At 43.3% G+C, this 72,089-nt stretch overlaps 1 protein-coding gene across 1 annotated transcript; it reads left to right on the top strand.

Moving 5' to 3' along the window:
• Positions 1-13,307: 13,307 nt before the first annotated feature.
• Positions 13,308-70,945, top strand: FAM20C (FAM20C golgi associated secretory pathway kinase). The gene is made up of 10 exons (XM_032197520.1): positions 13,308-14,083; positions 15,866-16,038; positions 25,028-25,106; positions 56,729-56,821; positions 58,477-58,592; positions 66,087-66,267; positions 66,856-66,965; positions 68,562-68,643; positions 69,145-69,204; positions 69,799-70,945. Exons 1-10 carry the CDS (start codon positions 13,569-13,571, stop codon positions 70,049-70,051), a joined length of 1,662 nt encoding a protein of 553 aa, XP_032053411.1. The 5' UTR covers positions 13,308-13,568; the 3' UTR covers positions 70,052-70,945.
• The last annotated feature ends 1,144 nt before the right edge of the window (positions 70,946-72,089 follow it).

The following is a 72,089-nucleotide window of genomic DNA, read 5'->3' as shown; positions in this document are numbered from 1 at the left end:
CTTTTCCATGCTCCAACACATCCACACCTGCATGGGAAGCAAGCTGTACAGTAGGGATTAAGGCACTTTCTGTACTTATTCCCATACCCTTCCTATCATGTCCCCTCACCCCAGCAGGGTGACACTCTCCTTGCTCATCCACCAGGCAGATCACAGAGCACGGTTGTTTCAGATGTGCACAGCCCCAGACTTCTCCTCCTTAAGGATGATGTGATCTCTAGCTGTGATTTATTCCCCTGGCCTTTGCATGCATGCTGCATATGGTACTCATTTCACACCCATTTGAAAGCGATGCATTGAAATTAAATGACATGGCCACAGTCACACAGGGACGACAGAATTAATGTGGACTCTGGCAAGGTAACCTCACCCTCTTTCTAAACGCAGGTGTGCTGCTTCTTCCATGCTGTATCACTGCTCTATGACTGCCAGGCTGACAATACCATTGCATGTTACCAAACCTACATGTTCAATTTAACTTGTGTCCTTCAGAGGTTAAACTTACATGGAAAAAAAATGTTGTAGAAATATGGCTTGCATATGTGTGTGCCAAGAAAGTTTTCTTCTGCTTTTCTCCACAAAAGATTTGTGCCTTTTTTTTTGAATTATGACTCAGACTAAATAAAAGTACAGCTTAGGTTTCAGGAAGAATGCAAATGTGCATATTCAGCACCCAGGGCAAGTTTTCCCACTCCTGGAATTAGCCTGCCCAAGCCGAAAGAACAGCGCTTGCAGAGGATCCAGCTGGCAGCGGTCGCAGTCACTGCCTGCCCTTTGAACACTGGGGTCTGGAGAGCAAAGAAAAGGAGAAAATCATTTTCCACAGACCTTTCCATTAAAAGACTTTAGAGGCGATCACCACTGCTGTGCCTCTCACCTTTCTAATCCTCAATCTTTTTTTTCTTTTCCTCCTTCTGTTTCTCAGCCCCTTTGGCTGTCAGGTGCCAGTAAGTGAAGAACCAAATGACTTCAGATTGCACTTACTGTGGGGTACAAACAGGAGTGTGTTTGCAGTCTTTTCCTGTTTTCTTGCTGCCACTGCATTGAAGGAGCAGATGAGGAAGAGCTGCTGCATCAGAACACAGCCCCTGGAAATTTGATGGAGGAAGAGAGGCTACTGGGGCACGCAAGCTGCCAGCATTTCCCTCTGGGGTAGAGCAATTTGTATTTCACTGCCTTGTAGCATCCTTACCCCTTCTGAAGTGTTTTGCAGCAATACCAATGTCTGCCTTCTGAGAATAAACCAAAAGTGCTAGAGCAGATACTGAGGGGATTTTCAGCTGGTTTCTCTCATGTCCTCTACAAGAAAAACAATTTGGGTCTGGCTGGACTCATGAGATCCATTGGCCATTTCACTTCCCATTTTGCCACAGGTTTATAACCCCACAACAGGTGGGGAATAGCACGATTAAGCTCTGACTTTTGCACTACCTCTGTAATGGGTTCACCCTGGGGCACGCTTAGACATCTGTTACACACCATTCACACGTAGCACACCTCGTCCCTTACCCCAGGGCTGTTGCTGTGCCCTGAGCATCGGTGCAGGGGGAGCACACGTGGAACAGCTGCACAGCACGACTCTGTGGCCCTTATTTATATTCCAGTCTCCACATCAAATTCTCCCAGTATCTTGGCATATACCTGTTACTTGAAATAGCATCTTCTGTGGTGCATAAAATAGCCCTGACTTCATCGGCAGAGGTACTTCATACATTCTCCTGCACCTCTCTGTAGGTGGCAGATAGGGCAAATCACGCATTATAGACCTCAAGTAGGGAAGGCAGCCTCTTCCTTATCCTCACTGAGCCTTCACCTACCGTGACACATACCCAAATCCTACCCATATTTGAGCACATGACAGAACTCTGCTCCTTCCTCCTGCAACCCTCAGACCACTTCTGCCATTGCCAATGGCGCAAGGCAAAGCATCCAAGCAGTTCTTGACAACCCACAGTGCTATTTCTGTTATCCCTTGAGACCAGAGGTAAAAGGCACAGCCTACCTGTAATTATTATTAAAAGGAACCTATAATTATCTTCTCTAGGGTAAGGTACAATAAAATGAAAGAAAATAAAATAGGAAGTATAATGCAAGTGCTCACATTGGACTGTGAGCACCCATGCAAATGATACTCAAGGCTGCATCATGCTCCTATTCTCTGATTTCTTCATGTCCTTCATTTTCAGTCTTCTGTGTAAGACATTTTGTTCTTTCTCTACATAATTTTGTTCTTTAATTTATTTGTCCCTATTTCCTTTTGTTCTTCCTTTGATGTTGATCCTTTTAATGTTTCTTTCTAAAAGCATTTTTTTAAAATCCTTACCAGTTTCAATGGGCTGTCTTTGAAGCTTTTTTTTTTTTTTTTTTGGATTTGCTACTTCTTTGCTCTTCCTGGAACTTTTCTTTGCTGGTTTGCTCGCTATCTGTGGCACAGAAGCTATTAGGTACTGGGAACCTCATTGCATTACTTAGTATCTTAACTAAATACAACTATTCAGTTTAGGTTTCAGTTTATTAACCATAGTCCTTGATTTATCTACACCACTTCCATTTATAGACTAGAATTTTAGAGTGGTCCTTGCAGATAAGGAATTAAAGTCTTTATGGCCTTATACAATGGTCTCCAGTAACATGAATGTGGGTCTTGCAGAACTTAGTTCAGCAAACTGGCGACCAACACTGAGCTGAGCAGGACCTCTATTCCCAGTGACAGCATCACATACAAGGGCTCTACCAGCCTTTCAATTCAATATGTTCAGTCAGATATCAAACTGCCACGCTGAATATCAGTAATGAGAGCTTCTGGTGACTTCAGTGAGCAATTCAGGAGGCCAGCTGTGTTTCACTGCCACCTCCGGTGCACGGAACTGATGGAGCCACTACAGCCTCCTCCCCATCACAGGGCAAGGCACACCTAGGACATGCCTGAGATCCCCCAAAGGGGCAGTGCCATTTACCCCCCTTTTTTCCTGGAGCGTTCTGGCTACATCGGTGCCCAAAGGAGCAACATCTGTGGAAAAGGTACAGAGAAGCCTTATCCCTGTGCCCTGATCAACCCTCCGGATGAGCATGATCTGTATTTGAAACAGACAGAAAGGAAGGGGAGATGCAGACATCCACACAGCAAATGTGAACACACCAGAGCACTACTGCTACTGCAAACCTCTTTGTGCCCTTGAATTTTTAAGCTCTAGCAGTACAAGCAGATGCCCTTTGAAGAAACATCTATACAAGTCAATGTAGTAGTGCTTAAATATATGGCAGTTGTGTTTAAGGGGTTTCAGCTGAGGTCTGGGCCATACCTGGTGCTGCTCTAACTTGGAGCTCCTGATATATTTCACAAGGCAACTACGGCCCTGGCTTATTCTGCATGTTTTCCTATGAGAAAGGACAGAAATCAGAGCAGACAGCCATGTGCAGCACATTAATCTAAAAGATAACAGGAAAAGCTTTGCAAGGAGAAAATTCAATTCACTCCAATAACAAGAAAATGTTCATTTCCCACAGTGACACCAGAATGGTCACCTCCTGGTTCCTGCAGGCTCAGCTCCCTAGACAAAGGTCACAATATTTTGTCAGCAAAGAAAACAAATGTGCTGAGATGGGCTAGTCAATAATTGACTGGGCCTTGTTACTGCAGTCTCCATCTTTTCACCATGTCCCTGTCTGGTTAAACCAGCGAATCACTTCACTGAAAATGACTTCTTGTGGGGAAAAAAAAAAAACACCACACCACTGACAACAAAGTTCCTGTGTTTTGGTGTTGTGGTTTTTTTTTTTTTTTTCCCCTCTCCAAAGGTCACTCAGCACTTAGGTCCATTTACACTGTGACTTATATCAGCTGTGAAGAACATACAAAGCACACTGATATTCACTCCTTCGGTTCTGAGATTTCCATGGAAACCTTTTATTTTTATTTATTTATTTATTTTTATGTTACCTCAGTCTTCAAAGAGCCCATGAAGGAAAAAGCCTGCACTTCAACCACTCTCATTTTGCACGTCTAACACTGACGCTCAGGGCCCACCCGGGAGTTATAACCTTGACACATTTCTCGGCAACTGCCCAAAGTTTTTATCTTCCAACGGAGCAGGGAAATGAGCAACTACTTTCCCTGCTGGATTATAGGTGCTGTGCATCTACATCATCTTTCTTCTAATCTAATCCACCTGAGGACACTGCTCTCTTGCTGTAGGCACTGCACAAAGAGAATAAAGGATAGGCCCTGACTCAAAGCTCTCCCACCCTGAGAAGAGAGCAGATAATCAAGTCTTGTTACTCCAGCCCGTAGCTGGGAGTCTTGGTTGAGAGATCAACACAACGGCAACCCCAAAGGCAATTAGGTCTGACCTGCAAGGGAACATGGCAATTATGCTTCCAGCTCAGCCACTGAAGCTGTCTAAAATGTTTGAGCCCATCCCTTGGAGAAGCCCCAGACCTGACAAGAAATGAAGCCAGAAAACCAACCTGCCCCAGCACACTCCTTTACTCATAGATCATCCCTCCCTGTAACAGCACAGCTGCTTCTACAACGAGGGCCGCACATCCTCCCACCTTCAACAGCAAACACAGAATAACCCCATTTAATCACTGCAGTTTTACTGCAACATATCAGTAAGGAGAGAAAAAAAAAAAAAGTGTGATAAACCCCTAAGAAAAGCAAAGACAAATTTAGGACCAAAAGAGTGGAAATCACCACCAAAGCAGTTCCAGAAAATCCTGCCAACAGGGAGGGAAGAAGAGAAAAAGCAGAGACATCAATTCAGATACCAAGGGAGCATAGCAGGAAGGGTGCAGGCTGGATGGGAACTGCTGCCTCAGCAGGTTTACAGCAGCACCAGGCAAGGAGAAGCCTGAACCACAGAGAAGGTGATGACCCATTAGAAAAGAAGTTCACACCAAGTTAATAAATCAGAATACATACATTTGCTAGGGATGGGAGCACAGAAGGCGTACATTTTTAAACAGCTACAAAAGCTTTTTCACTAACACCTACTGAGCAACAATTCAGGAGGTGGGAAAGAAAGAGGGCTGCTGGGAGCTCAGGCACCCTTGGCAAGCACCTACCTTTCCCATGCTTTTCTCTAAGCTTGCAGTGAGCTTTATGGCAAGGCTTGATTAAAGAATAAAAGATCATCAACTGGTGGAAAAAGGGAATTTTTTAGTGATAATTACTGTACAGGAATTCACCATGGCCAGAGTTTCCAGTGACTTTAACATCAAACCATCAGAAGTAGATCTGTGATTATGTTGGATCAGCATTCAAAAAAACATTTTCTTAGGGACAGGAAGCAAGAAAAACACAGGAGAGCAGGAAAACAGACAAGGCTGGGAAAGGAGGAGGTGCAAGGGGGCTCTTGCAAGCCCCTCTGTTATTGGAGACAATCTGCTTGCACTTCCAGTCACACCACAAAGTCCTGAAGTATGCGAGCAATCAAATAACCCTCAATCATATAGCCATGAGGGTGCTACTAGATGTAAGGGTTTTTCTGACCCCAGACTCGTGCATAGTCCCAGCATTTCAGGCCTTCCTCTACAGAAGCATTCTTAAGGGTGTGAGTTTCTTCTGAGGTTAAAGTCAAGAGCATGAATTATTCTCCAAAGACACTGAAAACATCATAGTGTGTCTCTCTCTCCTGTAGTGACTTTTATTAATAGATCTCAAAATGCTCTAGGGTGTCCCTCCTACTAAATGAGGAAACAGAACTGAAATAACTTCCCAGCATCACGTAGCCAGGGAGAGCCCAAGTAGGGAAGAGCCCTGGTGTCTCCCAGGGGCAGAGTAATTCACAGTCTGCTCTGTTACACTGCCTAGTTGTAAGGCTCTCCCATGAGATTTTTTTTTATTAGTATTTTAATTTCTATTTCAGGTTGTGGCGTGCTTTAAATGTCTTTGTGGCTTGCTCTTACTTCCTCAGGTTGTTTTTCTTTAAATGATCTGATCGAAAATTTAACCAGCCAAGGGGAAAAAGGCTCAAGTTAAGTCAAAATATCCATACAAATCCAAATTAGACAGCAACAAAAACTGTATTCCCAAAAGTTTCTCCAGCATACAATTAAACTGCTCATATGTGCCTCCATTCAAATGTTCATATGCACTAAAACATGTCTGTGACCACGCTCACTCCAGTAAGCCTAACTTTCCTGTGTGCACGTGTAACTAAACTTGTTTTAGCACCAGAAAACACTTTTTCCAGGCATAACGCATGTAGCGCCATCAATTTCAATGAATCTGTAAAATGATTGTGTGATTTAGCAAGCCATGTTTTATATACTTTCAAACGATTCATGTAGACTGAGTTCAGGTAATAATACAAGAAATACAGGATATTTGATGACAGTCTTTTTAAAGGAATCAGTATTATAAGAGGATAAAATTAACTGAAATAGTGCATGCTGTTATGTCATGCAAGCCAAGATAATTTGTTTTGACTTAGTTTAAGTAATTTTTAGATAAGAACACAGCTTCCTAACAGTTAATTTTCTTTATGATGCTCTACCATTTAAGAGTGGAATTTTTCAGCCCCTCTGATGTAGCTACACACAACATTACTGCTCTGCCTGAACAACCGGAGTAAATGTGATACCTCCACCGGCCAATCCCATTGCTCTAACACCAACAGTAACAGGTTTTGTTCTTGCATTGCCAGGCAGCCCTTTGTTCCAGCCAATGGAAGAATTAAGCATTGTGGACCAGACCGTCAGCTGATACAATTAAATAACATTTAATTGAAACTGGGGCCAGCTGATACCAGCTGAGGAGCTAACCCTTGATCTGCAGCAGCAATAGCTGATGATGAACAAACAGGCAGGGAAAAGTCTTCTGTTTCGTTGGCCTAATATAATGAATTTCAATAGGTTTCTCAAGCTACTCCTGGTCATTTTTTTTTTTTTTTTTTTTTGAGGGGGAGGGTCACCTAGAACATTTGTATCCTAAATTACAGAATGGAAACGCTCAAAGATGGAAGTTCTGGCTTTCTGAAATCAGTTGGGGCTGGTGATGCATTTCCAGGACAGGGTACACTTTGCCCAGCACTGATGATTCAGCAACACCAGCCAGCAATGCTGGTAACAGGGGAAGCCTCCTTTCATATTACTGAGCTCAAGCTCACAGCTCAATGCACTTCCAGTCAACCTTAGCAAAACCATTACAGGAAGGAATGAGTGGCCAAACTGTCTCTGGTTTTGGGAAGAGATTTGGCCATGATTTGGATCAAAAATATAATGTAGCTACCAAAATCCTGGGCTGGAAGGCGATCAAAATAACCTAGGGGGTACTTTTTAATTGTTATTTTTAACACATTAACATACCACTTCAAACAGGTATCTTTCATACATTGAGAAGTTGACTATGAAATCATGCTTATGGACTTGCCTTCTGTTCAGTAGACAAATCAAGCATAATTCTCAGCAATAAAGGTGATTTTCACAGTGTGGGAAGTTAATACGCAGTACCTGTCAGATTTCTGGTGTGATCCTTTTTTGTAAGGCAAAGTACCAATAAATTGGGTCAGTACATGCATCTTCACAGAGGGGGGAAATGCAGAGGGAAAGCAGAAAGAGCACCCTAGGCAGTGTCACCGCAGGGACCAGATGAGGCATGGGATGCCCTTGGGGCTCCCAGCATCAGAGATAGAGGTTTTCAGAAAGCAAAACCCATTTTTTCCATTAGATGGAACAATAAAAATATGTTGATAGAAAATGTGCAATCAGGCCTGACTTCCAGTTTGCCCTGCTGCATTCAGGTTTTACATCAGAGGGCTGTAAACAGTCATAATAGAAAATTATAGCTGGGTACGTTTACTCACCCAAAACCACGCTTCATTTATTTACCTGAATACATTATCACATACACTGACCATTGTTGCTGCTCAGCGAGGCAAGCAGACAAAATGGGGAAAATAAACTTCTGCACAGATTTCACCAACAGAAAAGCTATTAATTCATGCACAAAACAATGAAGTGCCAGGATATATAACAACTGCTCCTGAATTCTTGATTGTATTGTTAAATAAAAGCAAAGGCAGAACATGCAAAAATGCATTAAGTGCAAATTTATATCAGATAAAAAAAACTTGTTAGATCCAAAGCCATCTTGGCTTGTGATTATTCTAATTTAATGTCAAATTTCCAATAACATTCAAATACCCTCAAGAAAATGAAGGGTATTTGAATTCAATAACCAAAAATTTGATTGTGAGAGACTTGATTTTATTGAAATTTTTAAAATGAGCTGCATGCAATAACTTATTAATGTCGTAATATTCCATTAAGAAGTTATTTCGTTGTTTACATAACACTAGCAATTATAGGAGCAATGCTGGCCCAACACACAACACAGCAGAAACAAGAAGCTGTTGGCCACATAATAGAATTCCATACAACAGCATAGAGTTTAGATAAAGAGAAATATTTACATTTTTCTTACTAAGCCTAGGACCTTAGAAAGTAAAACAATGAACTTCTGAAACTCTCCAAATCAGGCATTATTAGAAAGGCCCTACGTCTCTACACAGATCAGTTCTGTGGATAAAAACTTATTTGAAGAAAAGGTTCAACACCAGTCAGCAGTTACCAAAATCAGCATTTTCCCTATCAACTCCAAGTCTTAAAAGCAAACGTTTGAAGTCAAGGGAGGTAACGCATTCAAGTGTTGCGCTTACACTGGAAGTGAAGGGGCCAAAGCATCAAGGCGCAGAGATACGGCTGAAATCCAGCTGGCTGGACACAAAACCTTGTTTCTTCCCACACAGCAGGGGAAGGGAGTCATTCCTTGCTAGGGGTAGGTCATGTACCCCCAGACCCCAGCACAAAAGCCCCCCTGCCCACACTTGCTCAGAGTAAGCAAAGGGATGGTTCTGGGAAGCCGCACCAGTCCTGGTAGCCCTCAGTCCTGTTCCCTGAGCCTGTCTGTCCTAGCTCTGCCTGCTCCTTATCTTGTACCTGCTGCCCAATTTCCAGGCTTTCCTGACTTGTGGCCCAGCTCCTGACTTCACTCATGCCTCACCCTTTGGCTTCATGCACCCACAATCTGTGGCTTCTTGGCCATTGGCCACCTTGGCCCTCCCAGCCCAGCAGATATTTAGACGCCCAGCAGATATTTATACACCCAGCTCCATCAGGTCCCCTACCAGCCCTGTGTGACCACCAACAGGAAAGCAAGCTTCAGACTTATTTACTTGGTGCTCCCAAGTAGTGGGTTACAGAGGCAAGAGCCCCTTTACTCAGGCCCAAGTTGAATTATCTCCAGAACAAGAGCAGGTCTTGCTCACTACCTATTCATGGGAAAGATCAGTAAAAAAAAGAAGGAAGTTGGTGTCCTCATTGCATTGAGGGATGTGCTAAGGATGGAACCCACACAGGAGAGGAGAAATTTAGATGTACCTTGGCTTCATTCCCTTGTCTCACCAGCCAGCACAGCTTAAAGGCACAGAGGGAATGTAGTATTGTGCTGATGCTGATCATTAACAGCCTCCAGGAAGAAGGATGAAAGGCTCAGGAAATACAGCAGTGGGAATTACACATTGCCCCTTCCTTTAGGGAAAAGCCACAAGTTCACTCTCTGTGTTTGCCTTAGATGCCCATACATCTTTACATATTGATACGGTCATCTGTGAAGCAAGACATTTGAAGATATCGAAGTCAAGAAACAAAGAATTATCTGATGTTATTTTCCTTTAAAGATTGTTGTATTGCATTAAGCAAGAGGACGAAAGAAAAATCTGATTCAGGTAACAGCATCTGCTCATCCCTGCTGGGAAAGGCTGAAGCCTGAAAGACACTGTGCAACTTAAGGAAAAATACCCAGGCTGTCATGGGGAACAGAACTCCACACAAGAGGCAGCCCAAGTTAACCAACTTGTAGAATATTGACCAGTACTTTGAGGAAGCCAGGAAGGCCAGAAACAGAGGTGAAGGACATCTCCTATAGCAATTAGCTGTATGCCTACAGAGCCGTAAGTCCACTGAAGATCCTGAAAGGAGAGATCTCCAGCCAGTGACACCTTTTTTTCAAACACCTTTACTTGACTTCACCCAAAGCTACGTATGATCTTGCAGAAGAGAGACTTAATCCTCCTGAAGGCCACTCCTAAAGAAGCACAAAGAGTTAAGAAACTCCTTTATATGCACCTCTAGGGAACTCTGGTCCACAAAAGTCCAGTTGTAAAGGGAATACAAACAGCTTCCCCTCACCAGATAGGTCTGTAAGGCTTGAAAGGCCCAAGGAACAGAGTCCATGGAACAGCCTTAGCAGGAGTCAGTTCTCAAGTAGGCAAAGTTTAGATGAAACCATACTTGGTTTGGTAACAATGTTCACTAAAGATCATTCTGATGAGAACAAAGTTTCAAGGAATCAGTTGCTTGTTTACTATATTGCTCTTTCATTTCACCTTTTGAAAGCCTCATAACTAATTACATTCAATTTTCTGTATTACACTTCAAAGCTAATCCCACTTTCATTATATAAACCTTACATGCAGAATTATGATGTCTGATGCAATTTGTTGCTGCAAAATACCAGAGGTATTCAAAAAACAAGTATTTTTCAAGTTCATATCTGTTAAGGCCCACCTCCTATCTAATATCATGGCCTTCAGATTTAGTAGGCCAGACGCAAAGTTAAAAAAAAAAAAAAATAATAGTCCTGTAGCTACAGCACATAGTCTGCAAACCCTATAGTGGCATGCTAAAGCAGGTAATGTATTGTATTCTCTAACCTTACAGAGATCCATGAAGAGCTGCAAGGAACTCACCCAGAACCTCTCAGAAAAGCTGTAGTAAAGGGACTACAAGTAAACTACACAGAAGCACACGGCCTGCACTCACCCCCTCCCAGAGGGCCTCCTTTGCCTGCTCTCCTCCACCACCCCCATTCCCCAGAACCCAAGCTTTAGCTCCCACCTGCCTTCTTTTGTTTCCTTGGGCTTTACTGATAATTCAGCCCAGCTGACTTCCCTAAGTGACAGCACCAGAAGCTGTAACCATTGGCAGATTTTAAAAAAATAATAAATAAAAATACTCTTCCACATGTCGTTAATATCACACACCTATCACATACCATACCCCCTTCAGGTAGTGGTGGGTTTCCTGATATATATTCTTTCCTGAGTGTACTTTGCTAAGAATGCAGAAAAAGATGAGAAGTGTTGCTTCTGGCTCCACACCCAAGTGTCTTGTCATGAAATATGCTTGTACTTAAAGGTCCCAGGGTGACAAAATGGCTTCCATGGGAATCAAAGGCCTACATCTGAACCTTGGAACCAAAATGTTCCCCCCAAGATAGCAATAGCTCTTGTTCCCCCATGAAGGCACAGAGAAGTCCACAGGATCGTTGCCCCATCAGATCATTGTTTCTGAGTCTATTTTTTTCCTTGGAAAAGCAGTGACTTCACTTGTGTGGAAGCTAGCCATGTGGTAACCCCACGGATGTGTTCCAGTGGACTGCAGGGCACAAGGCTTTGTAGAAGCTCTCAGTGGGGGGACAGTGCTGGATGGAGTCTGGGGGAAAAATACTTTTTTGGGGAAAGCAATATTTTAATGTTGGTTAAACACGGGCAAAATGGGCCAGCATTTGAGATGAGTCTGTGTGAAGGGTGGCAGTGGGTGGGCAGAAGCCCATACCTCTCTTTCCTACTGTGTCCCCACTTCACGACCATTTGAACCCTGCTAAGCACCACAAATCCAGGGTGGCCCCCTCCCAAAGGCAAAATCAGCAGCCCTGAGCACCCCTACCTGGTCACCTGAACAGCACTGCAGTGACTTGTCCCTTCCTCCAACAGCCATTAACACCTCCCATCAGCCCCAGGGCCACCAGCACCACTAGCCACCTGGCCACGGAGCTGCAGGGGCAGCTAACAGCTGCAGGAAGGCAGATTACCCCACAGCACACCCTGGGATTATCACAACACGCAGGATCTGGGATTAAAAAATAGACTGCTCCTCCGGAGGAAGCGGAGCACAGCTTTCCCTTCTGACCTTGCTACGGCGAGGGGCTGGGTGCGAGGGGGAGCGGGCACCCACCCGCTCTGCAGCCCAGACAATGACAGAGCAGAATTGCTGCTCCCAGCAGCAGACCGTGCTAATACTTTGCAACACTATTAGTGCAGCTTCCCCACTCCGCCACTGCTTGATTATTATATTCTTTTTTTTTTTTTTTTCTAATTATTTTGCAAACCTTTGTGGAACAGACGCCCTCTCCTTGCCCCAGTTGGAGCTGCAGTAGAATGAAAAGGGGGGTGGGAAGGAGGGAGGAGAGGAGGAGAAAAAAAAAAAACGCTTTTGGTTGAGGTTTTCCTGTTACTATCACTGTAGCGTTTATTTAGCCAATCTCCTAACTATGACGTGAGGAAGGCAGGAATCATGGCTCGCTCATAATATTTAACACACCCACTGAAAGCTGGAGCTGCAGAGCTACTAGTCCAACCAGTCTCCAGAATTCAGTGTAGCTGAAAGAGGTTTTCACTCTGCACCTGCCAAAGATCTCTCCCCCCTCTTCCCTTCTCTCTCCCCCCCCGCTTTCTCTCTTCCTTTCTCTCTCACTAAAAGGCAGATCTGTAAGACCCAGCAGAGATCAAAGACGGGACCTCTTTGCTAAAAAGAACCTCTACTGATTTATTAGTTTCTTTTCTCTAATCCTTCCCCCCCTTTTTTTTCTGTGCCATATTTAACCTTTATGTTGCAGTTGTGCCATCAGACAGTTTTGCGGCCAAAAAAACCGACCCAAGCCAAAGCAAAAGCCCAGCTCGGATACAGCAGCCACCCAGACTTGATCTCAGTTGAACATATTAATCTCTCCCAAGCACTGGACGCAATGGATGAAGAAACTGGAACCGCTCTAAGAAAATGATTTTCCAGCCAATGTTCTTAAACAGTCTCACAGAAGAGAGGGAGCGACAGCGAGCGGGAGAGCGCTTCTGCTGCATCACTGGTCAAATTCAAAGGAAGGGAGTCAGCGTTTCCTGCACAGCCAAATATTATGGATGATTTTTTTTCTTCTGTCGCCTTTCTGTACAGGTTTTCTTAATATTATTCTTCCCCCCTCCCTCCCCATTTTTTTTTATTATTATTATTGTTATTATTTAATCCGAGCTAGCGTCAGATGCTGGTTTCTCTTCAAGAACCAGTTTTCCCTATTTGTTGTGATCCCTGTAATAAAAAGAGAGAGAAATCGTGAACAGATGGCTTTATAAATTGCAACGCCGCCGGCTTTGTTTTCCTATTGATTTTAAAGGCTCGGACCGGTGCACTTTTTTTTTTTTTTTTATTATTATTATTATCTTTTTTTTTTTGTCCTGTTTTTTTTTTTTTTTTTTCCTCCCCCCCTCCTAAGTTCTTGATGCTCCTGAGACATGAGGACCTATTGTTTTTAGCCTGTGCGTTCCGCGGCGCCTATGGAGGTAACTTTACGGACTTGATCGCTCGCCGCCCGACCCGAAGGGAGAAAACCGAAGCGGCCCCGGGGGGGTTGCAGCGAGCCCCACGCCCGCCCGGCCTTTTTCCGCGAGAGACCCCGGCAGCCTCCCCTCCCTCCCCCTTCCCCGGCTAATTCCAGAGCCTCATCCCCGGCCATGAAAATGCTCCTGGTCCGCAAATTCCGCCTGCTGATCCTCATGGTGTTCCTCGTCGCCTGCACCATGCACATCATGATCGACCTGCTGCCGCGCCTGGAGCGCCGGGGGGCCGAGGGCCGCCCCGCTTGCTCCTGCCCGCCGCCCGCCGCCGCCGCCGCCCCGCCGCCCCGCGCCGCCCCGCGTTGGCCCAGCAAGCACACGCTGCGGATCCTGCAGGACTTCAGCGCCGAGCCGGCCTCCAACCTCTCCTCCCAGTCGCGGGAGGCGGCGGAGAAAGCGGCGGACGGCGGGGGGCCGGCGGCGGCGGCGAGGCCGAGGCGCCTCATAGCTCCCGGGGCGCCGCGCCCGCCGCCCCCCGGCTCCTCCACCGCCGCCGCCGCCGCCCCGTTGGCCGCCCTCTTCCAGCACCCGCTCTACCGCGCCGCCCTGCCCCCGCTGGCCGACGGCGACCTCCTCTTCAATGTCAACAGCGACATCAGGTTCAACCCGCGGGCGGCCGAGCAGCCCGAGTGGTGAGTAACGGGGCGGGGGGCCCGACCCCGGGTGCCCCCCCAGCGAGAGGGGAGGCTTGGGGTCGGTGTGGGAATGGGGCGCTGGGTCCCCGCTTTGGGGTTTGTAGGGTTGGTCTTCGGCCCGCAGTGCTCGGGGGTTGGGGTGATGGGTGGTTCGGAAGAGGAGGAGGGTGAGGGGGGGCAGCCGGGTGTCGCCGGTGGGAGAGGGGAAAGAGAATCGTCCATGGGGTTGGCCGGTTGTTTTCCTCCGAAAAATGCAACAAAATGCGGGATATAACACATGAGAACAAGAAGGCTGGAGTGCTGGGACCACAGGGTCCCCGTGCCCCTATATGCTGTCTCTGGCTGTAGCCTGAGGCAGATGCTGCTGGAAAAACAGCGTAAAAATGGGGTCAGGCTCTAAGTGATCCTCCTGCTCCAGCACCTTCCCAGTCTCTGCTCAGAGGAGCGGGGACTGAGCAATGAGGCCAGGCAGCAGCATATTAACTTTTCTCAAAAGCAAGGTCTGGTATCACAAAGGCATCCACCCTAGCAGGTATTTCTGCCTTCAGGATCTGATCTGTGCCACATTTTTCATCCTCAATTAATTCCCAGTGTCCCGGCACCTCTGCTGCTCTCCGGCCTTCAAAGCACTGACTTGCCTCTGTGAATCATTTGCCCTGTTGGCTTGTAAGGAACGCTGCAAAATTTCAATGACTGAAAAATCAAAAGGCTTGTCTAATACAACAGCACCCTCTTCCAAACACACCGACATTGTAATGTTTAAACAGCTGCATTGTACCATACAAAAGCTCTGTAAAGCCGCAGAGCAGCCAGCATGATCTAAATCCTCAGAAAGGGAGGATAAATATTTCTGATTTCTGTCCCGTATGCATGTGAATGGTCCAGGCCCCTTCTGCTTTATAATCCAAAGTGACTGTGAAGTGAAATACCTGAAGAAGTTCTGGTTACTCTGAGAAAAAAAAAAAAAAGTCACAAAATTATGAACATCTGGAGATGACTAAAACCACAGAGGACCTCTGGATGGGAGATATGTGACTGTGTCAAATAGGTGAAGAGCAAAAATATCCCTGACCTCCACAGTGCAGCTGCCTTTTGTGCCTTTTTTTCCTTGGCTGCAGCGAAAGTTCACAGAACTAACATGAAATGTAGGAGTTAAAAGTCAGCCTAACCATCCTTTTCTGTAATAATATCTTACTCCTAAGGAAGGGGCATAACCACCCAGAGTTTTTCTTTAGTGACTGGTTCAGAGTGATCTGTTTTCTTCTCATTCTCTGTGTTTAAAAAAGAAGAAGGAGAGAGAGAGTGGGAACATTTGGTACAACAGGTCAAGTTCCTGCTGCACTGTCAGCTTCCAGACCCAGCTTCCTGTTAAATAAAAGTTCAGGGTGATGCTTTCCTTTGGGTCAAACTTGTAAAAGATGTTTGTACATAATGCAATGTAAATACAATATAAACCTTGCAGCCCCATGTTTCGGCTGTATAAGGACCTCTGCTAGCGCTCAGTGATGTCACTCCGAATTTTCCTCCTGACTTTTGGACATTAAATCAGGCGTGAGGAGCAGAGGTGAAGATCCGGCCACCCTGGCCCTGGGTGGGAGTGGGCTCCTGGCATGCAGCGGGCAGAGGGACAGGCTGGGATCTTCTCCTACCTCGTAGAGCTCTGCGCTTCCAAGCTGTCACCTCCTGAAGCTTTATTTCTTGATACCAGTTGCAAACTAACATTATTTCTTACTCCTCATTTATGTTTTTTCCTTTTTTGTTGTTTGTTTTTGGTGGTAGGCAAAATGAAGATAATGAAGAATTTTTGCCAACTGGAGAAACCTCCATAGACTCCTACCCAAACTGGTTAAAATTCCACATTGGCATTAATCGGTACGAGTTGTATTCCAGACATAATCCTGCAATTGAGGCTTTACTACAAGACCTGGTCTCCCAAAAGATAACCAGTGTTGGTATGTTTGGACATATATTGTTTTTTTGATTATTTGCTTGTTGTTCAGGATCTCATTGCTGCTTGAATATTAATGAATATTTTGTATGGCTTTTCTCTGGTGTGCCTACAACATTGCTTCCTGACTTCTGCGTTCATTTTCCTTGTTAAACATAAAGAGATATTGCCAGCTCTGTATTACCTGAATAATTGAAAAGTCTGCCAGCGAGGCAAACCTCATTCATTTCAGACATCTTTTAGTTATCAGGCTGAGAGTGCCCTATTTAAAAAAAAAAAAAGGGATAATGAAAAAAAGGATGGCCAAAAGGAGACAGCATCCTAGCAGCACTAGATCTGCATTATTAGCTGATCATTATTTAAAAGGCTGCGTCTGGAGGAAGGAGGGAGGCAGCTGACCTGCAGCCCTGCAGCGATGGCTGCGGGAGCATCCGGCGCCGCGGGGCTCTGCGGCTCAGCGGAGCTGCAGCCTCCCTGGGCATGGCTCAGCTCTGTTCTGCTTGTAAATCCACAGCAGGGATATGCCTGTGTCAACCTTTGGCTCCGGTTAAACAAGGTGACAGAGTTTGTTTTTTTCTCCAGGGCTGTTTAATGACAGTGTGTGTCTCTTCGAATTTAGCTGCGTAGCTGCGCAGGGAGCCAAAAAAAAAACAACCCACAGCCCTGAACGAAAGCCCTGGGATACTAAACAAACACACACCCCGTGGTTTTGTAGAGGTAGAGAGCTGCAGCATAGCCAGCAGTTTTCACTGGTCGCAGAGAAAATGGAGTTACTTGTGCTGACCACAAAGTTGCTAAGTCTGTTTCAGAGGGATGAAATAGCAGGAGCTCTGTAAAACTGCTGATTGTACATTGCCACCACGGGATGAGGTCACCAGGTCTTTAACCCTGCAAGGCAAAATTTCCCCTGGCTTCAGCAGGAAATGGTCCCTGCAAGAATAGCACCGAGCAGGGCGAAGGTTTACATTTTCCATCATGTGAATCTCAGCAACTCCTGGGCAGGAAAAAGGGAGCTCCTTGGTCGTCAAGAGTGGGCTGATCTGGATGGAGTAGGTGGGAAAGGTGGAATGTCATGGGAGAGCTTTGCCCTGTGAATCGAGCTGCTGCTTGGCTGTGCTCAGCTCTGAGCTCTGCCAGGCTTCGCATAAAGCAGTTTGTGGTGCCCAGCTGCCATCCCCCATCTTGGATGGAAGGGGCCAGTGGACACCTGGGCTCATGAAAGAGGACAAACACAGGCTCATTTATTAACATGTGCTGGGTTCTCTGTTCCTACAGCTCTGGATTGGAATGATTAATTAGGGAGCACAGGTGTGACAATCGAGCCATGTATTTTCCCATCCCTGGCTCAGACGTGCCGCTGCAGGTAGCAGCACACTGCCCGAGCTCCTGCAGTCTGTGCAACGAGGGCATGGGACAGACCTGGCCTGTCTGATTTTCCCCTTGACGCATGTAATGTTTCCTGGAGTGTTAGTGACCCGTGTGAATGGGGACTGAGCCAGCTTTTCCCGGCAGGCTTGTTAGCATTGCACTTAGAGCATGGCCATTGAGAGAAAGGAGGAAGAGACGCAGGCTGTGCCCTTCCCTGCCTACTGCAGAGTGCAGCAGAGCCCTGGGGCACCAGTGACCAGCCTGTCCCCAGGTCCTTGTGGAGGTGATGCTCAACCAAACCATCTTTTGGCTCAGCTATTGAGGTGTACACAACATGCATGGGCTGTAGCGGCGTTTCAGACTGCACGTCTGCTAGGTGTATCAATATCATTTTACCTCTTGTACACTTTGGAGCTGAGCAGTATCGGCTGCGCAGGAGGAGAGCAGCATTTGCAGCAAACTCAGCAGCACTGGGGCCATGAGGTCTGTCCCTTCTGCAGAGCTCTGAGCAGTTAAGGTTGAAGTAGGGACGTACAAGCTGGTAGGAGAAGGGAGATGGGAATGAGAAATAATAAGTTAGTACTCGTTCTTGCTTGATCTAAGCTTCTGGGCATGTTGCTTAACCCCTCTATGCTTCAGTTAACCTGGCATCAAAATTGTTGTGATAAGAAATAGGAGTGAAATCCTGACCGCAGTGACGTCAGTGAACTTTTGTTCATTGACTTCCCTGGGGCCATGATTTCACCTAATGTGTCATATAGATGTGTCGTGAGGTTTTCATTAATTATGATTTTGATAGAGCTTTGAGATCAACAGGGGGAAAGTGCCACAGGCCTGCAGAGGAAAACTGATGATTGTTAACAATGATTTCCTACGGGATTGTCTCTTTGCTAGTATTTCAACAATTTAGGGCCTCTTATGCCTCTAGCACAAAAACACAGAGCTATGGTTTCTAGCAGTGATTCAGTATTATTTCCATAAGCTAAAATATGAAGTACCTTAGCTATAGGTATCAGTCACTGTGGGAACTGTCAGGGAATGATTCCTGGACAGAAAACCCAGTCTAAAATTAAGTAGATGGAGGTGGAAGGGGACTTTTGCTTATGTAAAGATGTCAGGATCTGAATTTAGCTGGTAGCATCCACAGCCTGACTCTGTGGGATTTCAGGGGCTTTCAGTCAGGTTGCAAAACAAGAAAGAGCATCTTGTTAATACACTTTTTTGTTTGTTTGTTTTAAAATACACAGTGCAGCATCTTTTCCTTCATGTTGCAAATTCTTTGTGTGTTTAAAAATATATGTTTTTAAATAACATCTGCCATTTTTCAGCTTTACTGCAGAGCCACAGCAGGGATTTGAAAGCATGCAAGCTGATTAATAAAGAGTAATATATTTGACCAAAGAACATTTATAGAACTTTTACAGTCTTTTGCATATTCCTGCATATTTTCCAGTTTGTCTGGTTGTTATTTTTTTCTTTCCTGCAGGGTTGTTTTTTATTGTTTTGCCTTCTGTGCTTTTTTTTTTTTTTTTTTTTTTTTTTTTTTTTTTTTTTTTTTTTTTTTTTTTTTTTTTTAGGTTAGCTGCAAATATTCTAGGTTAGAAGTACAAAATAAATAGGAATCTTCATAACACTAAATCTTCAGGCTTCTTTTTGCAAGCAGGACAATTAAATATACAGGCTTACATGTATTACATGAAACAGAATATTGCTTTGTCCAGTCTTTTCCCACTGTTCAGATTTGCTGTGGCTCTAATAGAATTAGGTGATTTGCTGTGTGGGTTTTTGATACCTTCAGTAATTAGATCCAAACTGCAGCTAAACAGCTTTCTTAGCCACGTCGTAATTTCTCTGCTCTGCTTGCATTATTTATGGGGGAGAGTGGTGACCAGACTGATCCTGCACCATCTATCAGAACAGCTCACACGACTCTGTAATGTGCAGTGTTGTTTTAAAATGAAAACGGTGACAGAAGCAATTCCCAAGAGCAGGGAGCACCAAGGTGACATTTTCTTGATGTTGAAGTTTAAATGGAACAAATCCATGGATGGGAAGGAGTATCACATTCAGCTCCCACAGTGACACCTAGAGCTGGCCTTGGAAAGGACAGGGTTACTGAGAGCTTTTAAGCTGAGGATGTGTTCTGTGCCCTGCATCAATATAAGTATTTCCTATTCATTTTGTGCAGCATAAAGGGATAGCTCTTAATTTGATTTAATTCAGTGAAAATTTCCTCCCGCCATAAATAGGAGCCTAGAGAGAATTGTTTTCCATTGAGCACTGAAACAGTTTTCAGAAGAAGCACATGCACAGGCAACTGCACATTTTGTGTGCCTTTCATAACTGTTTATTGCATGCATAAATAACCATAGTTATCTGTTTTCTTGCATATTTACAAAATGTCTGTGCATAATTGTGGCAGCACTGTCAGCAATTTACCAATGAATATGGCATGGTGCATTGTAGAGACAGTGTAGTCTTCATCTCTCTTGTATTTCTGTCCAGAAGCGCTGTGCTGTCGGACTGCAGTTGAGCAGAACAGGCTTTTGTGTTTTCTGGGCTTAGTTAGTTGGGTTTTATTTTTTGATTCTTTAAATTCTCTGGCTGGAAAGGTTTGGAAACATTACCTGACTGAGTTCATTTATGAGCCTGCAATGCCTTCAGTTTGTACAGACAGTAATTAGAAAGCAAGCACACAAGATTACTCATGCAGTGAAGAAATGCTGCAATTAAGTAAGGTGGACTCTGCTTCAAGTCAGGAAAAAAAAAAAAAAAGACAAGACACTAAATATTGAACCTAAATTCCGGTACTAAAGGAAATTATAAAAATCTCATCCAAAGGAAAGAAAAAATAGTGCTGCTGAGAACGTTTGAAAAACATAATGAATTATAGCACCATTGATTTACTGTATAAGGAAACAGTGATTCTGCCAAGAGTCAACAGATTGATTAAATGTACAGTTCCAGATGAAAGGAGGGGACTTAAAATGTACAACAAGGTCTTTGAATGGTTTTGCGGATCTCTTCCCCTCCAGAAGTCTATACTATCTTGACTGAAGGAAGAAAGGTCTTTAAAAACAAGTTAGCAGAATTGGCTGAGCAAGAACAAATTAAGAGATGATGAGAGTTTGAATTTATTTTGAAATCTGTTCTTTACCGCTTGTATGGGGCCATGTCTCTAGCCTGGGGCAGAGTATTGCTTGTTAAAGCCAATCAACATGTTTATGCTAGATTTAAGCTTGGTCTATAAATAGGAATCCAAAATGAATCTGAACTTTTGTTTCAGACATTTGTGCATCCCAGGCTTTGACTGGACCTCACTGCTCAGGCATTAGCATTGCATAAATAAATACATTTTCAAATGTTTGTTGGACTCTGACCAAAAAAAAAAAAAGTTCAAAGGTCCCATTGGGACCTTTTCTCTCCATCAGAAGAGCATACACTCTAGAGATGAGAGTACTACAGAAAAATTGAGGAGCTGGAAAACCAGATCAATTCCAATTCCAAGTCCTTCTGAGTCAAATCACTTTGGGCAGCATTGGGTCCCTACCAGAGTTTGTACCAAATGCTTTAGAAGAGGGAGCTAGAACTCAATTAGCATACAGGTATAAAAACATGCTTGAGAGATAATTGGTAGTACTTCTTTTATATTGATGGTATCCTTGGGTTGGAAGGGGAATTCAGGTCGTGTACTGATGACTTTTCGGAAGGAATGGGAGAGGACAAGATGGGGGAAGGAGCAGACATGTTATGTACTGTGCCAACACTCTCTTTAGATGTAAATGAAGAAGAGATTTTTAGAGGCTTTTTCCAAAGTCCATCAGAGAAAACAGAAAGAATCTCACCGATATCACTGATCTTTGGACAAAACCCTAGTCTCTCAGACACACAAGCAAAAGGATATCTCAGGGAGTTTTTTGCAAAGCCTTCTGAAGTTAGGAAGATTTCTAATCACATCCACAAGCTCTTGCCCTGGGTTAACAGGAAAGGTTAACATTGCATTCTTTTGCTTTCTACTTTGGGGGGAAAAGAGAGACTTTGAGTAGCCTGGAAATTAGAAATAATGGTTGCATTGGGATTTGTTTCTAATGCTTTGCCAGCATGTCCAGGAGGTGTATAAGAGAGAATTTGAGGTACCTATATTATTTTCCCAAAGCTGCTCATGACCTGTGATGTTACAGTTCATGCAGAAACCTTAAACAAAAAACATAAATTCAGAGCATGATTAAAGGTTCCCTTTGGAGTCAGAGCAGCATGTAAGACCCTCTTAAAAATATCTAAGCCTGCTGATTGTAGCCATGACAGTTTGCAATGGTGTAGTGTCTTCCAATTTTTCAGAAAATTGTGTGTTCTGCTCCAGGGTATTATAAATTCTTCAGAAGTGTTCATGTGGGCAGTAGGTGACAGCACAAGGGCGTCTCCAGATACCAAACCATGTTGTCCAGGCTCAGTGCCTGGGAGGTGATGGGGCTCCTGCTGTTGGGTCGTCATGGCCAGAGGGACATGTCTAACTGAGGTGTGAGCAGGAAGGGGAGATCCTGAAGGAAAACAGCTCAGAAAACAAGAGGGAAGCTAGTATGCAGATGTAACATGAAGGAACAAGGAGTGTACCAGACCTAGAAGTCCAAGTAAGTCATCTCCAGAGAGACCTGCTCTTCTCCAGCACTGCCACCCCCAGGAGCTGGGCACCCTGGGCAGCTGGTGGCCTTCCTCAGGCCCCGCTCCCAAATCTGTGTCATGTAGAGATGCGTGAAGGATCTTCTTCAGTTTGGCGGGCCCAGCACCAGGTGTTTCCTTCAGTGCAGGGAGTACAGCAGTAGGTGTTGGCCTTGCAGGGCCTCTTTGAATCCCCACCAGCCTGCCCAGCACATCTACAGCACAGAACAACTGGCTGAAGTGGGAATAGCTGCGTGTGAGCCCAGAGTGTGTGGAGGGAAGCCAGCACTGAGCTCTGGCATGTGGTGTTGTCCATGGTGCACGCGGCTGCCAGCATGCCCTGCCACGAGGCACGATGCAGCGCCGCTCCCACCGATGTCACCCTCTGCTTCGGGGAGGCGCGAAGTTTTCTCCTGGCAGCAGCAGGAGGACAGCATCCCAGCAAAACTCGTGTTTGGTCGAGGCTGCTATTGCAACCAATTAAGGCAATACAATAAGATGGATCTTAAAAGACCAGGGAGATGTTTTTGTCTTACTTCAGCTCAATTCTTTCTGACAGGAAACCAGGCCTTTGTGTCTCATGGAAGAATTATGCTGAATTGTTAATCTTCTTCATACATTTCCCTTCTCGGTGATGACACACTCATTGTTGAGTTCGGCTGCTAACAAAATCATTATCTGTCGAGTGGCTTCAATTTGCTGAGAAACCAGTCGGCTTAATGTATCTGAAGCTTTGTGCTTAGAAATAGGCATGCTGGAACATCCTTTTTTCTTCTTTGCATTGCTGTGGTTTCCCAAAGCCTTGGCTTCCTAGCTGTACCTCAAAATAGGCTCTATCCTTCCCTTTTCTCTGATGGGCTTATGGGATATTTGCTACATTTTAGACATACATGTCTGAAGGCGTAGAGGGAGTCAAGGTCTAAGCCCTAAGCTCCTCATAGTTAAACCAAAAAGAAGAAATTGTATAAATTTTAGATTAACAAACAAACAAACATTGTTCTCAGTTGGTGTGAGCCGTTTGCAAGCAGCTCTGTTGAGAGTGGTGGAGCTGGGGAGCATTACACCTGACACAAATCTGCCCTTTGGTACTGGGACTGACATTGCTGACCTATATGGAGCTATCCCACATGAACAGGGGTGCAAGTGCAGGTTATGCCTTAAAAAGCCAGGCAAATTCTGCACCTTTGGCAGCAGCTGGGCAGGGAAGGCCCATGGCATGGCTGTAGATCTATGCGGGCATGAAGCAAGGGCAGTTCCACCTCGATTCTGCTGTTCAAACCATCCAGGAGCATTTCCAGAGTGAATGGCTAGGCTGAGATGGTCCTAGGGCAGCACATACATGTTTTTGGCTGGGGGGTTGTTGCTTCTACTTTGCCTTCAGGCTTTGGGCTAGGTAGAAGAAGGAGCCAAGTCCTTCCCTCTGGTGCAGATCAACTGACCTGCTCTGCACAAGAGAGGGAGTTTAGTATATGAAAACCACATGCTTCTGCTTTACCTGTTCAGTACAAGTTATTTGATGCCCTTTCATTTCTAATTATTTATATGTTCCTTTGGGATAAATTGGTAATGTAGGAGAAGGCAGGGGTCAGCAAAACAGCAAGGCAGGAGGGATTTTATTCTAGTGGAAGGAGAATCAGACTGACCAGATTTGCATAGTATTTTGTTGCAAAAATATGGATTACAAGGGTTGGAAGAGAGATGGTGACCTATCAGTAATAAAGCACGGTGAGGAGTAATTAAAAAGGAAGTGTGGTTAATGGTGTTGGTTAGATGAAGAAAATGTGCGAGTTATATAGGTGAAACAAGGGCAGCTGTAAGCCAAAATTTACGGAGCAAGGTAACTTGACATTTGTGTAGTTCTCCATCGACACAGGTTTTGTCAGAACTGCAAAGAAAGGGATCGATTATCTGATCATTCGTGGGAAGCATTTTGAAAGGCCTGACTCATCCCCACAGACAGGACTGACATGGCTCTCCAAATGCTGAAGTGAATTAAAGAGTCGGGCTATGGGTCATTTCATTTATTCAAAGCAGTTTTGATTGAGATTGTGAAAAAGCAGCTGGTTTGCCAAAGTATATATTTACCACTTTTAGTAACCTTATCATCAAGTCAAATGCGTTTTAGGAACTCTTACATTAAAAAAAAAAAAGACTCTGGCTTTAAAAACACTATAATCTGGCTGTTAACATGATATTGTCCAAATTGTACAGATTGGTATGAATGAATGTCAGTCTTAAATTCCTATTAGCTCCCAGCTGGGAAGGGAGTGCATTCAGCATTTGAGCAGATAGAGCCCTTAGTGCACGGTGTGGACGGCACCTGCCACCCCCACGTGTCCTCTCCTGCCCCCCCAAATGAGCCAGCGACCCTCTCTGCACAGCTCTGCTCACATGTAGGAACCACCTTGGGATCCCCTGGAAGTTAGTGGATGGGCTTGGATAAATCTCCACTGTACAAAGAGGAGATGGATTTACATATTTCTACTGCTCAGCAGTCATTATTAAAATCACAGCAGAGATCAGAGATTGCTCTAGTATCTGCTCATACTTTTAATTAAGGAGATGTCTGCTGCGCGTCTCACTGTAATCCCAGCCACAGTTGTCTTTGAAGACATCCTATTTCCTTTCCCAATGTGTGTCCCTTGTTAGCAGAAAGTCCAAAAGTTGTTGAAGATAGAGAAAACAAGGCTCCAATGAGCTATTCCTGTACATGCTGTTCAGTTAAGGTGCTTGTGGTGTTCATACATCCATTTTTAGTCCTAGTCATCAGCTCAAAGCTGTCCCATGTACTCTGTACCGACTGAATAATTTTTGAAAATTCTTGTCCAGTTAGTATTACCCTTCTTGGTGCTCAGATATTGCAGTGCTGCATATAATCCAGAGCAAAGATATGTGGGTTTGTTTCAAGGAAGCTGAATGTAAGTAGACCCATATGTAACATTTTAAAGCGGTTTTGTTTTTTCCCACAGCAATGAAATCAGGAGGCACCCAACTGAAGCTGATCATGACGTTCCAGAATTATGGACAGGCATTGTTCAAACCAATGAAGTAAGTGAAAAAACGTCTGGCTGTGTTGTAATGTGAAATTGTGGTGGAATATTCTGTTGTCATTTTCTCAGCCATTAGAAGTTTGCTCTAGTATTGCTCAGGGTTGGTGTGGCTAGTTCTCTAGATTTGCTGCTGGATGTAGAGCTTCGGGCTGTAGTGAAACCTTGTCTTGCTGGACTGGTCTTTGAAAGAGATACTGAAGAGGCTTCTTATATACATTACAGTCTTCTCAGGAATGTTATTCAGATCTCTGTGAAATCTCCCATCATAAATATAGGGTGTTTACAGCATTTCTTTCTTATGTAATCTTACTCTGCAGGCCTGAGCTCTATCTAGTGTTAGTTTCCCCCCAAGGAATATGACTAGATATGAGAGATGGTTCAGAATAGCTTTGGGAAGACCTAAAAAGCATTTGTGTGATAAATTATAATTTAATCCATTGATTTATTGTTATTTGTATTATATGTAAGGGCTGCGTTAGTCATTTGGCTGTGGCTATGCTGACTTTGTGAAATTTGAGAGTGATGCTGCAAGATAATCTAGAGAGAAGGGGAAGGACTGGGATGATACAGACTTGATTTTGCACCAGTATCAGGATGGCCAGACTCCACTGAGATCAGAGAGATAATTCAGATATAAAGCAGATGTAAATGAGTTCTGAATCCTGACCTGTATGTTTGTGTTGTAATAAGGAAAATGACTCTGTGCTCATTGTAGAGGGTTTAGCAAAGACGCTCGGGGCTGCAAAATGTTTAATGAAGCTACTCAATATCTGTGTCAAGGGTACCACTGGAATAATAAATTCATTTCCTTCTTTTGTTCCCACTGTAGGGAAGATCCATTAATTTCCTCTAGGATGGTCCATAAAAGAGTAGAGTAACTCAGAATGGGTGGTTTGACGTATGTATTGGTGTTGTGTTATGGCTATAGTGGGGTACACAGTTCAGGGGGTAAGCTGCTGGCTGGCAACTGAGATAAATTCCCAATTTTACTATAGATTTTGCTGTAGACTGACCTCAGACAAGTACAGATTTTATTTAATCTTATTTTGACTGCCAGGAGGGACAAATAATTGGTCCCTAATTCCTTCGAGTTTGAGCAGGAACTCACCTTGTGTGCATTTGTCCTGGTATTCACACAGAAATCGTGTGAGCTTGCAAGGCATTTGTGCAAAAGCCAGGTGCCTCCCTGTTATTTCCCCAATTCCATGCAAATTTCTCCATGCTTCTGGTAGAACCATAATTCCCTAGGGGAATCAAGAGGAATCACAGATAATAGAAGTTAGAGGCAAGGTGCTATCAGAGAGCATCTACTCCAGCATCTTCCCTTCCCCTCCCAGCCCTCTGCTCTGAATCCTTAGATCATTTACTTCATGATCTATTACTCCATGGGTCCATCCCCCTACATTTGCAAGTTCGATGCATTTAAGCACAATTCCTAGTCGTCTCCTGTCCCACGTGGCAAATCAGCAACTGAGCAGGTTTGAGCAGCTTTTAAGTACTAGGAAGAAGTATGGTTTTTACCATGGCTTTTTACATAGTGTGAAATTTGTTTCTTCTCCATTTGCTGAGAGGCAGATAATTTCAATCTTTATCATTGGTATGACATTGTAATTCGAGGAATGCTAATGAGGTTAAATCAAAACTTTACTGCTTCTACTGTACTATACACAGCCTTGGCAAGATGATGGATGACAATAGATGTATAGCCACTTTCCTGTATAGAAGCAATTACCACCATCCACCAGTGCAACAACAAAAGATGATGATGTCTTAATCATTCCCTTTGCTTGATTCAAAGGGCAGCAACACCCTATTTTCTCACCGATCTTTGCATTAAATACACATCTGGAAAAAGCAGCATTCAAACATTCAGCAGCTGTGTTCCCAGGCACCACACCTTACAGCAGCAACACTGCTGTGTTTGTGCTGATCGTTGCTGAGCACATTAGTGATTTTGAATAACTATGTTTGCAAGCATTTGTCTTCATTCTGGTAGCAGTGAGCAGGGAGCCAGATGCTCAGCTAGCGTAAATCTTCCTAGCTCCTTTGGCATCTGGTCCCATTGGCCTCTTTCACCAGCTTACGAACGGTTGTTGATGAAGTTCTTGGAAGTGTTTGTAGCATCCATTCTTGATACAAAAATAAGTGGTCTTGAACTGAAAAAGAATAAAAGAAAAGCTACGAGACTTCTTGCAAGACCTTACCGAGTCCCTAGGCACCTCCCAGGCTGCTTCTGGTGCTCCCCCTTTTCTGCAGGATGCTGTTCTGATCCAGGCTTCACAAAGCTGGCTGTGCCTTCTGAGGGCAGGAGGCTATAGGAGAGTCACCAGTCAGGGCCACATGTCTCCTAAGTGTAGTCTGGCCATCAACACTGATGGTGCAAGCATCATTAAAAAAGGTAATAATTTAATTTGGGGAGCATGAAACGTCATGATTCTGTGAAGACTGGGGCCTGAGTTTGTCCCTTCAGTGCTGGGGGAGGCCGTAGGAGTTACATCTCTGTTGAACTGAACTGCTCCAAAGTTTTTTGGAGAATAGAGTTGGCATTAGTAGGATTTCAAGCTTGATCATAAGGAAAACTGATAAACCTGTGTTTTCTACCCTGTCCGGGATCTGAAGTGCTGAAAACCGAATGGTGTGAGGTCCACCAAGGGTAATATGCAGGTGTGAGGCCAGTCTTTACTTGGTGTCAATTAATTTAATTTACCTGGAAAGCTGGTTTTGCTATACAAAGCTGTACTCGGCACCTTCCAAACTGAATACCCTTTTTGAGCAGGATAGCTGCAGAACGGGGAGTCCATGGAAACCCTTGCCTGACACAGCCAGGTGTCTGCTCGTGGAAGGGCAGTTCTCCAGACTTCAAGCAGTGATTTCTGAAGGAGTGGCAGCAAAACAAGTCCCTGGCAAGTCACTTGAAACCCTGCAGAACTCATCGGCCTTGCGCTGCCCTTTCCCAGCCTCCTAATTCCACGTTGAATTTATCCAGAGAGCAAGCCAGCTCTGGAAAAAAACAGACAGGGGTTGGAAATGGGGAAAACAGAATCTACCTTTGGCACCTTTTTTGCTCAGTGTTTGACATTAACTGACAACTCTTCATCTGGTCATCGATCCAGGGTAGTGGAGCAAATGAGAGGCGGGAAGCATAGCAGTCAGGGAAATGTGATAGCAGTAAATAAAGCCTGATCAGCTGCAATTATTTTATTTATCTGTGGCTCTGCATCTTAGTTTCTGAAATAATTGCCCATAAAGGATTGCAGAGGAAGCCAAATCTATTTATAAATCATATGGCCCAGTGTAGATTCCTTTGCTAATTCCAAATGCCTCATAGAAAAAGCGAATATTTGCTAAAACTCCAGGGAAGATTTAATGTATTTGCAATGTATCTTACAGTTAATGTGTAGTTTTATTTAGCTCATAATAGTTCAATCATACAAGATTATTACCATATGGGACAGGAAAAAAATAGCAACCTCCCCTTCTCCCATGATTAGTGTGTCTAACCATATTAGTATTGTAGAACATAATAAAATTTATTTACATGATCGCTGGTATCTGCAGCCACAGCTTTTTGTATGACTTAGCAGGTAGAGATGGTGTAGAGCCATAAATTTCAAAGGGTTTTGGCTTATTTGTCCAAAAAGAACATGTGCTTTATAGTTTTATTTGGTTTCCCTTTGTTTCTGCTAGCTGGTGGAGTTAAATAGCTGGCTCAGCAACAAAACCAACACACTTTTTTTTTTTTTTTCCTCCCAAGGCTTTATTCTTGAAGGGGGAGATTCTGCTCCAGCAGAGTCAGTGTCAGGACTCCTATTGATGCCAGGATTTTCAGAGAGGTTTTTACAGTTCCTTATGGAGAAGCCAAATAGAATCAAATAGAAAATGATATCCTGTTATAGGAGTTGTGAGAAAAGTGTCCAGTGGTATGTTTTTAACAATGGCATTTCTCATTCCCAGTTTTATAGGCTGCTTTGTACAAATGTGTAGAAAGGGTATTCATTAGAAAATCTTTGAGGTTCATTTGTTCTATTTGAAGAAATACTACTGTATCTTATGAACTCAATTTTGACTGAAACTGAGATTAAAGCCAGTTCTGTTCCAACTTCAGATTATTCCTGATATTTTTAACATCTTTTTTCTTTTCTCCTTCTGTTTTTACAAGTCCCAGTGCAGGATTGGTAAGAGCTACGTGGCTGCTTCTTTCAGTGTCTGCTGCTTGCAGTTACAGTCTTTAATAAAGTAGAACTAATTAGCATCAGGGTGATATCAGGGCAGAGGAGACTTTTAGGGTCGCAAAATCCAGATTCCTTGAATCACAGGTAATCATCTCATGAAATTTCATCTATAAACTGATCCAACCTTGCTGACCACTGTGTTTGTACCCTTTGCCCCTGTTATTCCTCCTGAAACTCGCTGCTGTGAGTGCACTGCGCAACAGTGCCATTGGTCTCTTGTATTTTGCAAGATAAATATTGATTGCAATTTAACAATTTAACTGCAGAAGCTTTTCCTTTGGAACTTTACAGAAGAAATGCGTCACACTGAGACCCATTTTGCTGGAGCGTTGGCTAGCAGGGGGCACTTTTCCACTGTAGACAAGTCTCCTTGCTTCTGCAGCTCTCAAAGTCGTGACCCATCCCAGTGCCAACTTCCAGATAAGATGGTAGTCACGGCGTCATACAAAGCAGGTGCTTTACAGGAACACAACCAGCACGCTTGCCTTCTAGCTTCTGTAATGTTCCTGTAGCTCAAAGACATGGGGGCTGTTAGATGGGCTGAAATCTAGCAGCCAAGGTCATGGGAGAGATAATATATTTGTTTCGATTGGCAAAGCACAGCTTTTTATCGTCTTTTAAATGTCGTACTTATAGAGACAAAGCATTATCAGCATTCTTGAAGTTTCTCTTTGATTTCCTTTTTGGAGTGTTCAACAAATAATGCATCTTTTGATAGGGATATTAAATAGGGCAAACAACCCTCGTAATACAAACAACTCTTAATCGCCTTCATTTCCTACAGTCATATTCCCTTCCTAAAGCTGCAGTGTGGCTGTTGTACCTGTGAAAGGCAGCCTCTAGGCCTGATTATCATATCAATTAGCCCGGTGTAATTCTTCTGACTTGGTAGCATTGCTTCCAAGTCAGAGGAGTTGAAATGAACTTCAGCATCAGGGCGGCTGGAAGATTGCTTTCCTTATTACATTGCATATCATGCTGTTTTGAGGAAATACATTTTGCAAACCTGTTGCATTTCAGCTGGCAGGCATCCAGTATAAACATACTGTTATAAGTCAACATGGCAATTAAATCAAATTGCAATGTTTTCTCTGAGCAGCTACAGAAGTGAGATATGCATACAGTAGCTGCTATTCTAGAAGCCTTCCAGGATTAACACTTGGGCACGCTGGAATGTGCCGTGTGAAACCCAACAGAGCAGATGCTCGTCAAAGTACGAACCTGGCCAGTTGGGATTGTCACTTGGTTTTTGTCCTTAAACTGTTTTACTGCACAACTCCCTGGAGATCTCTGGTTTTGTGCGAGGTGTGTTATTGGAGACCCAAGACTGAATAAACCGGTGGGAAAGGCTGATGTTAGTAATCCCAGTGTTTAGTTTATATAAGTGTATTTTAAACTGAGAGGAGTGCTGTCTCATTGCGTCATGAAGAAGAAATGCTTTTCTGCTGCTCAAAGTAACAAACAATAATCAGATATTCTGTGGACCTCATCCATGAGATTTTGGGCTTTTAAAAGATACGTTCAAATCCTTGCCTACCAAATCCCTGCTGAAATGTTTACCTGACTCAGACTGACAGGCAGATTCTGATTGTGATTACATCAGGAATAAACGTGGAGTAAGCTGGATGAATTATATCACTCGAAATTTGAAATGCATGAAATCTGAATGTGGTCCTAAAGTAGAGGTTGCCATGTAGTATTTTGGTTCTTCAACTTTCTGTGTATTATGCATGAATTGCTCTTCTCTTTTATAACTAATCCCGTTCATCAGAACATACTTCAGTATTTCAATGCAAATTGTGTTTTAGCACTCAGCAGTGCCTGTGGTCCAAGTCTCATTTATGCAAATTGGAAAATTTGCACTGACTTCAAGGGGAGTTGGATGGGGATTGATGCTGACTGATAGCCCTGGACAGCAATGAAACTCAGTCTCCTGTCTGCCAGTGCGTGCTGCATTTCCCCTTGCCACAGTTCAGCAACTGCTGCCTGAAATATTGATCAATCTTATCCAGCCCAAGAGCAATCTGTTCTCCAATTCTGCAAGTATGTTTATGAAATGACCCCAGAGTCAAAGTCTGCAAAGTCCAGGTAGCTCAAAGGTTGTCCACTCTGATTAGGGTCTGTAGGGATGCATGACAGCAGTGTTTCACCAGCCAGGGCAGGGAAAACAAACCTCTTTTCCATTTTTTGGCTGCGGATCTGCTGTGTTGTCCTGAGCTGAGCTGCCCAGTGGTGGGATGGGGCAATAAGTGTCCCAGTGGTGTCATGCTGGGTGCCACCTCGTCTGTGGGGTTCAGTCCATTCCATACCAGGGGGCTGAGGGCTGCTTTCCACAGCCGTCAGTGAATTCTCCAAAATTCCCTCTCTCCTCACCTCCCTGTGGCATCTCCAGCTCCTGGCAGGAGAAGACTTTACCCAGTAGCTCACAGAAGTCTCAGCCCATGATCTCTGTGTCCGGGGTTTTTGCATGAATAATTAAAGCCTTGCATTTTACTTCACCTCACTTGGTGTTTTTCCTGTGGATGATAGCGTGGTGCTCAATGTGTTTTTTTGGCTCTTGTCTTACACACAAAAGGCCACAGGTACAGGCTGTACCAGCCCCATATCACCTTTTTAAGAGAGAGATGGGTGGGCAGTCATATTTTACAGTAGCAAAGTGTCTGCATGTATGAAGCTATTGATCAGCCTTCTTCTATCTAAATACTTGCAGAATCTCACTAATTAGTCTTCAGGAACAGAGACATGCTGTTTATTTCTTCTTTAAAAGCCAGCTACTGCAGCAGCTTTTTTTTTTTTTCACTTGTTACCAGAGTGTATTAGGAAAGAAGCATTTTCAGTGTCTGATTTTAATCAAGCTATTTCTCCATTTTAATTTTCTACATACTAAGCAATGCAGTCCTGTGGATTTGTCTTTTAATCAGAGACTCATTTTTAGTTCCTCACCTTCCTATTTAACACAACTTACCCTGCATTGGCGGTGCAGAAAAGCAGCAAATGTTATCAGGGGAAGAGCTGGCATGAAATTCATAACCTGTAATTTACTGCTAAGTAACAGGGCTTAGCACACAGGGGACTCATTGGTGTAGCAGTGAGGTAAGATGCCCTTAGTAAATCTAAGGAAAAAAAATATGTCCAAAATGTTTTCAGTGGGACATGCAGATATTGCTACCCTGAAATATTTCATTGGAATTTGTCTCCATTGCTTTACAATTTATAATCCTTAAACTAGGCTCAAGAGGCTGAAATTCAGGGAGGGAAAATGATTTGTGCAAGACTTGTGGCATAAACCAGAGGCTGAAGCCATTGGGCTGTGCAGTGTTTTCTCTCCAGAGCAGCAATGCGCAGGTTTGTCCTAGCAATCAGTTGTGCTGTGCTCACCTCCTCCCTTGGGAGGAATTATTTTTGGAGGCATTTGTGGAGCTACATCACTCCCCTCTGCCACTGGTCTTTGTGGTTTAGGCATCCCCACCGCCTTGGAGGGTGCAGATGGGGATTTGGTCGCTCGTGCTGAGATTTGGTTGAGTAAATTTGCTCTTCTAATGCTCACCTTGTTACAGCCCTCAACATTTCTGCATGTTCCTTGAGTTAGGGTTGGCTCCCTAAGGAGGAGGAAATCAGCAGCAGTGAACTGTGTGGGATAAAACAGTTTCAGTGTTTGAGCACCCACATCCAGCTTTGGCAGAGGGCAGTCGTTCAGGTCCCATGGCCAGTGACAAGGCAAAAGCAGTGGTGGCATGCAGGAGGGACCCACAACAAAAGTGACAATGTCTTGTAAGTTGAGATGGGGACACTGGCAAAGCTGAGATGCTTAAGAGAGTGCACAGAAGTGCATTCAGATTGTGCCATTGGCATGGTGCTGTTGGTGACTCACTGCTGTAAACAAACAAAAAAAATGTATGTTTAAAATAGCCCTAATGGCTGATAATAATAATACAGCTTTAGGACATGCTGGGCATTTCTGACTTTCTTTCTTTTCTTTTTTTTTTTTAAATTTCATTTTCATTTTCAGTATCTGGTTCAATACCGTTAGTACGTTCTCTTTCTAACTTACAATTTTTCACCCTGCTGTAATGTGCTGCATGTGGGTAAATAAAAGTGAGAAAGCCTGAAAGACTCATTTGCATGTGAAGAAGTAGCAGAAACCCAGAGTAAATAGCATCTGCAAATGTGTGGGAGCTGGAGAGTAGGGGGGGACAGCAAAACTGTTGTAAATAGAAGCCGTTTAAAGAGCTGGATTATGCACTGTGGATAATAAAATACCCCAAGCCAGCTCTTAAGCCAGATCCTGTTCTGAGCAGCAGAGTCCAACTGATCCTGTTAGCACTTCAAGCCCCTTCTGTAAACCTCGCTAATCGGTGGTCCGACTTCTTCATGCAGGGCTGGTCACCAGGCCAGAGAACGAATAATGCCATAGCTGTGCATGGAAACCTGCAAGGGCAGAAGTATTGCACACAGATACCAGTACACAGCCAGTCCATGGATTTTGAGCTGCTTTGGTATGCTGCCATGAAGCAGCAAAGGAAATGTTGAATTAATCTGTAGGTGTATGGGAAATACAGCAGTGAAGGTTGTTATTATTTTCTTTATTTTTTGGTATAGCTTATTTGTATTTTGTTTGATTTTATTTTGTGAAACGCAGAGCATTTTTACCCAACGCATTTGTATTTATTTCCCTGTATTTCGTGCCTGTTTGAATCACTGCAGTATGACAATCCATCCAAAATTTTCAAACGAGCCTCTTTTGCATCCAATTCTTTAGGGATTTATTAAGCAGAAAATCTGATTCCCAGGGCCTAAAACCCAGAGGTTTTTCAGCCTTTCATGTTACAAGCCCAGGTTTTGTGCAGGGAGGAGGGGAGCACAGTGCTGTGCTTCCACTGCCAGCTCTGCCTCCCAGGGCTGCTGATGGCAGAGACAGCTTAAAGCAAAATCCTTTTTTTTTTTTCTCCGTAAGACCAAGACGTGAGGCCTGGCCGGGCCCATGAGCTGTTGCTGGCAGGATGGGGCACAGCCAGGAGGACCTGTGCCAGCCCTGGGCAAGGCAGGGGCAGCAGCTCAGCTGTCCCTTTCCACATGGTCCCAACGCCACCCCAAGCCTCTGTGTCTCCCCTGATCCACACCAGCAGCCAGCCTGACATCTCAGGGCTCCAACACCAGCAAAACAGACTGCCAGAGGAGGGGAGAGCTTCCTTTCCTCATTACCTGCCTAATTACCCTGTTCTTGGAGCCAGCTCGGAGCTAACACTGTCTATTTTTGCAGCCTGCTAGCCCCAGGTAGAAGAGCTGGGTAATGGGTGGGGATTTAGCCCCAGACATGCCCATTTTGCTCTGCCTGACCTACTTGTCACTGCCTGTGGCAGCCACAGGGCTTTCTGCTCCTCTCACTCTTTGCTTTTCAGAGTCAGTCTTTTGCACTGCCAATTGCATCGTGGTGCCTCGAGGTTGTTTTGCCGTGCATTGAGCGTTTTAGGACAGAAGCTGCATTTTATGAGCTTCTGCAGCACTCGGGGCAGTAACGCTTTGCCCGAAGCACCGGCGAAGCCTCCGTGTTTGTGCTGTGGCACCGCAGGGCAGCATCAATTCGGAGCGGGTGCGTGGCTCTGGGAGGTGCGAGCACCCCTGGGGGCTCCAGCTCTGTTAGCAGCCAGCAGAAGAGCTGGGTTTTGTAGCGTATCCAGGCCACCTATTCAAATCCAGGCTCTTTTGGCACCCGTGAAATTGTCTGACAACTTGCGAGCGGGCACCGTGCCATGCAAGCAGATGGGCACGGATGGCCTGGCAGCCAAGAGCCCAGGGTGTTCATCTGGCAGGGGGGAGCAGGAGCAAAGCTCCTCGGCACGCATGGCCAAGCTCCCTCCTGAAGTCACCGTGGGAAAAGCTGGCACACGACGGGGGGCCTGGTTTGGGGACGGGGTGTTTCGCAGTGGGGGTGTCCCGTCTCCTTCTGGCATGGTGCTGGTAGAGGTACATTTCCCGAAGGCTGCTGACGGGGTGAGTTTGAGCAGCCTTCATTTCAGCAAGCTGAAGAGAAGAGAGGCTGCTGCCGTGTCCTTAATTCACCAAGTCTTTATGCAGGGAGAAGTTGTTATTATTCATGGCCGTGACTTGTCCCTCGATCCACTTCTTTTTTGGTTAATTTGCTGAGAGAGAGAGAGAAGGTGTCCCTACAAGCCAGGGTGCTGACCATGTGAAGACATAACTCATGGAAACTGAGCTCTCTTTCCAGGCAGGAGGTAGCAGCAGGGGAGCCTTCCTTCAGCATTTGTGCTCCATCCAGTCCATACCACTCCAACACCAAGGACAGGCAAGTTTCTGAGATGCTTTTAACCTGAGCTCCCCATCTTGATGCACAACGTGGTGGTGCCAGCCAGCCCCTGGCACTGTCCAGTGTCCTCCAGAGGCTCACCTTGAAGGCAGCAGCGCAGCAAGGTTTTTAACTACCTCTGCCAGGTGGTGTCCTCTGAGAGGCTGCCTCCTGCCACAAATGCACTGTGAGATAAAAGGATTTAAACATCCTCTTTGGGGCCTCACAGAAATTGTCAGGAGGGCTTTCTTTAAATCCTGACTCCAGGGAAGGCCTTAACGCTTACTGCCCGGAGGGAAGCTTCTCTCACACAGGCAAGCGTTTGGAGGTGATTGACAGATCATTAATTAACTGTTATTAATTAACCCCTAATCTGAAGGGAGGGAGGATCTCCTTGTGGGCCTGGATCCTGTCCTTTCTTTGAACAAAGGAATCCTCTGTTCTGCTGTACTCCAACTCCATCTGTCTGTGGGACTTCAGAAGCTCATAAAGAAGGCAGGCCTAATGATCCACCTTTTACAGCCCCCCCTTCAACCACCCTCATTTCCTGACAGTCACAGTTCAAGCAGGTGATTTGCAGGAGCAAGACTATTTGTGTCTATTACTCCGAATGTAGAGAAGGAGATCTGTGTAAAAATAAATCTGTTGTTGCCTTTCCACCTCGCCTCGTTCCACGCAGTGTAGGATGGGCTCTGGAAGGGTGCCGGCTCTGTCTGTAACACAACCCAGCTCTGCATGTGGATGGTCGCATACCTCCCTTCAGGCTGGCCGTGCTTTGAAAGGTTTCAGCCAAAAATTAGGACAGAAAAAACTTTCTTGTCCAGGTTAGCTCTGGCGTGGTGACCTCCCCTCTGTCCTCCCCAGCCCCAGCTGTGCTAAGTGCTGAGTCCAGCTGCAGCTGAAGCCGTAGTGGAAGGGACAAATGCTTCTCGTGCTGACTTCAGCTGGACTCTGCTGGTGTCCTTGAAGATATTACTTGGCTCTAATCATTCTGAGCCAGCCCCTATCTCCTGCCAGTTGTACCTCTAATAACCTCCCATGTCAGGCACCAGGATAATGATAGCTTTATTTAACTTTGTCTGCATTTGCCTGTCCAGGAGCAGCAATGCAGCAAATCTGTACACTAGCTGTGGCCTAAGAGAAGAAATCATCCCATTTATCCCTAAACCTCAGTTTGCAAGTTCTTTGCCAGTCTTGATAAAATATCAGCGGTGATGACAAGCCAATAGTCATAATCACTGATGAGTGTTTTGCTGATGATTGTTCTAAGGCTTGTGTCCAATATTGTTGACCCTACATGTTTCCTATTATGTGCTGCATCTGTTGGCAGGAGAGAGACCTTCTCAGGGATCAATATAGTACCCATATTGCAGGAGTTATCTAAAACCCATAATGTTTGGCATGGGTTGATCCTTTCATTCAGTGTAGTGTATCAGGATTCATCCATACAGTGCAATTTCAGACACAGCAGCTTTAATGCTGTATCATCATGAATAGGAATGGCCTCAGTTTGCTGACATCTCAATTATATTTTTAACAATAATTTCCTTTATTAAGTAAAAGGAAGCCAAAACAAACAAACACCAGTACTGGAGGCTTACTTTCAGGATTGTATAATGCAGTCCTTTACATGGATGAGGACTATGAATCATTTTTGTGTAAATACTGGTTGAGGTTGTTCATGTGCTTGTTTATGAAGGGTTCTTGTTTTGTTTTTGTCCCTGCAAATGCCAGTCTATCACTTTCTATGCAGTAACACAGTTAAGAGCTCCCTGGTCCCTCTTATCTCACCATACTCTTATTTGATTATTGGGTTCTTTCTTCTGTTCTTTCCTCTAAAAATTCACTCACTTTAAGAGGTGAGATTGCAGCGTATTGAGCTGTGTGATATTGCACCAATTGTTTATTGCGGTATCTTTTAGATTTTAAGAGCTACAGGTCCTGAAAGTATTTTGGTGTTACCAAAGACTTTACTATCTGTGTATTTATGGAAGGTATTTTCTGGCTCTCAGCAATGACTCCAAAGCCCCAAAGAATTACTCTCAACAGCCCTGAGTTTCAAAGCCTGACATCACTGTGAGCGAGGACTACAAATCCATCAACAGGAGCAGAATTTTAATTGCTTTAGAATGATTCTATAGAAATCTAAAATTGCTTTGTGGGATGAAAAAAATCCCCACTTTTATCTGTGAAGAGGTTTTAATTCTGGTGAATAAAATAAGTGGCTGCTGTAATAATACAAGATTTTTTCCCTCTGACTGTGTAGCTGTTCCTTCAACCCCTGCCTGCTGGGATTTTATCCTTGAGCAGTGAGACATCGGAGTTCATCAGATATTATACATGGCAATTGCCAAACCAGGAGAGGCTCTTTGGTGGCTGGAAGATTTGTGCTTCTGTTACGTTAGCTCTTAAAAAATGAGACCCCCTGCATTCTTTTGCAATGTGACCTTCTCTGGCTGATCATGTGCTGTATTTTCTCTGTGATCTGATTTTAAGGGTAATCAAAAGGTCAACAGTGCTTTAAAACACAATAATACCTTGAATCTTGCTTTGCAGCTTTTTATTTTTTTATTTTTTTTTTATTTGAAAAGAACCAAAACCTCTGCAGACATTTCTACATCTGGCTTAGTTTCTGGTTAAATGCATCCTCAGGGAGTGCTAGAAAATATTACTTCTCCTCTTCAGAAGTAAATGAGTCATATTTTCCAAAACAGTTTTCAAGGAAAGGGCTATCAGAAGTTGTTTATATTTTCCTGTTAAATAGATCTGGTGAATACTTGAAAATGGTCTACAAGCAAAATCTGGAAGGCTTCAGCAGCAAATTTTTCACAGACGATGTGGCTGAGCCAGGGACTGGGCAGACCCTGATGGTCCTTTCCTTATTCCACCCCTTTTGCCAGGGAAACCTTTTCTGAACTCCCAGATAAGCTTTAGCCCAGGCTCAAGCTGGAAAAAGGCACCATTTCTCCTGACTGCACCCCAGCCAGTGTCACCTAGATGTTCCCAAAGCCTCCCAAGGCCGTTATCAGGCATCTCTCAAGTGGAGCCAAAATAGCATCTAATACTGGTCAGCAGTAGCATTTCCTTGCCAGGTATTTAAATGATTATTGAGCTCACTTTAGGGAGGGAAAACCAAAAAAAAAAAGGGAAAGGAGAATCTAACATTTGTTATTTTAGTGGTAAGCTGTATACAAGGTGATTGCCAGCTGCTCCTGAAATTCGGTGCTGATATTTTTCCTGTTTGAAGCATGCTGATGCTAACATGCATTAAGGTACAGAAAACCTTCCTGGTGAGGACTTTAAAATATTTTTAATTATTTTCAGAAATAAACCTAGCCATTATTGTATTTTTGAAGGACGATTATTTTGCCCTCTCTTGCATAACTACACATTTTAAAATAATTATTTTTATATTGATTTTCTTCAAATTGACCATAACAAACCAGACAAATCTCTTCAGGATTAATTTTCCACCTAGCTGAAGAAATTAGCTATTGCTTTCTCCCTCCCACCTCAAAGTCGTGGTAGAATGGTTACCTGGATACCCTGCCTGTAAAGGATGTATGTGCTGAAGCAATTTAAATAGCCTGATTTGTCATCTAACTGCAGACATCATTAGCAAAGCATTATTTGGCTGGAACATTGTAGGCTGAACATGGATAACTCCTCTGTGTTGAGGAGAGATTTAATTTAACCACCTTGTGCCCAAATAGTGCCTGTTTTGAGAGTGGAGCTGCAGCAAGTCCAGTGTGAGGACATGTGTATGGGTGGGAAATTATTTTACCATCATATACAGCTTTTGGAAATGTATTCTGCACCAGGGTGAAAACAAGATCTTTCAAATAATTTGTTTTAAAACCTGCTGATTTGTTTGTTTGGAGGCTAAGAGAGAATTTGCAGATGGAGGAAAGAGGGGAGGGAAGGAAATTTGAACCTGGCTTTTGCTTTTTTTCGAGTAGCTTTTCTCCTCGTCTCAGCCCCTGTTGCAATGTATGTCTCTTGCTAGCCTTTCAGTTTTTAAAATGACAATTACATCAGAATGGAAAGATGTGCAAAAGTATTTCTTTTTAGAAAAAAAAGGTGAAATTACAGTGATGACTTGAGATTAATTTTTCTGCATATGACAGCGTGCAAAGCAGGAAATAGTCACCTCCTCTGAGAAATACTGCATGCCGGGAGGTGGGAATGGACATTTCCCTGGAATCTGGCTGTTGAGCTTGGCCAGGGGTTAGCCTCTGCTTAATGATAAGCAATGCATAAAAATAAATCCAAGCTATTGGATCACTTTTTAGGTCTGGACTCAACCTAACTCACTATTTCAAGGCTTTATCCAAAATCAGGTTAGTTATATTGGTTCTGGTGTGATTTGGAAGATTCAGCTAGGGTCTGGGGATTTGTCAGGTAGGTTCAGTGGACCTGCATCCTTCCATCTAAGCTAATTCTGCAGCTACAGCTGAATTGCAGGAGCACCACAATTGCATAGCTGCCAATTACATATTCCTGAACATCCTTCTTGGCAAATCAACTCCCAAATCATGTTCAGGAATCATAGTCTTAAATGAAGCACGGTTGCAAAATATTCTGCTGATCTATGGTGCAAGTCTTTTTCCTTTAGTCGTAATTGATGTTACAATTTTTTTTATGGCTTCTGTCATTAGTATTCCCAATTGGCTCGATCTACAATTTATTTTGTGCTATAAAAATGCTAAGAATTTTCTCCTGATTAGCAGCAGCAGCAGGGCACGTTTCTAGATTTATCAACATGGGATATTTTGGGGCGGGTAAGGAATCTTTTGTCTTTGAATTAAAATGTGTCTAGACAGTTTTTTTGTTACAAATCTAGCAAAATGAAGATACTTTCTAGGTAGTAATTAAATTCTTTCAGTGACATACAGTCTATTATGCACAAGACTTCAGTATAATGAATATATTTATTTCCAGGAAATCTACAGTATTTTCCTTGCCATTTGTAGGAGTAAGCATATAAATAATGCAAACCATGCTGCGCTGCTTTTCAGCTCTTCCTAGGAAATTATGCCATTAAAAATGCCATGGTTCTTTCAGGCACACACAGACACAGCAGGTAAAAGGAATGTTCATGTGATGAACAGTGACAGAAGCAGCATCAGCTAATACATAACACTGCAAAGCACAGCTCAGACAATGAAATTGTTTGCAGTAATTATGGTGCAGAATGAGACTGTTGTTTAACTTAACATCATGGTAGTCAAACTGGGATCCATCAAAGTGGGCTCTGAATTTACAGCCGAGGGTTAGGATTCATAGGCACAAAATGAGATGAGGGAAGATGGTGAGCTCTGCAGCCTCCCCTGCCACTCCATACACCCACCATCGATAGCCGTAAAGAAAATCAAACTTAATTTGAGCAGTTTGGGAAATATGAGGCCCCAGAAAATTCCTTGTGGGCTTGTTTTTGTTTGAGAGCACATGTTGCTGTTAGAAATCTGCAATTCAGATGTTAAAATCTCTCTTCTGCAAAAATAGCAGTCGCTCCTGCAGCTTTCAGACAGCAAAGATCAGCCGGTGCATAAAAGCACGGTCGCGTCCTTTTTCTCAGTGAGGTAGGAGTGTTTGGTATGTTAAGGCAGGAAAATTTACCATCTACCATTTGTAGGCATTCCTTATGCATAAGCAGAGCTTTAGTACGTGTTGCAAATGGAAATTGAGTACATTATGTGCCTGGAAGGAGTTTATCTAACTATTTATGGGCTGATCACATTTTGAGCTAGAATTGCCTGGGTTATTTTTAGTGAAATAACGTTACAGGAGTAGGTGCCTTTAGAAAGGAGCAGCGAAATTCTCCTGTCACGTGGCAGTGCTTCACGGAGAGACTCCCAGACCTCACTTGTGTGTCTGATCTAAAACCTTCATGTCCCCAGGCTCACGGACGAGAAGCCGAATCCCCAGTGCCCCCAGTGGGGCTGCCATTTCAGATCAATGAATTGCAGCTTGGAGCCAGGCTTCAACCTCCCACAAAGCAGCTCCGTGCATCTCTGTGCTTTCCTCCATCTGTCCAGCCGTGTGCCGAGCACTTGGATGGCTTTGGCCAGCCTGGAGCTCTGGCGTGGAAGTGGTCCGTGGCTGCTCCCTGGCAATCCAGCATAGGTTTTCCCATCCCTCGAGCACGGTGCCCACGGAGTGCATGTGTTTGCCCTGTGGTTTCGGAATGGATTAATTTTCAGAGCTGAGGTTAGCTGTAGCTGGTTCAAAGGAGCCAGGAGTGAATTCAGCTTAGCATGAGGCTGTTGGGTGAAGTTTTTGTTGGATCTGGCAGAATAGTTCAAAAAGCCAAAAGAGTTCACTGTCTAAGGAAAAAAAGGCCTCCGCCTGTTTTCTCACCTTTACTTTCAGGGTAAAAATCAACAATTTTCACTCAACTGCTCTTTGATACAGATGGAGAAAGAAATTCCACAAACATTAGAGATGCAGATGTAAAACAGCACATCATTAGCACGAGTGACTACCCCTTCTTTCTAATATAAAAGGAATGGAAAACCATTAAAACTCATGAAATAATAAGGCAGAAGCATATAATTTAATATGGTCATCTATTTGGAAATGCACATTGTGCATAAATAAGCAGACATAGCAGCAGGGAATCTGCAGCCATCTAGCAAGTAAGTTGTTTTGCCGTTGCCATCTGACCTGTAGATAAGTGGAAACAATGTCTTCATTAAACCTACAAAACTGCACATTAATCATTAGCAAAACCACTGCTGCGAGATGTAGGGGAAGCCTTGCTGTGGCTCCGGGAGCTGCGTGCATGTACCTAATGGCAGGCTCTAACTATTACGTTCATATCAAAAATAGATCTGCTGTTGGCGTGAAGGCTTGAGCCACAGTGCTTACGTGCCTGCTATGAAGGAAATCCAGTTTATAGTTTCTAGACTTACTGTACATTGGGGAAGAAAATCTGTATCTGCAAAAAATCCATCCTAAATGTAGAAAATAGAATCCTGTGTTGCACCCTTCGGTCATTTTGCTGGCATTTCTGTAGGTAAGCAAAGGACCCACTTTATTTTGTTTCCTCTGTCTTCCTCTTTCAACCAATAAGCCAATTCAGTCCGAAAGTAGTCAGACTGTCTGTAACTAATCCTATAATACTTTCTTGACATTCATATTGCTGTTGAGCATTTCTGTCAATAAAGTCATTGCCTGTGAGCTGCATGGAAAACAGAGTGCCCAGGCGAAAAATACAGGTTTCATTCTTATCAATATTTTGATAAAATGAAGATCTTCTCTCAGCTTTGCTGGAATTTACTCAGGCATTTGATAATGGCAGCATATTGGACATGACTAAGGAGGGAACTTCAGGAATCTATACTAAAACACGAGAAAATGGCCTGTGTATTCTTTTTTATCCAAGATCTGAATCCTGAAAGTGTCAAACAAACAGTGTATTTTGGACAGAGTTGAAATTCCAATATTAATTTCAGATGCTACTCCCCAGCCTAGCTTAATCCTACAATATCTGCCTTGATATTAGTAAGAGCTCTGGAAGATGTCATTGCCATTTTCAAACTAAACGCTAAAAGCAAAGGTTATGTTTTCTGTCCCCCACATTCAGGCATGGACAAGAAAGGGGTGTTTGCTGTCACAGCCGGCTCATTTGGTTATTCCCTTCAATCTGCCTCTGACTCATGCGCCACTGAAGCTAGTGAGGGCTTTTCCCATGACTTTGCTGGCCTTTGGATTTGAGTATGGGCAGGTCAGGTCCCAGTTTAGGAACTGCCTCTGTTGTTCCTGATCCAGTTCACCTTGAAGTTAATGGGAGACCTTTCACTAAGTGATAGGGAAGTTGGATCGGACCCAAAGAAAAAATACTTAGTGAGTACTTGAGGGATGAAACAGTGCAATTCAATGATTAACTCATGCAACCACTTTCCTCCACTGAATTCTTGTCCTCACAGTTTACATTAAAAGGCAGGAAAACTGTGAAATACAAGTGTCTCATGCTTTAGGAAAATCACTGTCCTTTCTTTTGAACCAGGCTCCCACAAAACTCCTACGGGTTGTACACACATACCTATCGCACTGTACAAGAGATAAGCTTCATATTTTGTAGACATTTAAACACAGTTAAAAATTCCAGGAGAAGTAGCCAGACATGAACATTTGGAGAAAAGCAGCTGCATGTCATAAATCAGGTTGTTTGTTGTTTGTTTTTTTTTTTTAAAATTGGCAACAGTGTCATTTCACACAATGTTTTACTGCAGATCTTTTGCAGATCTTTCCTCCTCTCTCTTGTCTTTTGCTTTTCTCTTCTTCCCTGTGTCGTTTTTCCTAACCTCTGCATTTATTATCAGCCCCTGCATGCTTTAGCACAATCTCCCCTTACCTTACTGAACAACCTGAGCATAGGTAAGCCTTTAGGTTTAAATTAGCCAAAGCTAATTTCTAAGTCTTGTTCCAAGGAGCACACTTGTTTCACATTGAACACGGGCTCAGCCAAGTCACATCGGAGTGATGTATTCCCTCCACACCCATGTGTGTGTACACACACACACACACACACACACCCCTTTCCTGAGCTTTGGTTCAGGTTTGCGTGTGTGCGGTTGGGTGATCCACGAAGCGTGAATATTTCTCTGCACCTTGAGCACGGGAGTTCACTGAACTCGTTCCACTCGATGGGAGATATTTATATAAAACAGCAATTGCCCTGAGATGTGCTGCCGGGAGCAGCCAAGCCAGTGAGAGGCTGGCTTGCAGCTCCCCTTGCAGTGGTGCTGAGCAGTTTCTCTGCCACCCTTCTGCTCTTTATTCTTTCATGCTGGGTGTTTTTCAAAGGTTTCTATGAGTTTTTTTGTTTGCTTTGTTTTTTACTTAAAAGCAGCAGGGTTAGGCCAATATAAGCCCTTTTTAAATCCTGCTTCTACTGCTCTTGTGATAGATGCTTCTCAAAGCCTTCTCCTCCAGGTTTTCCCTAAAATGCTCTCCTTAATGGGGATGAAACAAGGAGAGGGCTCATGGCTGCGTGGAGAGCAGGGCTGCTCTTGCTTCTCTCACCCCGCTGCAGCCTCCAGCAGCAGGGCCCATGCAGAGGCTGGGAGGTTGAAATAAAAATGCTCCTTCCCAGTGTAAAGGCAGAAGAGGGAAGAGATGCTAATATGGCTTGATTTTCCCTCGGGAGTAACGCAGTGACTCCCCGGGGGCTGCAGAGCATTAACCCAACCTTTATCCAGACGCTTGCAAGCTAAAAGGGCCCTGATGTGTAATTTCCAATGTAATTTGTGACTCACGCAGTGCCTTTAATATAAAGCACGGATTAGCGGTGGGGGTTTCCAGCCTGGACGAGGAGAAGTGTAGAGGGAAAGTGAGATTTTTTTACAGTTCTTTTAAGGCACAACTGGTCCGTGAAACGGCTACAAAAAAAGAGCTCCCAACCCAGTGCCCTCTTACTCATGCACTATATGGCCAGCCAAGTCGGAGAATAACCCTGTTAGCTTGAAAGTGGACAGGGAGCTGCGAAGTGTTTGGGTTGGTGCTGAGATGGTCCGTGGAGTCTTGGAAAGCCGGGCATCCTCTGAATGAGGCTGTTCCTAAGTGCTCAAGAGGTTCAGGAGTACCATGGAGTATTTGGGCTTTTAAATCACCTTGGCAGCTGCCTGCCAGAAAGGAGCTATTTGAGAGATGCTCTACATGGCAAGCCGGTGATGTCACCACATTCCCAAACGTGTAATGCTTTGCAGACTGGAATAATCAAGGTGGGACATGTGTCCATGAAGCATCTATGAAACCAGCCTCAAAGGGCTGTGAGCAGTTGCTTGGTTTTACATTGGGATGGGGCTGGTGCTCTTGCACAGCCTGAATCCAGTCCCATCACACCTGGGGAGACAACGAGCAGCAAAGTGCTGTTCTGTAACCTTTGTTTGGGCAAAATTCTTGTCGGGAAGAAAACACACAAAAAAGATGGAAGAAAACCCATTAAAAAAGAAAAAGGACGGTTACCCATGAACCGCAGAAGTTACCACACACTGCAGAAGCAGCTCAGGGCAAAGAATAAGTCCACCACCCTTCATGGAGATCACGGTCACTGACAGCTGGAGAAGTAAAGAGACAGGAGGAAAAATTAAAGAAAAGCTGGAGGTGGAGTAGTTTGCTTTATTAGAGCAATGAAATACCACACCATATCAAAGCAATTCCCATTTCTTTTGTAACCACAAAGTAGTCTGAAACAGGCAATTACATCTTTTTTCCAGCTCAGAGAGGCACGTCACCCTTTGCCACACATTAAGGAATGTTAATAGCAGCAGGAAGGAGTTCAGGGGTGCGTGTGCTTTAGTGGGAAATCACACCTCCGAGGAATTAGAAGCACTCAGCCCCAGGGAGTGATTATCTCGCAGTAACCACATGCCTGCTGTTCTCTGTGGCATAATTATTCGTGGGATTTGGGATTCAAACAAGCCGGACAAGCAAAACTTGCAGTTCTCCAGGGAAATAACCCCCTCTGCCCCGAGCTGGACTGGGCACCTGCATCCTCGGGTGCTCTGTGCTCTTCTGACCCCGCACCTCTGGGTTGGTGTCAGGCAGGAGAGCAGCGTCCAGCCCTGGAGATCCATAGCTGGTAACAGCTGGGCAGTGCAGCACTCACTGTACAAATGAGAATTTGATGCTCTTTTTTTTATCTGTCAGTCCCCAAGTGTAGACTCTGTCCTCCTAATGGGTCTTGACAATAACAATTTCTCTGCAAAGTCTTGGGCATCTTGCTCAGTGTAATGCGATGTCCAGTAGCTCTCAACTGATTAACTGTGAATAAAAAGCCCTAAATATTTGGCTTTTGCATGGGTAATTGAGGAGGAAGAAGGAAGAGTGACGTAAGTTAGTTGTTTGGCATCCTTGGGGAAATGCTGAGTCTGTTGTAGTGCTCTGCATGGGGCTCTTGCTTGGGTACTGAATGTTCTGAGGGCACAAGGTGACATCTGGGTGTCACCAAAGCCCACGGCCAAAGCTGATTTGTACTTTTGGTGGAACCACATGTTTTTTTCCCAAAGTAGTTGTTGTCATGGGTGGAACAGGATAAAGAAAAAAACAACAATAAGTGTAGAAGTGGATGGGGTGAGCGGCCAGAGCTGCTTCTGGGATCCCGTGCTCATCACTGCCTTGTTCTTGCAAAGTGCTGAGCACAAAAGAGCTCCAAGGAAGTATTAAGTCTATGCTTGACTGTCAAGGACACACATAGTTCACTGAATATATGCGTGCCCAAAGTTAAGCATGTGCTTAATGAGGCTAGAGTGCTTTGCTTAGGGCAGAGCTGAATCCTTAATAGCTCCGTGTTTTGCAGCTTTTGCTGAAAAATGGAGCTGATACTTCCCTGCTTCCTGCACTATTTGGAGGACAGGCTTACTAATATTCATGTTTCTTGGACTGATGGGAAGGAAAGTAATGAATAAAAAGGAAGACATTATGTATCAAAACATCAAGTTCACAGTAATTAATTTTTCAAATGTATTTTGAACTGGTACTTATTGTGAACCCTGGAATTTCAATGGCATATGCATCACATACAACAAAAAGAAAAAAATCCAGCAAGCTGAAGGAAATTTGAGCTCCTGATGCTTCTGATACATTTAATGTTGTTGTTCCTTCAAATCCCTACCTCTAATGACCCCAGACATATTAAATAACATTCTCAGGGCTGAAGCAATGCTTCAGACTTCTAATTTTACACCAGTTTTTCCTCCTGCACTCTAAGAATGTTATATATTGAAAAATCTTCTCTGCAGAAAGCACTCTGTAGGCTTTTTCCTGAAGACAGGCTGCCGGTACCTGGGCTCACACTGAGCGCTGTTTGCACTGCCTGGTTTTTCAAAAATAGTTTTTGCAGCTGGATCATTTTTCACGTTTGCAATTTATGGCTAGCAGGCAGTGTACAACTGAGCCTTAGAGGGATAAATCACGGGGAAAGATGACAGATTTCATGGCCTTGGCATGGCAAAAATGCTCACACCACTTGTCCAAGAACACAGAGGAATCCATGCCAGAAAGGCTAGTGTAGGGGTGGAAAATAGTGATGGTGATCTAGTTTCTTAATGAAGATACCTTAAAGAACAGCACAAAATATCATTATAGCACCTCATTAATGATCTCTCCTGCTTATTTAATTGCTATGAGCCTTTTTTTCTCCCTGCTGTGGCAACAGCATTGACCATATTAACGTTGGTACTGGGAACTGTTCTGTAGTGCTGTCAAGTACCTCTTAATCTTTCAACTCCTGCACGTCAGGGCGGGTTTCTCTCTCAAAGATGAATCAAACCTTATTTCTGTGTTGAAGATTTTGTTGTTTTTTTTTTTTATCTGCAGAGTAAATTAGTGACAGGAGCTTCCCAGACCTTGCTGTTCTCTTCATACCGTGACTCATTTGTTTTTCTGTACAAGCCCGGCCTTTTCTGGATGGTAGGAAAGAATTCCTGGCCAACACGCACTGCCACTTAGCCACTGGAGCATCAGCATTTGTTTGTTCCCTGTCCCAAATCCCCTGTCCCCATCAGCATCCCAAAAAAGGGAGAGGAAGGAGAATTTGCAACAAGTCCCACGTTTTCACACCTTCAATTTCTGCTCATGTCATGTCCTGTGCCATCAGTGGACCAGTGTGGATTATAAACGTGCTGCTGAGCAACCCGCACAGACAGTAGGCTTCTGTAAATCAAGGCATGGAGACCTGAGCTTCTTATTTTGGAAATACACATTTCAATCCCCTCTAGTGGTCCCGAAGCAGCCCTGCATATTGTTCTGTACATCAGAAGCAGCTTTGCATACAGCTTCCAGAAGCAGCTGTGAAAAGTGTTGGGGTAGATCTTTACTTACCCCATTGTTCAGTGGTGCTGCATTTCGTTAATAACCGAGATCAGACTCTATCCCATAAAATGAAATGAGCTGGAAAAACTCATCTCGTTTTAAGTCTTTTAAACTCTTACACTTTTTAACACTGTGCCTGCCTCTTAATTTTGAGGTATCTTGGGGAGGGGGTAGTGGTAGAAGGGAAATAGAAGCAGATATTGTAAAGAATAATCTGTAAAGAATACCTGTCTGATCATGTCCAGTACTGCAGCAAGAGGTGTAAGATACTGATGTATGTGTGGGACTATGCATGAAGTACACCTCTGTGCATGCACTTACATGCATTTATCTGGAGTTTGGTAGTGGTAGAGTTCTGCGCTCTCATTGTGTATGGCTTACTTACTTTGTAACAGCATTCCATTTTGCTTTCTTTTAAGCCATCTTCTAACTAAATACTACTACTACTACTACTACTACTACTACTACTACTACTACTAATAATAATAATAGACCCATGACTCTGATATCTACCCCACACCAGCTCTCTTAAGCTGACATCCCTGGAAGGGGAAGGGGACTGCTGGCTGTCGCACCAAAATGTGCGGGTGGGGAAGACGTCCTGACAAATATGCTTACACTAATAATATTTTTCCATTTGCTTTTCCCATGATGACAGGCAGCTACTTACTAGGCAGGGCTGGAAGTCGTATTCTGAATTGCTGAAGGAAATATTCCCAGATGATCAAACTCTATGTGTTTTTTATACTGATCAAAGATTCTCTGCATGTCTTATATATCTGAAAGCACAGAAGAATGAATGAAGAAAAAATAGTTATTCTTCTGTGCTGGTAGACAATGAAATGATGATTGGTGAGATTACGCCTTGACTCTACTGTCAGCACAATGTCAGTAAAGGCAACGGTATAGAGAGGGAGCATTCTGAGATATTAATACCAAATCCAGATCACTAGAAGGAACAGAAAAGCCCCAAGGTGGAGGAAAAGGTCTGGTTTTATTATTATTTTTTATAATTTGGTGGAGAATAAAACGAATCTTACAAATTCTTCTATCCTATTAGTTACTCTGATTATTCATCCCTTCGTATGCTATCTGCTTGTGTAGTCAGGAGTGGTAACTTGTTTTTTGCTCAGGTGAAGATCTGCTTTTATATATATATATATATATATATGTATGTATCTCACTACTGGTATATTTTTGTGCATGGGATGGCAGGAACATTTCACTCTTGATGCTTTGAGCCAGGGACTAGTTTTGCAAAGTCTTTTCCCAAATGCCCTGATTTGTGCTGAGGAATCAGAGGTTATTTCGGTGTCTTGTAGAAACAGTGCTTTTTTGAGGGGAAAGGCTAAAGTAAATATTTCAAGGCTTTGGGTTGGGGGGAATTGTAATGAATTAAAAATAAATGAATGGTGCTTAGTAAAGAAGGGGCCTCTGAGCAGAGGAATCTGCAGTCTAAAGGCATTAAGGCTTAATTCCCGTGTCTTGGCTTAAGGCTGCTCTTTTCAGGAATGGGAGCCAGTTATTCTGGTAAATCTATTGTGTGTATTCCTTCCTTGGAAAGACACTCTGATCAGCTGCAGCAGGTCTTACTGAATTGGCTTTGTTTCGATCATGGAGCGAGGAGGAAAGCTGAGGATGGAAATTTTCAGAAGAGTGAGGCCAGCACATTGCGACGAGGAGGAGAGGGCTGCAGCCAGGGAATTGGGGAAGGACATTTTGAAGATCATGTTATAGCAATGTCTGTCAAGAATGGTTTAGGTCCAGCTGATCTTGGCCTGGGGCCAGGGGATGAGCTAGGTGACCTGAGCCTTTTTTCTTTGACTCTGAAAGTGGAAGGAGAAAAAAAAAACAAAACACCTTAATATACCATTTTCCCTGTGGATTTTCTCTCCCTCTTCTTTCCCAGTACCCTCTTGTGCCAGGTAACAAGATACTCATATATCCAAATGCTCTTTCTGAAGCTTATTGTCATGCACTGTATCAGAAGTTTGTGATTTATATGACGCTCACTGGTCCTTGAGCATGTGCAGTTGTTAAGCTCTCCTCGTCTTCTCGGAAGAAAAGCCCCCCAGGGCTGGCATGCAATAGCATGATCTCGGTATTTATCCTTTTGGCGGTTTGCTAATTATTCCTATTCCTAGCACATCCCTGTGCGAATTTCTGTCTTTCTGCCACAGTAAATATTCCCTCATTTTTCTAGCTGCAGAGCTGCTAGTTAAGCAGGAGAAGCCTGAATATCCTGCAGAGGCCCATATTGTCATTTGGATGATAGCAATGAAACCGGCCAAACATCTTTTCTGTACCACTTAAATTGCATGTCTTTGCATTCCTGGATCGGCCACTCATTTTCTGGACCATATTCTGCTCTTGTAAACAGCTCATATCGTTCCTGGGAGTGCTCTTTGTAGCAGAGCACTTTGATAAAGCCAAAGCCATCAGCTGCCAAGACTCCATAAGGAGTCGGAAATAGGCACCAGATATCTTCGCTACTGTAGACGTAGCTGCATTAGCAGTATCATTTATCTTCCTAAGGACTTACTAAGCCACTAAAATGTATTATAAAATTAAGTGGCATTTTTTCCACCTGTTCTAACCAGTGCCAAAAAGCTCTCCCCAGTGATAGGATTCTGCATGCAAAACCTGAGTGCACTCCTAAGGACTGCAGCTGCCTCAGAGACAAGGTTTTGTTTTTCTTTTTTTCTTTTTTTCTTTTTTTTTTCCCCTTTTTTTTCCATGGGCTGCCTCCTTCAGTTACAATAATACGCTTTAAATTATCTCAGGGCACTCTGGATCCCAGTGCTGCACAATCCAATTTGACATAAGGGTTGCAGAGGGGGGAGAAAATCTTGCAAGCAGACACCGGACTTTCGGTCTGCATCTTCCATGAGTACAAAGAAGTTCATAGGCTGGGGAAATTCCCTGCCTGTCTGTGCTGGGAGAAAGGCTGTCTGCTCCTGAGCTGTGTTTTGGTTGCTTGCCGGAGTAAAAGCAACCCCAAAGCCCCACCGTGGGGCTCCTGAATGCAAAAGGTCCCAATGTCCCTCCCAGGCTGCAAAATAATTGAAACAGCAGCAAACTGCTGAGTGGCCCCTTTTGGTTTTGTGTTAACTGTATTTTATCGTTTAGATAACACTGCATTTTAACTGTTGTGTTCACAACTTGGCTCCAACACAGGTATTTAAGCACCTTAAACACTCCACAGGCACGGAGAACAGTAGCAGCAGAGGAAAGCTGCTTTCCGAAGGAGAAAGAGCAACCTATAGATGTGGGTAGCCCCAGATAATCTCCAGTTATCTTTTCCCGTGGCCAAATTACTCTCTTACCAACATTAGTCGTGTGCCTGCTGATGCACTTGCCATGCCACCTTGGCCAGTGACATCTCTTGCTGATTTTGCTGCTGCCAAATTCCCCAGCTGGAGAGGGTCAGGGTCTCCATCTCCAAAACAGTCCAACCCGAGCAGACCTGCCACTGCCGTGGAGATGTGATCCGTAATCATCCCTAATCCCTTTGGCTGATTCCCCTGATTACGTGTGGGAGCAGGAGTGCAGCCTAGTTAAGAGGAGCTGTTTTCAAATCATCAGCATGTCCTTTGATTAGCCAAGGTGCATGCATTTGAAACGAAGGTGTCCTGAAATGGCTCTGGGCCGTGGCACAGAAAGGCAGCATGTGTCTGTCAGGATAAAGCTTGACTCACATTGGGCTGTTTGCCCTATTTTCTAGCTTTTTGGCTGCTGCACAGATAATAGGACCCCTCCAGTGCAGAGGAAGCCTGGCATCGAGGCAGGATTCTTTCGAGTAATACACGGCCCTGGTGGGTACTAATCCTGGTAATTTAGGCAGGTGCATGCGAGAAATTCTGGAAACTAAATAGAGATTTCCACGTTAAAGGTATCATAACGATGCTTTCTGAAATGCCAGAGAGCCTGCAGTCCCAGTGTGGTGATGGGGTTCATGAAGAAAATAAATGAGGAATTAGTAATATTGGGGTTTGGCAGTGAAGTAATTGGGCAAAAAATATTTACAGAAGCCTTTAAGAAAAAAAAAAATTGAGGCTTTGCAATGGTGCCTGCAGACAAGTCACCGTGTTGGTTTATCCAATCCTGAGCACCAATCCAGGCTCCAGCCATGGTCAGAATGGAGCTGCCTCACCAGATTTACTCATGACTGCCTTCATTTATCAGAGGAGCTTTGTTGCTGCTGTTTGTGAGCATGACTTGCTCTTTTCGCCACAGGATCAGATGACAGTTGCATCTCATCATGCAAATGTGTTCTTAGCCTCTTTAAAATCGTTCTTTATTTCCTGTATTTTCTCCGAGTTGTGCCATGGCTGGGAAATTTTCGTGGGCTTTGATTTCCCCTTAGTTCTTATTTCTCCCCTACTAGTGTTACCGGTGCTGATTTGTCTTTTCCTCATGCAGTAATTGGGCTGGTGCCACTGTGTAATTTTTAACTGTGTGCAGTATCAACAGACCTCCATCTGTCTTTCCTCCAGAGCTTCCCAGCCTGCCGTTATAAATATCTGCCAAATCCTCCTCCAAAGAGAGGATCACCAGATTCCAACTGTTTGCAAAATAAGAGCCGCTGCCAGGAATCCTCTCCCACCGTCTGCAACCTGTGCAGGACCCGTGTCCTGCGTGTTGTGAGCTTTTATTTTTGCCACTAAGGAGCTCTGACCATCGTCTGTGATTTGTTGTCTGTCGGAAGCGTGCACTTCTGCGGAGGGTTGGGCACGTCAGTCTGTTTGCTCAAATATCTCATTGCATGTGTCATTTTATTAGGCAATAACCTTCAATAACCATCGGGTAATAAAACAAAAATAACAGGGATTTTATACATATATATATATATGTATTGTTGTTGTTTTTTCCTTTAAAACACAGTGCTGATTTAAAACATGCTATGGGCTGGATCATTTCCATCGTTGTTTTATAAGGTATTTTAATTGACCTGGAATGGGCTCAGTGTGCATGCTCCTTTTGCAGCCCTTTTCTTAGAGACTGAGGGTGTTACAGTGCTCTGAAGCTGGTGTAACTGATAGGACTTGCTCACTGCCCACCTGTGTTACCAAGAGCAGTTTGATTTCATAGAATCACAGAATTTCCCACCTCTCTACATTTGCACATCAGAGTAGAAGATCATTAGAAGAATTAGCACCAAAACAGGTGATGCACTGATTAGACCACGCACACTAAAATCTATCAGGTTTTCTAATACGATAAAATTGTGTATAAATTCATTTCTACATGTATAACTCAAAAATAAATATTATGATGTAGGTGCCCTTTTAACACCATGAAAGCCATTCTCATAATGGTCCATTGATTCCATCGATTCAGTGCTGTGTTAGGCTCATGTGGCTTTTAAAATTCAGTTGTGTACCCTAGGCTACGATTTCACACGTGTTAGCGTCTGCTGGTGGTATGGTAGCCTGCTGTGGCTGAGGAGCTACCAACAAATCTCTTTAGGTGCTGCTGCTACAGACATCAAATTAATGATAATTTTTGTTTGAATAAAACTGGTGCCAGCTAAGGTCAGATCCAAGGAGCAAGGCTCCAGTTCTCTCAAGTGGGATATTGGAATATGTCATCAGAAAGGATTTTTCAAGGTTATTTCAGGAGAGGACCTCATACATAGAAGTTCCGCAGAGCTTTGCAAAGGAACTTAAAAGCCAGCTTGGAGCTGAAAAATATTCTTTCCAGCCTGCATTCAGAAGAACCCAATATTTCCCAGAGACAGCAAAGCAGGTGCCCTGCCTGCCCGCCGCAGGCATTGAACACAGCGACTGGGGCTGGAGGCTGTTCTTCTGTAGGTGATTAGAAACACCTGGAGCACTGAAGGAATTTAGAAGTTTGTTTCATGATCTATAGTCAGGTTGAAAAAATACTGGTATTTACAGTATATAGATTGCACTGTGGATTTGGTGTCCATTTTTGAAGGTTTTAGGGCAACCAAGTTCACGATTTTCTAGGAGGGCGCGCCACCATTTAATAATACATTATGACAGGAGAGAAATATGTACAAACAAGTCGAAGCCTGCAGGAGAACTGTACTTATTCCCAAATGAATAATATCCCCAGCCATTGCCGGGGGTGGCAGGGAACAAATAGGAGAGTGAAATTAGAGAGACCAGACCATCCCAGCGGTGATGTACTGGCTGCCTGGCGTGTTGAGCTGTCGTGGGGCTATGGGGAGAGCTGTGCTTGCAAGATTGAGATCGACCCTTTCTTTAAGTCTGATTTTCTGGAGTAAGATTTTCTTGTAAAGGAACAGCCACAATTCATTTAAAGTCTTTGGGAGATAAAAAGCAGATGGCATTGATTAGCTAATTAATTATATTTTCTGCAGCTTGTCGGCTGTGCTGGTATGTGTAAAGTTTGCAAAAGCTTGGTATGAGTCTTTTTTTCTTTGATTTGTTGAAGAAATTGACTATTTTAAAACCTGGAATGGAGGGGAAGTTATACACAGATGTGTAATTTTCCCAACAGAAATATCTTAAACTTTTTCTTTGCATTTATATTCAGGGCTCGTTTTTGATGGGAATATGCACAACGAGGCTGCAGCTCTTCTAGCTCTTGTCTTGATTACACACTGCGCTGTGTGACTTGCCACAGGCGTCTGGCTCTCCTGTATTCCTCCTTGTTGGTGTGATCCTCCCGCCTTTGCAGTTATGATGAGACAATGCACAATATTATTTTTTTATTTTGTTTTATGCCAAGCTTTTATGCCAAGCTTGTCTACTTGTGAACCCTGGGCAGATACAGTAGCTAAAGTACTGATTTGATTTCCTCTGTAACATCTGCTAAGCATTGGCCAACTCCGTGACCACCAGAATGGTCCCTGCTGTTTTGGCTGGGGCATCACTGGGTTGTTGGACACCTCTCTGACCTCCTGTAATACTGCATATGTCAAATATCTTGATTTTCTATCTGTGATGGCAATTGTTCAGCATTTAGGGAGAGATGGAATACCTTGCTAAGAAAAAAATGTAAAGAATAATTCGTGAGAAGGGGTATCAGCTTTTCAAATCTGCTGATGGCATAGCAAAATTTTCACATGACCAAAAACCACAAGACTCATCTGGTTTCTTCATCGAAGTGGACGTGGGGGACTCGCAGGCATACCAGCCCCATCAGTCATCATGGTCTGGGTGGAAATGAGCATGGCTAGATGCAGCTTTGGGTTCCCAGCAAGCCCTGTAAGTGCAGCTTGCTGCAAACTCTCTGCAGGTTTGAGCTCTGCACCAGCACCACCCCCAAAACCTTTCATGTGACAAGGTCCTGGCGCAGAAGCTTTAATTTAATTGCCAGTGTGTAGCACAGGTGATGCACGAGCTGTCAGCTGGCCACCTGTGACAGCTGGGAATGAGAAAGAGCTTTGGAAAATTATGTTTTCCTCTTCTGGGGAAGTGTCCTCCCTTGCAGATGCTGTACAGAACAGCTTTGCAATCCTTATTTCATTTTTAAGACTTCAGACAAGGATATGATGCAGGTCTTGGTAGGGCCCAGACATTCTACTGGTCAACTGCCTGAGTTGTGCTCCATCTAAAAGCCACCAAGACTGGAAATTGCCTGAAATGAGACAGAAATTTGTTCCTGCTATACAGAACTTTCTATTTTCTATGTAGTTGGGTGTTCAAGCTTGAGCCTTTCTATTTCCATCAGAATGACATTTTTTATTGTTTCTTAAACTGAAGAAACAACAAATTCTGCATCTTCTCTGGAGCACGGTCTTGTTAATGTTCTTTGAAACATGACATGTGTCATGGCCGTCAAACTGCAATGATCCCATTTCTTCTGAAATGAGAAAAACATGTCACTTTTGGCTCTAAGTAATACAAAGGGAGAGTCATATTTTAGATAGGAGCTACATGGCTGCCAAAGATGAAAGAAAAATGTTATTACTTTTGGAAATTTCATAATTACATTTAATGATAATTTAATGAAATGACATTGTCTTCACCGCTATCACTAATGAAATGTTTGAGAGTGATAAAATAGATCTTGTTAAATAGAGCGAGAGCCTTGAGTAGAATAGCTTTTTGACAGCAGCCTCCATGCACAAGTCGTGGAATACTGTTTTTTGTTAGTTTAAAACAGAAGTTAAAATGAAGGCTACATTGCAAATAATGCTCAGAAGAAGTATTTAAAGGTCTTCCATTAAGCAAACAATACTGAACTCCTGAATAACATGCTGATGATTGAGTACTGCTCCTTAGAAATGCTAACCTTTCATTAAAACACTTCCCTTGTTTTTCTTTGCAGACAAACCAGAGAGCAAGAAACACCGCCTGACTTTTTTTATTTCTCAGACTATGAAAGGCATAATGCAGAAATAGCAGCATTTCACTTGGACAGGCAAGTAAAATGGATTTACATTAAAAGAAAAAATAGAAATATTGTGATAACTTTCTGCACTTTGCCCTGCTCTGTAACTGAATTACTTTTAAAAAGGGGGAAGATGGAACAAAGGTTGGCCAACACCATGAATAAAAGAAACAGAAGATGATGAAACAGTAGATTAATAATTAGGAAGTGCGACTTACTCTGGGAATGAGAAACCTGGCACTAAGTAATTCTTAAAAAGAAGGAGAAATTATATTGAAGGGAAGTTGAGAAATGAATTTCCCCTGTGATCATGAAGTGCATACGGAGAGGACCAGTCTCCTGGGGAATAGGCAGCACAAGTACGATGGGAATCTGGCTCACCCTAATTAGCTCAAGGGCACACAAATCCAAGTTAGGCATGGGGAATTGTGTGAGTGTTCAGAGAGGAATAATTGCAGTGGAAAGGGGATTCTGGTTTCACAGCCAACAGCTGGGGCTCTCCCATGTCAGGAGAATATGGAGACCACAAGAGTGTAGGAGGGAGAAGACACTGATGTTCACCCCGTGTTCCTGTTAGCTGAAAATGTGCCTCCAGCAGAGGTAGAGCAGAATCTGTTGGATAGTCCAAGACTGGAAATGGGCTGGGGCTTGCCCAGATTAGAAGCAGGAATTAATTCATGAGGAACTATTAATTGTAGGGCTAGAAACCATGGCATTTCAGGCATTTCACAGTCTGAGTTAGAACTGAACAGAACACTCTGAAGTGCCAAGAAACATCCTTCCAAAAGTTTCAAGTTTTGGGCCACAAATTATTTGGGGGTACGTATTATTGGTGCCTTCTGGTTTGGTGGTCAGGATGAGGGAACCTATCAGCAGGTCACATCCTTAAAAAATCTTCTGTATTTTATTGTTGTTGACCTTAGCATTGATTCCCTCTGTTTCATATTTTATATTGTCATTTTAAGCAGATGGTGCTGTAGGAAAAAACATTAATGGAGTTCCTGCAGGGAGGTATGTTAAATATCCACATGTTAAGCAGAAAAAGCAGTGTAGAAAATCGTAACAAAAGCTGGTGAGTTTGGGGTTGAAAAAGGCTCTTTACCCAGCCTTTGCCCCTGGGAAAATTTTTAGTCTTGGAGAGGTTGATTAGGTTGGTGTAAGGGTATTTAAACAGAGAGGAGTGGAAGCAAATAAATCAAACAAGTACTAAGACTGTCAGGAAAAAAAAAAAAAAAAAAAAAAAAAGAGTACTAGTTTTTAAATCTATTAGATGGAGTTTATGGAAGAAAGAGGCAGAAATCCCGTTCCTCAAGTCACTTAAAAATTGATGAGCAAAATGCTTGTTATAACAATCCTGAATTGGCACAAGGTCAAAGTCTCTGCTGTCTCTTATTTGTGGAATTTTATGCCACTTGCTTTTTTTTTTTATGGAACAGTGTGTCCCCATCCTCTTCTGTATATTGAGTCTGCTTCATCCTATGTAGGCAAGTCAGAGCTGATCATATTCAGGACGTATTTTGTAGCATATTATCAGAAGGATTATTCAGTTTAAAGTTGATGGGCTTTTTACTCCTTAAAGGCCACAGATAAATGTGCCTTCAGAGTGTAATGAACCTTCCTAAAACCTATCACTATCATTATAATTTAATCCTTTACATAAACTGCCTCTTCACTCTTTCTCCCAGGATCCTGGATTTCCGTCGCGTTCCACCAGTTGCAGGTAGACTGGTTAACATGACGAGAGAAATACGAGATGTTACTCGCGACAAGAAACTGTGGAGAACGTTTTTCATCTCACCAGGTAGTCTTGGAAATAGCACTGTATTCTTTCTATCCCGCCGAACACGTACTTAAGGGAACGATGCGTAGATTGCTTAATTGCTCAGATATTTCTAATAGAACTGTCTTCTAGACCTTTGAATAAAAATAAATGTGGAGACATAGCCTACAAAGAAGACTTTATTGTTTTGAATTGAGTGCCTTTCCCCTTGACAAATTATCCACAGAGACAGGCTTTTATGTTCACAAAAGCAATGTATTCAACAAATGTTTTATGCAGAGCAATTTCTAAAGCAATTTCTTCTGTTGCTCTCAGTTTACCCCAAACCTTATTACTTAGCCCATTAGTTATTTAGACCTTTTTTCTAGTGGTATGTTATCCATCACTTCTGGTGGTCAGATGCATTTATCTCTTGGTTTTTACTGGAGGACCAAAAGCTAATTTTCTCGGAGTCATGTGCCTCAGTTTTTATTACAAGAGGAGTCTGAAAGAAAATCAAGGCAATAAATGTGTAAGGTATCCTGCTTCCGGCTCACATTCACAGCTGTGCAGAGGCTGGACTGGAATTGATCTGAGTTGTTCCCAGTCTCGTACTTGCTTTGAGGACTGACTGCAGGAACCATCACCTCCCTCTATTTCTATTATCCTTCACTCTTTCACAACATCTGGTGGCCCTCGCCAAGGACAGAGCTCCACAGGGTGGGAACTATACAAACACAGGGTAAAACCACATCCTGGTCCCAGAATATACAAAAATAGGTAAAGACGGTCAAAAGGTGAGAGAGAGGTGGTAGCCTCTGGGGTGCTGAAACAGTGGAATTAAGCTCTAGGTTAAGATACAAATGTACGTTCTTAATTATGTTCATAGGGAAAGATCATATAGAGAAATGTTCATTTTGAAGCATTTAGCTATGTCCAGTGAGCTTAGCTGATATTAGTTCAGCTGTGTGCAAATGTGTTGCTGAACTTGGGCTATGCCTTGTGTAAACAGGAAATCTGGAGTGGGAATCTCCAGGGTTCTCTCCTTAGCTTGTGCCATTGGCCAGCAGTTGTTTATCCCAGATCCCCAAAGCCAAGACCCAAAGACTTCATTGCAGTTTCTCCCAGTGTAGCAGTATTATTGCTGATAGCTACAAAGCACAGCCATGTCACTACAGAGCTTTCTCTCTTAAAATGTTCATCGCACTGTTTTGAGCTCCAATAAAGTCATTATTATGGCTGTTATTTTTAGCAGGACACAGCTGAGGAGACCGTTATTAATTCCAGTAACTTCACTTGTGAAATACATTACACAATTACAAGAGGTTTCATCCTACCACACATCACATGTGCTCCAGTTTTACCCATACTGCTGAGAGTGTTCACAAATGTTCTGTGCAGGCATTCTGTGTGCACTGCTGGGCACTTGTCTCAGTCCCTGTCTCTCCCCTTCTTTCCCTCTGTCTCTGTCTATGTTTTATTTATTTATTTTTACTTGATTTGTTTGTAGGCAAATAATTACCCCTCAAAGATGACAAAAATCCTTGCAGTTGTTCATGTGCACAAGATACTTTGGCTCATTTGAAATATAAGGCATTTTGTTCGCATTTCAGCAAGTAAGACAAGGATTAGTAGGCTTGCTTGCGTTCTAGTCTTTCCAGGTTATATATGAAGGGTTAGGGGTGAACTTGAGCGATTTCTGAGAATTACAAAACTGTACTCGGGTATCGAGCAGCTTACAGCAGCCACAGCCCAGCGATGCTGAGTTAATGCTGCCGGTTCGGATGAAGATCTTTATCTTGTCATTACAAAATTCCAGACATCCAAAGGATGATCCAAGCATAATCCTTTATTCAAATTTATTTAGAGGTCTTGGATAAATTCAATTAAAATATTTGATTAACTATGAATCAGGCTTTTCCGTAGAATGAAACGCTTAAGCAATTATTTTTTCTTTCAATTTTACATTTCCTAAATCAATATACTTTGCTTAAATCATTTTGGTTACTTGCCAGAGTTTTTTCCTACATGGCCCCCATTTAATTAGTAGGATTCTCATTAACATATGCCCAGCCTCAGTCTTGTATTTCATACTGACCTTAAAAGGCAGGCATTAATTAATGCCTAATGAAAAAGTAATAAAAGCCCTAAATTAAGCAATTAATTCTGTTGTGCTACATGGATCCTTGCAAGAACCATTCCGCACACCCACATGAAGCTGTCGAGGCCCCCTGGGACTGCCTTGCAGTCGGCTCTGGCTCTGCACCTCCATCCCCAGCAGTGCCTGGTGACAGCGACTGGGGACACACTGTGTCGGACAGCAATGCAACAAGCCCTCCATGTAATTTATTTCATACAAAACTCTTGCTCTCAGGCCGGGAGGCCATCATTTGCAATGAAAACCCTGTCCAACCTTCAGGGGTTCGTTATGAGCATCATGACTGATGATGTTCACCAAGACATGGTGTTTTTCTCTGGACCAGCGTGGGGATGTGTTGGAAGACACCTCCCTGCTTTTCAGTGCCTGTGCCACCTCGCTTGTCCCAACAGGAATGGAAACAGGGGCCTCTTACTGCCACAAAGCTGCCGGCAGATGTTGCTGCACAGCACGCAGCATCCTTCCTTCCACCGGGGAGTGCAAATGGCTGAGAGCAGGCAGGGCTGCGAGGGGCAGGACGGGGTCAGGCGATGCATTAGGCTGCATTTGGAGAGAAAGCAGATTGCAGAAAAACGCTCTTCCAGGCAGTTTGGACTAAACATGAGAAATGGAATTAGGTCAGTAATTATTTAAATTAATTTTACATCCTTTGCGGTGGGGTAGACTGCAGTAGCCCTGCTACTTTCACAAATGAATGGTAATTTGCTAGGAAAAAAAGAGACATGTTAATGATGTCAGCCTTCGTTTTGGAAATAATTGAGGCAGCAGCTTAAAGAAATCAATGTTACACAGCTAGTAAGCATTATGTTTTTGTTCATATTAACCAATTCCTAGGAATTATGGATTTTTTTTTCCTCTTAGCAAACAATAGCAATTCTGAATTAGCTATTATTTTGAGCAGGTAAATGAAAGATCTTTTCATGCATTGCTTAGTAAATATTCAGGGTTCTTTCCAGTGCTTGAATTGCACAGGCTTGCTAAATGTCCTCTATTAAGAGTCATGCAAATCTCAATAAAAGAATTGCTCTGCCAAGCAATTTGCTTTAAGGTATCTCCACTTGTTCCTTTTCTTCATAAGAAGAATTATTGTTCAGCTATCAGGGTGATGCATAGAAAATGTTCAGATGAGTACACAGACACTCTCTTCTTAATTGTTGTAATTAGGTGGAGTTTCGATCAACAGGCGTGGTGATTTTTGCATGGATTTCATTACAAATCATGACCATTCATCCTCAGATAATGGAAGTCAGACATTTGTAACACCATTTGGGATTCTCTTGCCTCCATTGTGCTTTGAGGAAACAATTTTGTTTATTTGTTGGTGTTTTTTTGTATTTTTTTAATGAAGAAGGAGTTTACATGCTGCAAATGCGCAGCATTTGAACATTTCACAGTATATGAACATCCCTTTCTGCTTTGCCAGCACTGCTGCTGCTGCCATATCTACCCAGCCCACAGGAGCACAAATTCCTGGCGGCTGCTCCTTTTGCAGCTGTGCTTTGGGACTCTCATTTTTCCCTTCCAAAGGCCAAACCCCGCTCTCAGCATGGGCCTCCCATCAAAGCCCTGGGTTTGTGTCTCCAGCTGGAATTTCCCACTCGGCATGCTGTGCAGAATGTGGGTCACCTATTTCGGTTTCCAAGAGGCTTGCTACTGCACCTTGAAGTCCTAAATGAGAACTGCGTTTTTCTATCTTGGGTACCTCTTTATTTCTGCATTTTTAAGAAACCTTAAAAATCTTTCCCCAGATAATTCGGGCTGCTTCATCTCACTTGCTGTGTATAAGAACTAGGGTAGACATATCATTATATATATCCTGTGTCCATCAAAGCAGTTAATTTCTTTATTAATCACTTGAGATCCAGCACCCTGTCACCTCCACTACCTCCAGAAATCAGACAGGTAATGGAAAGTAAGTACTATACGTCTGAGAGAATACCAGATGTCAGAAAAGGCTTTGTCATCAAAAGAAACTTCTCACCAAGAAATATGCTTGTGTTTTTACCGCACATTTGCTGTCCTAATGAAGCATCCTGCCATCACTCAGAGGTTGGGCTCCTCTTGAAGGCAGTGGGGGCTCTGCAGGAAAGTCAATAGCCGGAGGAGCCCAGTGGGAGCAGAGCAGCCCATGTGCCAGCCGTGTCGCCCTGCAGCAGCAAATGCGATGGCTGCGATAGCCCCCGAGCTTTCCTGAAGATTTATCTGGATACGAATGTGTGATTACTGTCAGATGATTAGTCCCAGTTGCTTCCGTTGACAATACCAAGCAGGGTTTCATTGTTCCCAAAGTTAAATTCGGAAGCAAACTATTAAACACAGTATTTATCTTCCCCGCTGTGCGAAATGATGTGTTTAATATAATTCCTTTCTGGAAAGGTCAGATTTACATAGTGTGCAGCAGAGGCTGCGGCAGAGCAGGAGGGGCATCACTGTGCTGTTTGCTCCTTACAGAACTGGTACAGCTGCAGATAACCACGCATCTGCTTCCCTCTGCCAGGTCGTCCAGCCTCTGGAAGATAAATTGTCTCAGGTGATCAAGATAACTACGAGTAGGTTCCTTCCCTGCACACAGGAGCAGGTGGTGCTGACACAGCCAAATCAAAGCAGGAGCCCCACTGCAGCTTCAGCGCAAACATAAGCTCTGGCTGCAGCGCAGGGGTGAGCTGTGCCTTCCCACCGAGGCAGCAGGCGCCTGGGAAATCAGGGATCTCTTCATATCTCCTAATTCTTTTGTGTTAGCCTGCAGCGAGCAGCAGCATCTGTATGTGATTTCTTGTAAATCATCCCTCGTGGCATCTTGGAGCCCCTTGAAATACTTGGTCTGCAAGCATTTCTTTTAAAGGTATAAATCACAGATGTTTTCCCCCAGTTTTTATTGGCTGGGAAGATCCCAGCCTTCCTAATGACCCACTCTGATCCTCCCATTCGCAGACCATCTGCAGCTCACAGTGCTGCCCGCAGGTGCTTGGACAACTTTTCACTTTCCTCCTGAATTATGGAAGAGGTTCACATGGAGGCATGAAGCCCTCCTGGTTTTGCCAGGATGATCAAAGGCAAGTTGAGGCACCTGTGTTAGCCCTGTAAAAACTGCGCCAAGTCCGTGCTGCGATAGCATTTTTTGAACAGGAAACCCATGAGAGATCATTGACTACAGGGCCGTGAGCCCACAGCTTGCATTAGGTTGGGTCTGTTTAGATGTTGCTTGATTTTAAGCTAAGAAGTTGAGTGGAGTCCAAAGGAGAGACACTGACGTGGTCCTGGGTACAAGGAGAAGCTGAGGGATTCAGATTCATTTAACCTGGAGAAGAGAAGGAAAAATTAGTGGGGTTTCTGTTTAGAAGTTACGTGTATCATGCGATGAGCTGTGCCAAGGCTTGTGCTGGGGTTCATCAGCAATCACCATGCCAGGTGGCTTTATGGCCAAGGACCTGGTCATTTCTTAGCCCACAGGAAGGCTCAAACCACTGTTCCTTTAATTAAACTGTTAAGGGACTAAGTATATCTTAAATATAAGGAGAAGCTTTAAAAATATTTGTAAAGTGTATTTTGCATGATAAAACATTTTAATAACAGAAGGAAAAGTGCAGGCATTCTGAGTGCTCCCTTTCTTGCTTTTGTTATTTCTGTTTTTTATTTTCTCTTCTCCTAAGCACTTTTCTTTCAGTAATTGTCAGCGAGGATTTTGACTACAGGGTAAATATTTCTGGAGTGAATCAGGATGTGTTTAACTGGTATGAGCCAACTGTGTGAAGGTAAATGTGCAGTTCGGGTAGGACTTGTACAGGACTTGTAGGACAGAAAGGTGTGTGGCTGTTCCAAGCCAGTCACAACAGAGGGATTTGAAAAGTGTGTGTCCAGCATGAAGTAACCACAGTGTAATGGACAAATCTGATGACTATTAATAGAGGCTTGGGAAAGAAGAGCCAATAGAAACTGCCAAGCGGTAAAACATCAGCCTTTTAGTCCGATTATTTGGTGTAATTCCAGGATTAGCAGTCAGAACCATGTGATATGGCTAGTTAATGCAATCAAAACCATTGCAAGACCTTCTCCATGTTCTCGTGTTCCTCCTTCCCCACTTGCAGCCTTGTGCCCTGCTTCTCCATCCCTCCTCTTACCTTGATGGCATCAGGGATTGCCTCGATGGCTCCTTCACCTCTTCACCCATTATCTCCCTTGCATCGCACATCAGCAGTGTCCCAGTCCTGCCAGTGCTCTGCCAGACCTAGGCTGGCTCTGGATTGTGGGGACGTGCCCCAGAGCTGGGGGCACATTGCAGCGTGGTGCTGCAGAGCATGGCTGTGATGAAACCCCGCCGGTTTGCCTCTTGGAGCCACATGGGCTTCTGCAGCAGGCAGAAAATAGACTCCATCTACTCACCAGCCCTTCCTGCCTCCTTTACACTGATTGTGCCCAAAGGGGAAGTAGCTCAGAAGCAAGATTTGAATTTAGAGGCCTTGGGGGGAATTAGGAAGCAATGTGACTTCTGCATCCTTGTGCTACTGTAAGCAAAGGGCACAGTCTTCCTCTAATGACATTTTATGTGCACAAAGCAATTGTAGGAAGAGCACTCTGACAACATCAGCATCATGATCCTATTGTTCATAGTCCAATGCTGGGGTCTGGGGACGAACTGTTCTCTCCCACCTCCAGTGGGAAGGGGGTTCTTGTACAGAGTTGAATGGTTCCCGGTGGTACAGATATGTGTGGTGGGAGCTCTGAGGAAACTTTAAGGGAACACACACCCCCAAACCCGCTGCAGGTCCTTTTTGTGTGGTTGATGGAGTAATGTGATGTGTGGAGGAGAAAATTTCTGTTTGGGATGTGTGGTGAAAGATTTACTTCTGTGCTATTTCCACCTTCCCCACACACCCCCACACGAGTCTGCACGCTACATAATTCTACTTGGTAAAGCTGCCAGTTCTTCTCACACCAGCAAGTAAATGGATGAAAGGTTTTTGTCTGTTCTTAAAGAAGTGAACCAAGATTTGGAAGGAGGCTTAATTTTGGTCGTGTCATTGTTTGGCTGCAGGATTTGGGGTTTCAGCCACCCCAGTTAGCTTGGGGTAACAAATATATGCAAAAAGATGTATCAGACTGGGACTGAAAGGAAAAAAAAACCAACATATATTTTGTGTTTTTGGAATATAAATAAACTGGAAGTAGTCACAAAGAGCTCATCACAGGGCGTGATCCCAGCCACTGAAATAAATCAGTCTTCTAGTGGTTTCAGTGGAAGAGAACTATGCGTGGTAACGGTGGGTTCTGGGCTAGGACTTTATTTCTGCTTATGTTCCATTGCACACATGAGTATTTTTATGAATTCTTGAACACTAATTTCAGAGTAGGTTTTAAAACTCTTTTTCTTTGTTTGCCAGCCAACAACATCTGCTTCTATGGTGAATGCTCCTACTACTGCTCAACTGAGCACGCCCTGTGTGGAAAACCAGATCAGATCGAAGGGTCTCTAGCTGCTTTCCTTCCTGATTTGTCCTTAGCTAAAAGGAAGACCTGGAGAAACCCTTGGAGACGTTCCTACCACAAGCGCAAAAAAGCAGAGTGAGTAGTGGTGAGCAAAGGGTTCGTTCACCCACTGTGAGTGTCAGTAAAGAGACAAAACAGTGCTTCTTTTACCTGATCTAAGGCTTAGGAGAACATTTGCATTCCTTCGGTGGGTCCAGCTCCTGGGAAGGGACAGAATACTTGTGATTGCAAGGAGCTCTGCGTTGTGGTCTGAACCTGAAATGACCTTCAATGGCATAATTCCTTGCTGGGATACATTTCTGCAGTGGATTTTGACAGGATGCAGTGGGACCTAAGTCCTATCAGAAAGAGAAAGATTCACTGCCACCCTCAGCCCTAAACAAGTCTCCAGTGTTTTTGACTGATGGTGCAGCTGGTTTCCTAAATCTTGAACCTGTTAGGTGCATAGTTTCCAGTCTTGTGTTTTCCTTCCTTTTTCATCAGTCACAATTCTTAACAGTTGCTCGGATTACTGAAAGCAGCCTGAAGAGTCTGCTGCCTCCACCTGACCCTGTCCTCAATTTAACATGATACAACTAGATATTCACAAAATAACAATTTATTTTTTTAATACTCAGTAAGCTTTGCATGTCACATAAAATATCAAAATATCGGCTTTTCCAGATGGGAAGTTGATCCAGATTATTGTGAAGAGGTTAAACAAACACCCCCGTATGACAGTGGAACCAGAATTCTGGATATAATGGATATGACAGTTTTTGATTTCCTAATGGGTATGTTTCATCTCTTTCAAAAATTAAATGCAACATTTAATTAGAATAAGAACCACTTCTTTCTACACCGCTTTGCATAGCTCAGCAATTTACTAAAGCATGGTTGAAGTTGCATTTACAGTATATGCCCTTCTAGATGATTATGAGAAAATGCAGATTTACATGGTTATGTATTCCCATCAGCGCAGATTAAAGGAACAAAGATGTTCAGAAATGCACAGTGATGAATGCAGGTCATGCTAGTCTCCTTCACAGCAGCTAAGGGCTTCACAATTTGCCTTAGTGAGTGCCTTGCCATTGTAATGTGTGCCTGTGCAAGGATTGTTGCTTATTGGCACATTATTTTCATCCTCCAGCTGTAGTCACTGCTGCTTGCTCTGTAAACCTAGGGGTTGAGACTGGAGGGTGGAGAAGTATTGATTTATCATGAAGGCAACTGCAGTAAATAACAGGGAAACTTTTTTGTTCAGGTAACCTGACCACAATTAAATAATTTTTTTAACAAGTAGATAACAGTGACCTATTTCAGACCTACTCAGTGGTTAACACTGAGACATTTGCACATGAAACCTGTCCTGCTGCAGCCAAAATAACTGCAAGGTGCCAGCACACATACTCGATCCTTGGACAAGTGCCAGCATGGATGTATCCTCTGCCATTCCCACTACTGAGGTTTCTGCAATTGACTGCAGCAGGAGAGGCCAAGTCCCATCTCAGGAGCCATATATTGAATCTAGAAGTGACTCAAGTCCCGATCATGAAGACAAAATTCCTAGCTTGACACTAATACTCTACACATGACCGTAAAAGGGACACCGATGTGGGTGCCCAAACAGAGCTGTTCAGCTGTACCAGGAGCACCCTAATCCACATGTTAGAGCCATAAGATTGTTTTGGCTTTCCAGACAGACAGAAATTTGGGCAAAGTTCTTAACCAAGTTAAAACAGGATATTTGGTCATGGCTCAAAAATATTAGTGAAGTCATATGGATTAACATCCCTGTTTGAAGGGTGCATTTCCCCCCGCCCCCAAGCTAAGCCTTGCACCCAGCATACATACCAGTGCTGCTTTGTGCTCCACGTAGACTGAGGCTTGGAGCAGTTGGTGTTATTTTCAGTGACGAAGCTGTGCTGGCTCAGGATGTGGCTGCCTTGTGGATGAACAGGCCATTGAGATGCCATCGTGCTTGAGTGGAATTTCCCTTGGTGTACCCCAGGAGAGGGTTTTCTGGAGAGTAGGAAGGTTTATTTTTGTCTCCTGATAGGTCCTCTAGAGCTTAAGTGTAAAAGCTACAGGGAGACAGAAAAACTCATCTTCCCTCCCAGAGGCTCTGATGGTGAGATGTTTAAAGGAGATGTTCGGGGATTCTCCAGGGAATTTATGGGTACAGTTTAGCATAAAAGCCCACTTTGTAGTATCACATACTTTAGGGTTTCCACAGTAGAAATGAATAGTGCCAGTAGATGCGTAATTTTCTCCACCTTCTACCTTTGAGGAGTGTTGGGATTCTTGCTGAACCATGGTTTTGACATTTTCTTAGCCTGCACACCCAGCAAGCCTGAGTGAGAATGGTCTTTTTTGTCTTTATTCTATAGGTAACATGGATCGACATCACTATGAAACATTTGAAAAATTTGGAAATGAAACATTTATTATCCACTTAGATAATGGAAGAGGGTAAGTACCTTTAATAATCTTTTTGAACAATGAAACAATTTTGACCAAACTAATTACTTTATACTAGCCATTATAAGATGATTTTTGCATCCCGTGATTTATGATTTAGTACCAATTATGTGTATAATAGGACAATATTACAAACCCCAAAGGGAAGCCAAACTCTTCTATCCTACATGCTGGTCAGGCAGAAGTTTGCCTTGTCCGTAAGTCAGAGTTTATAAGGAGAACAGTTTAGTAGAGCAGGGTACAAAATAAATATTTTTTCCCCTGTTTCAAAACAGAAAAACTGAAACCCACCAATACAATAACATCTATTCAAAATAAGTGGCTGAACTTGGAGTCCAGATTTCCTCAGCTCCAGTCCAGTTAAGCGGAAGATAGACAACTATGATTTTTTTACTTCCATTTCCAAAAAAAAAAAAAAAAAAAAAAAAAAAAAGTGAGCGAGTGAGTCTTTAAAACAGCTTTTGTCACATTTTTATTCTTACCTTTAAACAGGTTTGGAAAATATTCCCATGATGAACTTTCCATATTGGTGCCTTTAAACCAGTGCTGCAGGTATGTTTCATCTCTGTAGTTGTTCACCATTTTATACTTTTGTTTCCACTAGTAGGACTGAAATGTTCAAGTGCATCTTCTGCTATGAACCGTGGAGACAAGGAGATGCTGTGATCCTGCCTGGAGAGTCTGACCCGAGCTAGCCCTGAGCATTGGCTCTGATGTGCTGAAGTGCATTCTTTACTGAATCAAGATCTTCCAGCAGGAGTGCAGCTGTGAGCTGTTGTGAGAGAGGCTTTATTAAGATTTGGCTTTATTAAGGCAACATACACCTCCCATTGAAGTCAAGTGGGAACACTCCCTCCAGCTTGTTCTAGCGCTTCCCATAGGTATTTGTTCCTCAATGCCCCTGGCCAAGATTTTCAGAGGACAAGTGATACTTAGAGTTTCAATTTTGCATGAGATTTTGCCCATTTCTAAGGGCTCCTAACCAGGTGAAAATTGGAAAATTCAGACTATGACACTGTCTGGTTCTGATCATTTCAGATCACATGGTAACATTTTTACTCTGTTATTACTATGCTGACTACAAGCCCTGTTGAGATCAATAGTGATGAAAATACTGATTTGCTTTTTTTTTCCTTTTTCTCCTAGAATAAGGAAGTCTACCTATCTGCGATTACAGTTGTTAGCCAAGGAGGAGTACAAACTCAGTCTCCTGATGAAGGAGTCCTTGCTAAAAGATAAAATAGCTCCCATTCTTTACCAGCCTCACTTGGAGGCGATGGACAGGCGGCTGCGGATTGTCCTCAAGGCTGTTAGTGACTGTATAGAAAAGGATGGTTATGACAATGTGGTTGAAAATGACTTTAACACTGATGTTAACACTGTTGCGACCGAGAGGTAGTGAAATCGCAAGACTACGTTTTTACCAGCCAAATAAAGAAGATTCAAAAAGGAAAAAAAAAAAAAAAAGTCTTGCAAAAGACTGTGTATGCCACTTTGTGAATTCAGTGAATTCAGAAATGAGATGTAATTGTTCCCAGAGTAGGTAAAGTGTAGACTCTGCAAAGGATTAGTTCATTAAGAAAAATAAGTCTAACGTGATGCGTTTTCATTAGTTCCTAAGAAGAGATTATGAAAAGGTTGAGAAAATATTCAGTGACAGACAGCAGTCTGATAGCAAAACACCTCCTGTCCTTTTTGTATAGAAAGGAGGCCTTTACTTAATATTTTCTATTTATATATGGTATATCTATGAAACCCCAGACCTACCTACCAAATTTAACTAAGAGGGACAGCATAGTTTTGTGACTCACACTTTATTTGTGGTGACAGTCCACTTAGTATTTTGTGTTAACCCTTTAAGTGCTCTAATCCACTGTATCTTATTTAAATTGAATGCTTTCTTTTTTTTCCAGCTACTCAGCATTTAAAGGGTTAAGGCATTATGAACTTTTAAAGGCAAATAATAATAATAATAATAATTAAAACAGTGGTTACCGGAAGGGAATTTCACTAATTGTGCATTGACAGGAATACTTGAATGTTGGTTTTACAAAGTGATGTAAAATGACAAGTTGTACTATTTATCCTTAAGGAGGTGGCAGCTCTTATCTTTCTAGACTATCATAGCTGAGCTGCTACTTTTCAACTTTGCTTTTGATAGTTTTGTGTAAATATATACATATATGGGTAAAAAGCTGCTTTCAGCAGCTCTAGGCTTACTTTTGCAGCATTTTTGTGGAATTGTTTGCAACGTGGTTAAAGTGCAATAAAGATATGGCAAAATGTGTAGCCATCACGTGTAAATGGATTCATTTTTCATTGTAGATCTTGTTCAGGGCAAAGCTGCGTATATCGGTCAAATATTCCAGAAGTAGTTGTTTAAATTGTTGTCCCCTTCTGTAGCAACAGCAAGTCAAGCTAAAGCAGGGAGCTGGTGACTAATATACAGTACAACAAGGAACATAGCATTGAAAATGGCTAATCTTTAGTATGAAAGCATTATTTTGATTATCATTTCAGCATCCCTTCCTCTTGCAATTATAGCTGTAGAAACAAGCTGTAGAGCCACACCTTTAAAAGATTATGGCTTGACACACTGCCCAAAAAATTTAGATAGATCAGTTTCTCTGGAATGGGTTGCAAAAGCCCTTAAAGAGTAGGAAATCTCAGCCTAAATTATCTAGAAACACAGTATACCCAAGCAAATAATTTTGAATCATGCACAGCTGAGCTTGTGTAATACGTGTTGAGACTTTCAGGCCAAAAGCAAGCTATAAATTGAACAAGTGGCTGTATTTGACTTGTAAAAACATGGAGTGGTACAGAAGGAATCCCTCACCGCTCTTTAGGGTGGAGGAGAGAATTTATTATGACAATATTCATCACAGACATAATTCTCAGCTGTCATTTGTTTCATTTTATGTCTTTCTTCTCAAGGATTTATAAACACATATTTTAAAAGCTTGTAGCCAGGTAGATTAAAAGATAGGCATTACAGCATAACCCAGCAGTATTCACACTGTGAACAAGAGGAAGAAGTGCTCTATAGTCTCATTCACTTCTTAGGTTGATATATGATCACTAAAAAATGCCTTTGTTACTATTTTACTACCCATTTTAAATTCCCATGACTCTCACATACATGGCATGCAAAGATGACAGAATAGCTCAGATCCTGCAGCTGTCCATGCACTTGGAAAATTTCGATGTTACCCTGTGGCTCTTTACACTTCCTGAGATCCAGCTGCGGTACTGAGGATTTTCTCTGCAACACAGCACTTGCACTGCCGCTCCCTCTCATTTATCCAAGAGATGGAAAAAACGGATTGCAAAACGGTGAGATGGGTTTTACATACTTATCTGTATCTTTCATCCCTCAGGGGTTACAAGGGACTACCTGCATGTCCTTGCTCTTTTCTCCCTCAACAAACTCAATT

Source organism: Aythya fuligula, chromosome 15 (assembly GCF_009819795.1).
Source record: "Aythya fuligula isolate bAytFul2 chromosome 15, bAytFul2.pri, whole genome shotgun sequence".
NCBI classification, from domain to species: domain Eukaryota; kingdom Metazoa; phylum Chordata; class Aves; order Anseriformes; family Anatidae; genus Aythya; species Aythya fuligula.
Note: the sequence above shows the minus strand (reverse complement) of the source record. Positions and strands in the feature narration are given on the sequence as shown.

Excerpts from the sequence above, each read along its gene's own strand:
- FAM20C (XM_032197520.1), top strand. The coding sequence starts at position 13,569 with ATGAAAATGCTCCTGGTCCGCAAATTCCGCCTGCTGATCCTCATGGTG. Across the intron at positions 25,107-56,728 it reads GCATTGTTCAAACCAATGAA|ACAAACCAGAGAGCAAGAAA; the intron begins GTAAGTGAAAAA and ends TTTTCTTTGCAG. Across the intron at positions 56,822-58,476 it reads GCAGCATTTCACTTGGACAG|GATCCTGGATTTCCGTCGCG; the intron begins GCAAGTAAAATG and ends TCTTTCTCCCAG.